The sequence below is a fragment of the Pinus tabuliformis genome, chromosome 2_2 (assembly GCF_031772625.1).
Source record: "Pinus tabuliformis cultivar Carrire ecotype Pingquan chromosome 2_2, CPIR1, whole genome shotgun sequence".
Taxonomy (NCBI): Eukaryota; Viridiplantae; Streptophyta; class Pinopsida; order Pinales; family Pinaceae; genus Pinus; species Pinus tabuliformis.
The window spans coordinates 266,272,196-266,344,284 of record NC_142300.1 but is presented as its reverse complement, the minus strand read 5'-3'; the positions used below and the strand labels follow the sequence as shown (position 1 = coordinate 266,344,284).

At 37.9% G+C, this 72,089-nt stretch overlaps 1 pseudogene; it reads right to left on the bottom strand.

Moving 5' to 3' along the window:
* Positions 1-42,461: 42,461 nt before the first annotated feature.
* LOC149192323 (pleiotropic drug resistance protein 1-like) lies at positions 42,462-68,534 on the bottom strand (annotated as a pseudogene).
* Positions 68,535-72,089: the final 3,555 nt, after the last annotated feature.

Below are 72,089 nucleotides of genomic sequence, written 5' to 3'. Positions count from 1 at the left end.
TCATTCACCTGGGTTGGGAAATCCTTACCTCACAGTTGATCAAACCACTTTGAAAGTCTTTAACCGGGTTCCGGGGATTAACTTTGAATTATTCATCACCAAGCCATCTGTCGTGTCGTTATGTGTTCAAGAGGTCTGCAAGTAAAACTTTCATCTGCAAAATACTTGTCATCCATTTGACCATCCCTGAGTCAGTCCTTACAGCAACATTTCTTCAACTTGAACAATGATTTCGTGTTGCAGGCTTGCATGCAACGAGTCGCTTTCTATCGACATCAACACATTATCTAGAGAGATGACTTAGAGATCGTCAGTACCTTGAAGTCTGCATGCATCAATGGCAGGTTTCTCGCCTTTGACGTCAGTTTACATCATTGGCTTTCGATCAAAGGATTCCGTGAAATGTTCGACATCAACTCATTCATTCACATCTCATGGATTGTACTGGGTACTTTGAGAAGCATTGACATTACTGGTGGTCTCTCTCACGCTTGTTAACAATTTACATCATCGACTGGTAATCAAGTGGTTTCTACCATGTTCGACATCAACTCATTTATTCGCATGGCTAGAATCGTACCAATTCGAGAAGTAGAAATGAAGACCCTGGATCTAGTTTCCACCATCCAGGCTGCGAGGAGTTTTGTATTCATTATCTAAGTAGACTAATCACAAACAGATGGTTGCGCCCATACTGTGTCTACAAAAGTCTATGATTATGATGTACTGCAAGATCATTCCTGTATCAGAGTAGTTAGTCTGTTAGTTAAAGTTTTAATCTGAGTATGGGAATGCCTACCTCAGTGATGATATAATCTTATACATGTATTTTGTGTTGAAAATTTCAGGTTCTGACCAGGCTCTCCACGAGATAATCCTTGAAATGATAAAGCGCTTCACCCTTCCTAGATAATACAAAACCCTAATCTATTTCAGGCTTCGCACTTTAGGGGGCAATCTGTTACACTAAAAAATGTCACCATGACTATTTACAGTTAGGATGACTCTATCAACAGTCATGCTACCCTCTTAGGCAAGTCTTATGCCTCTGCTTTCCATGTCAAACTCCAAAAAAGAGAGAAAGTCTTTCTAAATGTATTTATCTCTGGGGACGCAGGTTCTCTCAACCTTACCTGCGGGGACGCACTCAATGTTCACAAAAGCTGCGTCTTTGGACGCTCTGTATGTAAAGGTGCAGGTGCGTCCCCCTGTAAAGGTTAAAATGCGCAAGTGTCATCTTTAAAAAGTCACTTGTGGTCATTTCTAGATCATTCTAGAAGGTTGTTCGACGTGTATTGAGCGCCTCCAGATGGTTCATGCACTCCTACCAAAGAGGAACTTATCCCATCAATAGGGGAGCTATCCCATCAAAAGAGGGGATTATCCCATTGATGGTGGACCTGTTTAACTTCCTCTTGAGCACTATAAATACAGGCATTGGGCCAGAAGGAGAGGAGGTTGAAAGCTATACATTTCTAAGGGTAAATGCTGCAGGAATTAGGACTCCCATTTAGAAGCTTGTGAGGAGAGATTGCCATCTTTGCTTGTTCTATTTGGAAGTGGGTGAGCTTTGTCAAAGTAAAGGAGAACTCTTGATGGACCCTGGGAGGGACTTGCACAACACCAAGGCTCAGGTTGTATTTGTTCCTTTTGTTACCTATTAATGCAAATGAGTCCATTCTTCTCAATAACTTGTTATTTATGAGTTGTTTCATGTACTCCTTGGTCTATGTGTTAAATATGTTTTATTCTATGAGATTATCAAGTGCTATTTAATCGTTTGATTGTTAGTGTATGCAGGTTTCAAAGTGAAGGAGGAGCTCATCCGGATCAGCGGAGCTGGACTGCTACAACAGCGTTGGATTACAGGTAGGATCTAAACACTTGATTTCCCGTATAGTAAATGCATGTTTAGAGAAGGATTGCTCTTGTTTGTCTTGTTTGTCACTAGAGAGTCTTAGGCTCCTAGGGAGGTTGGTTGTGTCCGCACAATCGACTCTTTCCGCCTGACATGGTCCTTGGAGGAAGAGAGAAGGACGTAGCCTTCTATAGGCAGGCACCTACATACTAGTAAACACATTGGATAGTACAAGAGCTAGGGGGTTGTAGCTCCCTTCTAGTAGAATCTGGAAAACGAGATAAGGTTGTAGCCTTCTATAGGTGGGTGCCTGCCTACTGGTATGAATCTGCACCAGTACAAGATTGTAAATAGATTTTCATATTATTAAAATAAAAAAGAGATGACAACAACATGTGGTTTTCACCCACATTGTGTTTTCACCTTAAATCTTGGTGTTCATGTGTGTTTCTTATGTGTGATGGTTTATTGTGTTTTTAATGCACTATTTAATAAGTTACTAATGCACTGGTTAAAGATCAACGCATGATAAATTAACTAAATCACAAGTTCTCTGGGTATACGTTGGTTTCACTAATCACAGTAGCGTGTACGTGCTAGTTCACTTCATAGAAGTAGCATATATAAATCTATCTGGGAAATGAAAAATTATTGATCTGATAATAATGATTCACTCCCCCCCCTCTCAATATTATTTCCAACACACCTACGTTCCAATCTTTTTCATGACAATGGCAATCTCAAGTGAGGTAACAATGAAGAAATATACCAATCCTTATGTTGTTCATCTGAGATCTACATATTAGCCTGTTGTAGTAGACATTTTAACCTTTGATCAAAATCCCATGCATATTCATTTACCCTTTGCTTGATTTCTTTGACCTCAGTTATAGACTGGGCTTGTGACTTAGGCTTCTTGAATTCATTATTCAGTGCATCTTTTGTGTCTTTAAATGTCACAATTGGATGAGTTGTACTATACTTAATATACCAGCTCAATGCCCTATCTTGCAATGATGTGACCAGCTGTGCTTTCTTTAGATCATGATCTGTTATCTACTATGACTTCCACACAACATCTGCTACAAACTAGAATTTTTTTGGGATCTTTAGTCCCCAAACCCTTGAATATAGGCATCATCATAACGTTCACCATACTGAATAGTGGAGGTGGAGTGGAGGTGGAGGTTGGAATGGATGGATGTGGTATCCACACAATACCCTGATTTACCACCCACACTGCACCTTGAGGTGTCTTCATATTATCACTTTCGTCGTTGCTATCAGACGCTCCCAACAAAGGACTGCATTCTGCACTTGAATCTAGATCTCTTCTGAATGGTTTCCCACTTCGTGTAGCTCTCGTCAAGTGTTGTCTAAACATCAATTTAATGGCATAACTTGTTTCTCACACAATATCATCTTAATCCATGTTTTTAGAGACTTCATATACTTACCTCTTGGTCCTTTGAAAAACTGGCATTAAGCTTCGCTATAACTGACAGACGTGTCAATCACGAAATTAGTAATAAATCCTCCCAAAATACTATCAATCCAATAATCGATAGCCATCATGATCTTGTTTTCTGATCCTTTCAGGTGCATTACTAACTATGGAGTCCACACAATAGGGTTATCTAATTTCCAAGTACCTTGACCATTCGCTAATTTATCCAACCATTCATATAAATCACACAAAAGAGAGCAGAAGAAAATTTCGTGTTCTTCTGTATACAAGTATCCCTTCAACCACTCTTCTTTCAATAGGTGCATATTCCTGTTTTCCTAGGCCGCAAACCCGTGCAACTTCTGATCTATCCACTTTTTGATCTCCTTCTTAGTTGGTATCCCCTTATGCCACATGTGACACATTCCTCAGATAGATCCCGTTCTGGGAAACAAAACAATTTATTGGCTAGAGGGGCTTGGACCTAGGTTTAGAGTTAGTTGCGCTAACCAACACAACCCTACACTACCGACTCTTTTGGCAGCAACTTGCATAGCGCAGGTTGCATTCTCACCTGAGGCAGTATTGGGGGATGATAGAATTAGGTTTCTGCATCCAAAGGACTATGCGATGTGTTTCCTTTAGATTTATGGCTTTATTCGACCTTCACGAACCCTAACCCTTAAAACCCGGAAACTACAACACTTAACAGTTAACATATTTAAACCCTTTGCCGATTGCGCTAAACATTCATAACATCATGTAAATAAATAGATCTACTTCTTTCATGCATCTATTAAGTACTTTTCATGATTAATTGCATTTGATATATCAAAACATACAATAAATTTAGAGATAAGAAATGATAAACAGATATACAAATAAATCTTCAAAAACAACCTTTATTATGCTTAGATATTCAATTACAAACTCTTCCAACCCTGCACACACAGCTGCAGGGGCCTACGCACTCAACTGCGGACTTACCAAGGTCTCTGAGCACATAGCTGCAGGAGCCTTCCCCTTCGCCCAAGTACAGAATAGACAAAATAGACCCAAAACTTGCCTATCTATTCTCTTCTCTATCTTATGACTTTTCTATGACTCCTTTTTATATGATATTTCGTTACAATACCATGGTTCGCGAACCATGGGAGGGTAACAAAATAGCTTAACTCTTAACAAAATAAGGGGCTTTGACCTTCCTAAAGCCCCTTTGACTCCTATTGACCTCTGTATTCTACTCCTCAAAATGCGGAGACTTTACAATATTAACAAAAATTTTACAAAATTTAACCCTAGGGGACCCTGTCCCAATAAGATCATCATGGAATTTATATCTCATGGTGTAAAGTAAATCAATGTAATTTAAAATATCCACGCTGAAACAAAACATACATTAAGCATAGTTAATTACAAATTAATCAAGGGGATCAAATATGGGACATTACATGCTAACTACTGCAAATACCACATTTAGTCTTCAAACACCAAATTATGTTGCTTACTCATATTCACGTTCACTTTCTTTAGAAGAAAATATTTTCTCTTATATGTTAGAATTTATTCTCTCTCTCTCACTAAGATTCAAAACTATATTTCCACATTAAAAATTCACTAATTTTTCAAACATATAGTGTAGTTGACTTGCAGATATAGATTTGTGTGAAGTTTTCATTTTTGAATTTTTACCTAGGATATAAATTGAGGAAAACAACTCTAATTTGATTGCAACATCATGTAAGAAATGATCGTAGTTCAAATATGGCATTGTGTGGAATTATTGTTATAGCTGATGTTGAGGATGATTTTCACAACCCATTGAAGTTGGTCATGGTTTCACCTTCTATCTATATTAGTTTGTTGCATGCTTATCATGATAGGGAATAATTCAAGAATAGTTTGGGACATTGGAGTGAAACTTTATAAGTTGGAGAGTGGTAAAATTGAGATGTAATTTGATAGGGTGTTTTGAGATTTATGTCTAGGTGAGATGTAATTTGACATGGTGTTTTAAGGTTTCTGATCATTTCTTTATAAAAGCTTCATTTAGTTTTTAAGGCCACTTCATCTTGTATGCTTGCTACCATATCATGAACCTTTAAGGCAATGGATTAAAGGTCTTCAGTTGTCAAATTGACCATAAAAGATTCATACTTGTCCATATGGGTCTTCTTTATATTCACCCATTAAATATCGTGAGTATGAGCTCAAATAGTGGCATGATATCTGCTTCAAACCTATGAAATTGCAAAATAATTTTCAAAGCTAAATATTGTGTTCCATCACTTACATTTAGAAATTAAGATAGAAATTAAGGTAGAACCTTAATGTCAAGTTTCTCAATCTAGAATTATTTTATGTTAGTTGCACCCTTTAGCTTCATTCTTTCCTTTTCATTAAAATTGTACCATAAAAACTTATTAGATGATAAAGAAACCATAATTACCTTAATGTCAAGTTTCTCAATCTAGAATTATTTTATGTTAGTTGCACCCTTTATGTTAGTTGCACCCTTTATATATATATGTTAGTTGCACCCTTTATCTTCATTAAAATTGTACCATAAAAACTTATTAGATGATAAAGAAACCAAATTATGGTTTCTATACTTAGTAAATGTCAATATGTATGGGTTATTGTTAAATATGATATTGATGTAAACTTTACTATCCATTTTTTTTACATCTAATGTGGCCACTTTAATAGGACTTTATTGAATATATGTTGTGGCCTTAAATATTTATTATATAACATGTTAGAAGCTTGGGTGTTCAATAGGGTTTTCAATGGACTTTTTTATAGAAGCATGTAGGCATCTAATCATTATTGTTGTGTGGAGAGACTTTGGTTTACATTATAAACAAACAAGCAAGTGATTATTATTTGTAATATTTTACTTACCCATAAATTTATTCAAGAGAAAAAGGAAAGACATTGCATATTTCATGGTAGTTTCATACGGAAACAAGCACTAAACACAACACGAGGAAATTCAAAATGTTTTTATTGAGTCATATGATATTTTAAGGACAATATGAATCGATGTTATGGATACGCAATTGGTTGAAATTTCACAAATTTTGTTCCTCGAACATACTCTAGGTGAAGCTTAATTGTGTACAAAGTATTGGGCAATAACTCGTTATTACAAGGAACATACAGGCACATAGTTTATATGTTGAAGGGGGTCCAAGGATCAATTAAGGGGAGTGTTTTAACAAGCTATAAAAATAATAATATACCTTTTACTTGAATTTATTAGTCTTTTCCTCTGACTGGAATTGATTAAATTTAAGTTTGTCTTAATTTTGTGTGCCCTGACAATGTATTCAATTCCATCTTTAAAGAGATGATACTTATTCTCCTTTCTATGAAATATGGCATCTCTATCATAAAGATACGGACTACCCAACACAACTCCACATATATCCAAAGGAATCACATCTAATTCAACTTCATCAACAAAATTAGTTGTAATTGCAAACCTTAATCGACACTGTTTTGTGACTTGCATCTGAGTATTTTCTTTCAACCATCCTAAAGGGTATGGTTTTGGATGATTTTTAGTTTCCAATCCCAATTTCCTTACTAGTTCCTCAGAAATTATATTTTCTTGTGATCCACTATCGAATAATGTGTCTATCTTAGTGTGCTTGGATATGATCCTTATGTGAAACAATTCAACTCTCTTCTTTTCTTCAATCACATTATTATATTTTGAAGAAGATGCAGAACAAGTAGAACTAGAGCTAGTTTTAGAAGGATTACCTGTCAAACCCATAGCAGTAATATTCTTTTCATTACCAGAGTTGGATCCCAAATTTTGTTGGACTTCAGCATTAGCTTTCATTTCACCCTTCTTCTTAAGGAACTTCTTTGTTTTAAGTTTAGGATGAAGCTTCCAACACTTGGAGTAATCATGTCCAACCCTCCGACAATGAGTACAAGTAGGCCTTTCTCCTTCCTTCTTAGTTGTTACCAATTTCTTCCCTTTTAACTTACTATTTCCCTTGCCTTCTTTGGTATATTTGTTCTCTGAATGATTGAATGGTTTCTTTGAGAAGCTTGACTGAAAAGGTCTATCACATGATTCAATATGAATGGCTTGTACACACACTTCATCAAATCCAGTTGGATTAAACATAACAAAAGTATGTCGCAAATAAGAATGCAAACTTCCAATATACTTCAACAAACTTTCTCATGTGTTTAATGGAACATTAAGTGCTAATTCATTTTTCCTGAATTCTTGTGTAAACTCTTGCACACTTTGTCCTTTCGCTTGCCTTAAATGCTTCCAATCCATTACAACCTGTTTCATATATCCTAAAGGATAGAATTTATTTCTAAGAGATTTAAAAAACTTAGACCATGAAGAGATAATTTTACCTTTTTGCTTCAAATCTGATTGAGTTTTACTTTCCCACCAAATCAAAGTTGTTCCCCCCATTCTAAGTGTAGCTAACTAAATTTTTGCAGATTCATCAACAACATTTTGAATTCTACAATACACCTTAAGTTGCTTTATCCATTTATCTAACTTTTTAGGATTCATTTCACCATCATATATTGGCAACTCAAACTTAACGTCAAGCCTCAAAAAAGGAGATTTATTTCGCTTCTTTTGTGAGTCTGAATTTGAATTTGAATGATAAGAGAATAAAGAGGAAGAAGATGAATATGAAGGAGAAGGAGGTTCATTACCATCAAATTTTTCCTTGCCCTTTTTCTCTTTCGTGCCTTTAGAAGATGAAGCAACATCTCTAGTCTTCTTGTCTTTATAAAGTTCTGCAATCATCCTTTGCATATTAAGGAACATTTAATGTTATTTCTCCTCTACAACAACCTTTGTTTAAGGAGCTTCCCCTTCATTTGGTTGTCCCATCTTCACCTTTTGAGAGAATTTCCTCTTTCCAATATTTGGATTTATGTTCTCAAGTTTCCCTTCTCCACGTCGCAACCTGGATCTAGTCAACATTCACATTGGAAAATATCCTGCTTGTACATGATCAACCTCGCTCTAATACCAAAATATGATCCAAAAACAACAAAATTGACTATTTTCTTAATTTCTTCAAATATGAACTAAGGTTGCCTTTAAGTGAATAAATGAGGAAAATTGATTTTTATGTGCCTTAAACATAAAACTTGAAATTTGAAATCAACGATGAACAAAATAAATAAGAAGCAAACACAGAATATTTGATGACGAAGTTCGTCCCTCCTGGACTACATCTCCGGGTCCGCTTCCAATGGGTGTCTGTTGTATTGAAAATGCTTATAAATTCTCTTTACATCAATTTTCACCATTTTGGAATCTACTCAGAGGCATCAATGGCTATTGTCAACTAATAAGATTCGCCCTCAGCTTCCCAACACAACTTTCAGATTACAAAAAAGCCCAATATTGGTCGAGATATGCCTCAAAATGCATTTACAAACACTATCAAAACAAGATTTTGAGCTTCACATTACATCTTCCATACCAAGGGCACATTGGTAAAACTTTTTATAACTCTGCGGGTAGGTCCTAGGGTCAAACCCGCGGACCTCCTAGGATTTCAATGGTAATACATAGTATAAGTTACAATGATATGTATTAACTTGGAAATACGTTGCAACTATATTACAAATACATATATTGAATGACTGTCAAATTAATATGTCCTCCCATTTTTAACATTTGGTTGAAACCATATTTTTTTAACATAATATCATTGGACCGATGGTAATGCATAGATCCCCGTGGCATTTGGTGGAGGCTTCGTTACATACGGTTGAACCAAAGTTTAAACATAGGAAATGGGTCGATATAATATGGTTGTCGCGCTCTGATTTAGAAGCTCTGCTAACTATGTTTGGAGTGGTGTTATAACAAACTTTAGGTTTGGCGGGTATGCCAGATATGGAAAACTCCACAAACCCTTCCCACCATTGTAATATAACCAAACTTCAAATACAAACTCCCACCCACGTATTAACAAGTGAAGCTTGTGGTCTATTGGTAATGTTTTTTGGTATCGGCCCAGTAGTCGTGGGTTCGACCCACACCTTGGTACTTTGACCTCTCTGATTGGTAGTTTGACTGCCATGTGCCCTGATGTGAGATTTCCACGTGCCTTGTTCTGAGACTACCACTTGGCCTGCTCTGGCCCTTTTTTTTCCTTGTTTGGGAAAAACTTCAGAACATGTTTTCTCCCTCATACGGAGGCCATTTTGAAAACCGAATATACCACCAAAATCAGTGCAACTAGCTCTTCGATTTGGCACTGGTTTCATGAGAATTTGATACTATAAAATTTTGAGCATTTCGAGGATCCTCCTGGATCAACATTATAGGCCTGAAATGTTAGGCTCTGAATATATAACATAAATTTTTTGTGAAGTATTTTAACCATACTTTGCCTATATGAACCCTATAAAACCTTTTCTATATATCTATATATATATATATATATATATATATATATATATATATATATATATAGATATATATATATATATATATATATATATATATACATATATATATAGATACATATATATACATATATATATACATATATATATACATACATATATATATATACATACATACACATATATATATATATATATATATATATATATATACACACACACACACACACAAAAAAAAATTAAAATAAAAAGTGGCTACAACTCGTCCCATGCATGGATTAACACTATTAGATCACAATTGCACTTTGTTATAACATGGAAATATTTCATTAAAATCAACTCTTGTGGGGTCCTAACATTTAAATTCTATCAAATTCAATTCGCTCTCCCTTTTGATTTTGAAACTCTCATTGTAGCAATAAAAAGATGTAGAAATTTTGAATAATATGACACTTATTCACAGAGATTATCCCAATTAGACACTATTCCGGAATACATGCATAATACATAACCTCCTCTACGTTGATCATCAATTTAGCAGCATCAAAAACAATGAAACATCAATCGCATGCACACATTAACACATTATGTAACCTGTGGAAATCATACAGCTGAAAATCCCACACTATCTGTATATTATAGTGATTGAGAACATGTAACAATACATAGTACAATGCTCCTCACAAGTACTCAGTACTATCTCCACCTGTTACACACAAAACTAGCTCAGATCCGAACAAGTCACAGGTTCAAATCTCAACCGCTGCTTTGCCTTCCTCCACTGCGCAATCTGCAAGAGAAATCACGTGAGAACAAGCTACAATTTCCTAGATATTGGCCCACACTGCGCAGTCCTCATTGGCATAACTCAATCCCATGCATGTGCAAATCTCATGCACAACTGATAGTCACAACTCACCCTTTCACTTACCTCTAACACCTGTCTCTGTTGAACTGTCCATGCACTGAACTAATGTATTCTTTAGTTGCTTTATGAGTTAATAATTAGTGAATTAATTATCAATCAATTCACACAACTCATCACTAGTGTATTCTTTAGTTAGACTAAAATACAACTAGTTCAACTAATTCAAACTGAACACAACTCCATCAACTCCACATCCAACTCCACAGAACTCACATGCATGAGTTCTAACTAAAGTCCTCCATGCAATAGCTCAACTAACACATAAGAAACCACGTGATTCCTTCTGTCAGCTGCATGTGCCACATCCGTAGCTCGAACTGAAGTGCTCCAAGAGGATAAGATAATGTTTAGAGTCCAAATATTACTAAGGGCTAATAATATTTGACTGTTTCTATTTTTAGCCTGGCAGTCTAAAAATAGACTTTGGTCACTCCTCTGTGAACCAAAAATAGAATTCCATCTATTTTTCCCAACATGACCAATCATCCATAAACAACATCCTGCAAATCATAGACCATGATCCATATGTCTAAAAATAGACTTTGCGCCAAAAATAGCCTGCGGGCCCACTTAGTGAAGGCGACTCCTTTCCACTAAGCTCCATCATCTTGTTGCATTTTCAACACTCCCTCTCAACAAGATATGGATTATCTGCAACCCCTATCCTACAACTCTGGAATGTTCTGCATGCAACACATTTTCCCGGTCCACTTGCTCCAACAACACTTGGAACAAAAACACTCCCAACTGACCACTCTATTTGGCTAGGAACATACTCTGATGTTGAAGCTCTACTTGTTGCTGACAAGTGCTCCAACTCTGACATCTACGCTACTGCAACATCTCCATGCATCTCACACCATTGCACAATTCTCTGTGCCACCTAGCACTGTGCAAAACACTTGTGCCTCTCGCATTGCTGCAGCTTGCTAGCTATGTGCTGTCTTGGGATTCACTACACTGTCGCTCTCTCTGCCACTCCATCCGCACTATCTCTACCCAATCAGTCAGTTCCTGTTACTCCACATCGGTGCTTCCATAGCAAGGTCTCATCCAAGAGGTTGGGTACCTCAAGGATCTTTCCCCTCCTCCTTGGGACGATCAATCCACATCACCCCACCTCCTACCTGGAGGTATGGCTGCATGCGATCCCTCAGCCCACCTGGCATGAAGTTTCCCCCTACTGGAGGTCTCTGCATGAGTAGATGTCTCTACTTGATCTCCTCTCAGCTTCCCTTGTTGTGGTTGCTCCACAACCTCCTTAAAGCTGCTGCACCAATCGTGGCTCCTCCACAATCGTATGAGACTTCTTCTGGCTCTGCATGTTAAGAGGTAATATACGCTCCCTCTCAACCACCAAGTCTCCATCAGTTGCCTCGCTACTCAAGGCTTTTCATGCATCTTGAACCTCAAGAGCATACAAGTTCTTGACCTGTGAACCAATCTGCTTCACCTATCTAGTGATGATGTGTCTAAGGAAAACCTTTCCCTCACTGAAGACTACATCATAGCCTCTGTCTTCTAGCATCATGATCGACACCAAGTTTCTCTTCATTCCTGGTACATACTTGACATCTGTCAAGGTAAGGCGAGCTCCATGCTCCCTCTGAAAAATAACCATGCCTACACCTGAGACACTATACTTCTCATTATTACCCATCGCTATGAGTATCTGGAGATCTTTCTCCTACAAAGTACTGAACAAACTCTTGTCACCGGTCATGTGGAAAGAAGCTCCACTGTCAAGAAACCAACCACTTCCCACCATGGATGAAACCATGCATGCGAAGAGTGTGAAATCCAACTCAAATTTTGAAGCAAGTGCCTCACCTTCAGATCGTTCCCCGGATCCCTTCTTGGATTTCTTCTTTGGGCAATTAGTAGCATAATGGCCCAACTCATGACAACAAAAGCATCTCACCTTCGACTTGTCAACCTTCTTCTCATCATTGGAAGAACTGGATTCAGAAAGAGAACCCTTCTCCTTCCCCTTCTTCACCTTACTTGCTAAGGCACAATTCTCCTCATCATGCATAGATGAAGAACTGTCTCTGGTGCTCCATCTGATCTCCTCTTGCACAAGATCCGACCAAAGTCTCTCCCATCCTGGCAATTTCTCCCGACCATTGATAGAGTCCTGATAGGAATGCCAAATCTTTGGAAGACCAAGGAGAGCCAAGCTCACCAAGTCCTCATCATCGACAGTCACCCCCACAATTCCCAGCTCATCCCAGCATTGGGTGAACTTCGTGAGATACTGGGGCATACTGTATCCATTCTCACACTTAGATGTTTTTGAGTTTATCCTTGAGCATCGTTCCACCAGCTCAAAACTCAACTGCTTCTGATCTAAAATTTGTGAGAACAAAGTATTTCTTGTACAAATATCGACTGTATGGGAATTTTCCGGATATCTCACCTTCCAAAAGAAGGATGAATCCAAAGGCTACCTGGCTCGATTACAGACTCTACCTGAAGAAATAAAATGTAATCACTTTCTGAATAATATATCTAATGATCAATCCTCGCTTTGATATCCTATAGACCTTTTTATAGAAATCAAAGAGCTCTGATACCATGTAGAAATTTTGAATAATATGACACTTATTCACAGAAATTATCACGATTATACACTATTGCGGAATACATGCATAATACATAACCTCGTCTACGTTGATCATCAATTTAGCAGCATCAAAATCAATGAAACATCAATCGCATGCACACATTAACACAGTATGTAACCCGGGGAAAGCATACAGCTAAAAACCCCACACTATCTGTATATTATAATGATTGAGAAAATGTAACAATACATAGTACAATACTCCTCACAAGTACTCAGTACTATCTCCACCTGTTACACACAAAACTAGCTCAGATCCGAACAAGTCACAGGTTCAAATCTCCTCCGCTGCTTTGCCTGCCTCCACTATGCAATCTGCAAGAGAAATCACGTGAGCACAAGCTACAATTTTCTAGATATTGGCCCACACTACGTGGTCCTCATTGGCATAACTCAATCCCATGCATGTGCAAATATCATGCACAACTGATAGTCACAACTCACCCTTTCACTTACCTCTAACACCTGTCTTTGTTGAACTGTCCATACACTGAGTTAACTGATGTATTCTTTAGTTGATTTATGAGTTAATAATTAGTGAATTAATTATCAATCAATTCACACAACTCATCACTAGTGTATTCTTTAGTTAGACTAAAATACAACTAGTTCAACTAAGTCAAACTGAACACAACTCCATCAACTCCACATCCAACTCCACAGAACTCACATGCATGAGTTCTAACTAATGTCCTCCATGCAATAGCTCAACTAACACATAAGAAACCATGTGATTCCTTCTGTCAGCTGCATGTACAACATCTGTAGCTCGAACTGAAGTGCTCCAAGAGAATAAGATAATGTTTAGAGTCCAAATATTACTAAGGGCTAATAATATTTGACTGTTTCTATTTTTAGCTTGGCAGTCTAAAAATAGACTTTGATCACTCCGCTGTGAACCAAAAATAGAAGTCCATCTATTTTTCCCAACATGACCAATCATCCATAAACAACATCCTACAACTCATAGACCATGATCCATATGTCTAAAAATAGACATAGTCTAAAAATAGACTTTGCGCCCAAAATAGCCTGCGGGCCCACTTAGTGAAGGCGACTCCTTTCCACTAAGCTCCATCATCTTGTTGCATTTTCAACAAAAGAAAGTACTCTACCAAATCAAAAGATAGTGAATGGCCATTTTGAAAAAGACACAAGAGAATGCCTCCCCAACCAAACAGTCCCCAAATCAAATACTTTTTTTCTGTAAATTCTCTGCCACTGGTCAGATATTTTATGTCAAGTTAAAACATCGATTATTTGATGCCATTCCAGCATAATAGACTATCAAATATCCAACTTTGTATCGATGGGTGAATGAGTCAGTTCCAAAATACTCTTTTCACATTAAATGATTACAATATTGCTTATCCGATTCCACACCATCAGACATCTAACTCCATTATGACAGGAAAAACTGTCGATACCATATGCCTGGATTACTTAGTATTAATTAGTATTACTTTTGAATCAAATAACCTCTATCCTTATTGAGATTTTCTTCAATCCTTTTTCACAAACAATGTATGGGTGGTAAAGGAGCATGGTTTCTCTCAAGCTCTAAAACCAACCTAGGAGGGGAGTTCCATGTCCCCCCTCTCCCCAAAGATAGGCTCGAAAAAAGAATCCTTGTCACCATTGTTTCTCTAGGGTTGATTTCTATGTTTGTCCTTGACCCTTGTCCCCTACTTACTTCTACACCTACTTGTTCCTCTAGCAAGCGATGGATATATTTAGATCCTATAGCCTTCTCCATGGTACCACGAGGATCATTGTGATGGGGTGGTTCATCTTTTTTTATGCAACCAAAATCCACCCTTGAGGTGTTTGTAATTCCATATACTCACAAAATTAGTGGGTTTTCCCTTGATGTCCCTGCACCATGCCATCATCATTAGTGGGGCAAGTGGTTTTCCAACTACTAAAACCCCCATAATGGAGACTGTCCTGACACCAGTCTGTTGAATATACTTGCAAGGCCTTCCCAAAATTAGCGTTTGATGAACTAACTAGTGAGGCTGTAGCATAACGTGAAAACCATCCATATGAGTAGAGGAGGCCCTCCCTTGTCTATGTCGCATGATGTAAAATAACCACCTCCTATGGAAAAAATCTCCTTTTCTATTTTTTTTCCATCCGAGGCTCCTTCGACGTAGTTTCCTCTTCCATAGCCATGCCACCTTACCATCATGTTGTCACTGCTACAACACCCTCCAAAATTTCATTACATTCTAATTTTGGAGCCTACAATCATCATCACCTTGATCATCAAATGTTATCTCATGTTATTCTATCTGTTTTAAGTGTTATGGTCTTAAGTGTTTTTGCATTGGTTAGAACATCTTTAGGTGTATTTCACAGTTGTAACATCTTTGTTGTTGTAAAACGACACATTTGGATCACAGTCACACACATTTCACTTGTGGTACTTGGGGAATGTGTAAAAAGTGGTGCTTTTTATGTATATTTATCATTTTTCAAGATTTTCTAATTTTTCTTGATGAGTTGGTATGTTTTACACACGGTTTTCTGTCTAAAACGCATCATGTTCACACCTTTTCCTATCTTCCAGACATATACAAATTTTGGTTTCAAAGCAAACCCATTGAGGCCAAGAGCACATGAGTGCACTCTAAAACCTTGATCAAGAATCCTTCATTGTTTAGAAGAGTTCCATGTTCCCTCTAAGAGAAAAAAGTGCACTCCCAAAGCCCTTTCACCTTCCTTGTTTCCAAATGCACCCTTCAAGAGACCAAGCATTCCTTTGAGCGCACTCCTTCGACTCGAATAAGTGCACCCTACTTGAGTGCATGAGAGCACCTTGAGAACCTTAATCTCAAACCTTCAACCTTCCACAATGTGCCATGCACCCTCCTTGACCCTTTGAGTGCATGAGCACACTCCGAAGGAACAAAGCATAAAGCTTCAACCTTCAAGCTTGTACCATGCACCCTCGTGGGCCTCTTGAGCGCATGAGTGTATCTTGAAGCCCTGAAGCCTTCCTCATTCTACCATCAGGAGTGTTCCATATGCCCTCCTTCTCTCCCTTGAGTGCATAATGCACTTGGAAAGCCTGAAGCCTCCTCCTTCATCCTTCGGTCTTGCATCATGCACCATTCCTTGATTGTCTTTCTCTCTTGAGCGCATTATCACATGCTGAAGCCCTTAAGCCTTCCCTCTCAGCCTTTCATCCCTTCGAAGTGTGCCAATGTGACCAGAAGCTCTCCTTGTCCCTTTTAAGTGTGCTGAAAAGGAATGAACATAAAATATGCATAAAACATGCTATAATAGGATATTTCAAGTTGATGATTGCTTTTGATGAGTGACCTGTAGCCACAGGTACCTCAGAAATATCATGGGAAGTATAGATGAGGAAGATCGGGAAGAGAATACAATCAAAGGAAGAATCAAGGAAAAAAACATAGTGAAAGGTTGATGATTGAAGCATCCTAAAGACTCCAAGAGAAAATACCCTTTGGAGGGTGAAGGCATCAATTATCATAGGTTGTATGAAGAAAAAAGACAAGAGTGCCATCCATGTCACCATTGAAGAAATTCCATGTCATCAGTCCAAGTCACCAAGGATAGTGACACATTATGTCTTCATCATATTGTTGAAAATAGCAACAAGAAATGCTAAAAATAACACTACTATAAATAGCAGTTCGCCCAGTGTTGAACATAGCAACAAGGAATGAAAAATGGAAATGCTAAAAATAGCATTATATAAATAGCATTTCGGGATACCTTCCTATTTTAGTTAGTCCCTAAACTAAAATAGTAAAGTAAAATTCGAATTTGATCTTAGCAGTTGCTTGTAAAATAATCAATTAATTCATCTTGAGTTAATTAGTTGAGGAAAATCAAACATGAAGTCTACGTGGGGACATGCAACAGTTTCTCCATTAATTGAGGAATTTATCCATCAGTTAAAGAGATAAGGATGAGTTGTAATATTGAGTTGTAATTAGTTGGCTTAGTTAACTGAGTCAAGTCCAGTTAGATTAATTCAAACAATTTGTTGAGTTAAGTTCAGTTAGTTACTTCTTGCATGCATGTAACTGCTGCACTTCAGATAATTGAATATTCTCTCATAAATAACTCATGCATGTCAGTTTAGACAGAGACCCAATTGAGATCAGATGGAGGGACAGTGTACTATCAGTTTCTAGAATATTCCATTGTGAATATTCCTTGCATGCAGAAGGAATTCTTTCCTTGAGGATTGCGCAGTTACTTCTTTAGGTTTTGTGAGTGTGATGAGCCCAATTCACACATGTGGCTTCATTGGACCCCAAGAAAAATTGTGCAAGGAAATAGGAGGCTTGGAGGGCTTGAGGAGGACATACACTATGTCTATTCAATCAGTGAGTTGTATTGTTTGATTGCAGAGAGAGCAGGATAGCTTGAGAGCTGATTCTTTTTGTAACTTGAACAAGATTTCCACTTGTATGATAATACAGAGATTGGGATTTTAGGCTAAGGCTTTCCTCGGTTTATTTCTTTTGTGTTATGTGTGATTGATTTCTCATTCTCAGTTATATGTGTTCTCTTGATATTGCTCAATTCGATTAAGATTCCACAAAGTGTTGTAGAAGTAGATCTTGTATTGTGTTTTAGTATATTGCATAATCTGTTGATCTACAATGGGAACTTCTACATGGTATCAGAACAAAGGTGATTAAGGCGAAGAACAATATACAAGAAGGAGAAGTTCAAAGTTTGTGATTCTTGAATATAGAAATCGAGTTCTTATCACATCTCAATTTCACCAATGGCGTTCAATGATTTAAGACTCGAGTATGCCCTTGATGGCATCTCAAATTACATAGCCTGGAAGGATCACATGGAGGTGGTATTAGAGGATAACGGTCTAAAGGACTTCATTGATCAAGAAGTCCCCAAGCCGACTGATGCTACTCAACTGGCGGAATGGAAGAAATGTGTGGCTAGAGCAAGGAGAATCCTCCTGGAGGGAGTTTGAGACCACATTGTCTCAAGCCTCCATGGGAAGGAGACACCATTTTTGATGTGGAAAACATTGAAAGATTTATATCAGAACAACAACGATCAGAGGAAGCTGGCACTGAAAGACAAGCTTCATAAGATCAAGTGTGAAAAGGGCGACACGATCTCTACATATTTGAACAAGCTCACCACCTACAGGGATGAGCTTGGAAGTGTAGGGATCACGACTGTTGATGATGACATGGTGACTCTTGTACTCATGGGTCTTCCTAAGAGCTGGCATAGCTACCAAGACTCAATTAATGGAAGAGAAAAACTGTCAGATTGGGAACGACTTTGGTCAGATCTGATGCAGGAGGAAATAAGAAGAAGCACGAGATATGGATCCTCATCGAAGCAAGATGATGAGGAAAATCTAGCCTTAGTGAGTAAGGTGAGGAAAAGGAAAGGGAAGGCATCCCATTCCAAATCTGGTTCTTCCCATGGTGGGAAGAAGATTGGCAAATCGAAAGTGCGATTCTTTCATTGTCATGAAGTGTGTCATTATGCTACGAATTGTCCACAGAAGAAATCCAAGAAGGATTCCTCGAAGGGATCTGATGGTGAGGCACTGGCCTCACAGTTTGAGCTGGATTTCTTGCTTATCGCATGCATGGTTTCATCCATGGTGGGATGTGTGTGGTACCTGGACAATGGAGCTTCATTCCACATGTCAGGTGACAAGAATCTTTTCAGTACCTTGGAGGAGAAGGATCTACAGATGCAGATCGAGATGGGCGATGATGGAAAGTATCATGTTTTAGGTGAAGGTACGGTTGTGTTTCAGAGGGAGCGTGGAGCTCCCCTCACCCTGATTGATGTAAAGTATGTACCAGGTCTGAAGAAGAATCTTGTGCTTGTCGTTATGATAGAAGATAAAGGCTATGATGTAGTCTTTAGTAAAGGAAAGGTATTCCTGAGGCATATCGGTACTGGATAGACAAAGCAAATAGGGATTCAAGTTAAGAATCTCTACAAGCTGGAGGTAGATGACTGTGGTGCTTTAAGTTCCAAAGCTGAGATGGTGTAGAGCCAAGATGTTGGCGAGCTATGGCATAGAAGACTGGGCCACTTACACCATGGAGCCCTGAAGATCATGCAACAGATTTCTACTAGATTAACCAAGAGAAAACTTGAGCAGACAACTACATGCAAAGGTTGTACCTTGGGTAAGTATGCAAACTCTTCCTTTCTGGATCGAGACAGTAGAGCTAGAGAAATCCTGGAGCAAGTTCACTCAGATGTTTGTGGACCTTTCTCTACAGCCTCCACCTCTAAACAAAGGTACTATGTTATTTTTATTGATGATTTTTCTTGTAGATGCTGGATCTACTTTATGAAAAAGAAGGATTAGACCTTCTTGAGGTTTTGTGAGTTTAAAGCCTTGGCAAAGAAAGAATTTGGAAAGAAAATAAAAGCCTTGAGTAGCGACAATGGTGGAGAGTATGTCTCCCAACAGTTTAAAGACTTCTGCGCTGCAGAAGGTATTAAACGGGAATTGACGGCACCCCATAACCCACAACAAAATGGAGTGGCTGAAAGGAAGAACAGATTGATTATGGGAGAAGCTCAAGTGATGTTGCATGACCAAAGCCTACCACTGCATTTGTGGGCCGAGGCATGCAATACAACAGTATACTTGTAGAGCAGAAACCCACACTATATACTGGGGATGAAGACACCTATGGAGGCCTATTCTAGGAAGCGACTTGATGTAAGTCACTTCTGGATCTTTGGATCATCAGTTTACTATCATGTGACCAAAGATGCCATGAAGAAGCTAGACCCAACAGCTGAGTTGGGAATACTTGTGGGGTGCACGGATACACCCCACAACTATCGGGTGTACTTGCCTTCCACTCAGAGGATTTTGGTAAGCAAGGATCTGAAGTTTAATGAGCAGAAAGCCATGCAAGTGTCACTTGAGAGGGAGCTCAAGTTGCATGCAGAGGAGGAACTTTTAGTTCCTAAGGATTAGGAGCCTCAGATTGATGCAGAGCATCTACATGTAGAGGATCCGAGAGTGGAGACATCCACTCATGCTGATACTTCCAAAGATGGGCAGGAATGCTCAAGGGAAGCTGACAGGTTGATGTTGGATGCGTGGGAGAATGTGGGATAGCCATGTTCTCAGCACAGACAGAGGAGATCACTTGAGTGGTACACTGGGTACATGGCCCTAGTTGGGGAGTGTGTAGATATCGAAACTTCTTCATTCAAGGAGGCAGTGCAGCAACTAGTCTGGGTTGATGCAATGGTAGAGGAGTACGACTCTATCATTCGAAACAATGTGTGGGATGTTGTCCCAAGACCTCAGGGTAAGTCAGTGGTGAGTTCCAGATGGCTTTACAAGGTAAAGCAGGCAGTTGATGGTAGTGTTGAGAAACATAAGGCAAGGTTTGTTGCTCGGGGTTTCTCACAGGTCGAGGGGATCGACTACGATGAGACTTTTTCTCCCGTAGCAAGGTACTCATTGATTAGATCGATATTGGCACTATCAGCTCAGATGGGGTGGAAGATCCACCATATGGACATGAAGACAACATTCCTCAATGGGAAGATTGAGGAGGAGGTGTACATTGAGAAGCCAGAGGTTTTGAGACCTTCGATAATGAGTCGCATGTGTGCAGACTCAAGAGGGCTTTGTATGGGCTGAAGCAAGCACCCCGTGCTTGGTACACTAGGATCAACAACTATTTCACCGGGTTGGGCTTCACCAAGAGTGAAGCAGATGCGAACCTTTACCACATCATGGTAGAAGTTAAACCATTGATCATTGTTATTTATGTTGATGATATGATTTTGACAGGTGATGATTAGCTGATACAGTCTTGGAAGGAGAACCTTGCAAGAGAGTTCGAGATGAAGGACATGGGCCTTATGCACTACTTTCTAGGCATGGAGGTGTGGCAGAAAGATGAGAAAGTATTTGCGTCTCAAGGCAAGTATGCCAATGAGATACTCAGGCGCTTTCACATGGAGAAGTGCAAGCTCATGCAGACTCCTCTAGATGGGAACTGGAGGAAGGAGGATGCTACTTTAGGTGAGGTAGTAGTTGCTACTATTTATCGGCAACTGGTGGGTTCACTTATGTATATGGTGAACACACGACCCAACTTATGCTTTGTGGTGAACCAACTGAGTCAAGCTATGGTTTAGCCTACTAAGCTATTTTGGAAGGCAGCAAAGCATGTGCTGAGATACTTCAGTGGCACATCTCAGTTCGGATTGTGGTACATATGGATAGAGGGAGTAGAGCTTCAGGGCTTCACAGATGCGGATTGGGCAAGGAGTCCATCAGACCAGAAGAGCACTTCTGGAGAAATCTTCAACCTTGGTTCAGCTATAGTTTCTTGGTACAATAGGAAACAGATATAAATTGCACTTAGCTCAACAAAGGCTGAATACATGGCTGCTAGTCAGGCTGCATGTGAGGCCATTTGGATGTGGAAGATTCTAGTGGGATTGTTTGGTCAGAGGATGGATCCTATAGTGATCTACTGTGATATCTAGAGTTGTATCAAACTCTCTAAGAATCCAATTTTTCATGACAGGTCCAAGCACATTGATATCCAGTATCACCATCTTTGAGACTGTGTGGTCAAGAGGATCATGTTGTTGCTGTATGTTTCGACCGAGGAACATGATGAAGATATTTTGACTAAGGCATTGTGAAAATGAAAGTTCGAGTTCCAAAGAGATAGGATTGAGGTTACTGATAATCCATTTCTTGTTAAGAGGGAGTGTTGTAAATAGCAACAAGAAATGCTAAAAATAGCACTGCTATAAATAGCAGTTCAACCAGTATTGAACATAGCAACAAGGAATGAAAAATGCAAGTGATAAAAATAGCATTCTATAAATAGTATTTTGGGATACCTTCCTATTTTAGTCAGTCCGTAAACTAAAATAGTGAAGTAAAATTCGAATTTGATCTTAGCAGCTGTTTATAAAATAATTAATCAATTCATCTTGAGTTAATTAGTTAAGGAAAATCAAACATGAAGTCTATGTGGGGACATGCAACAGTTTCTCCATTAATTGAGGAATTTATCCATCAGTTAAAGAGATAAGGATGAGTTGTAATATTGAGTTATGATTAGTTGGCTCAGTTAACCGAGTCAAGTCAAGTTAGATTAATTCAAATAGTTTGTTGAGTTAATGTAAGTTCAGTTAGTTAATGCTTGCATGCATGTAACTATTGCACTTCAGATAATTGAATATTCTCTCATAAATAACTCATGCATGTCAGTTTAGACAGAGACCTAGTTGAGATCAGATGGAGGGACAATGTACTATCAGTTGCTAGAATATTCCATTGTGAATATTCCTTACATGCAAAAGGAATTCTTTCCTTGAGGATTGTGCAATTACTTCTTCAGGTTTTGTGAGTGTGATGAGGCAAATTCACACACGTGGCTTCACTGGACCCCAAGAAAAATTGCACAAGGAAATAGGAGGCTTAGAGGGCTTGAGGATGACATATACTATGTCTATTCAGTTTATGAGCTATATTGTTTGATTGCAGAGAGAGAAGGATAGCTTGAGAGCTGATTCTTTTTACTTGAACAAGATTTCCACTTGTATGATAATACAGAGATTGGGGTTTTAGGCTGAGGCTTTCCCTAGGTTATTTCTTCGGTGTTATGTGTGATTTATTTCTCATTCTCAGTTATATGTGTTCTCTTGATATTGCTCAATTCGTTAAGCTTCCGCAAAGTGTTGTAGAAGTAGATCTTGTATTGTGTTTTAGTATATTGCATAATATGTTGATCTATAGTGGGAATTTCTACACATATGATGATGTGGAAGTTACGATGTAATATTGTAGTCATTGTAAATACAAATAAGTGGAATTACAAGAGCCATGTATGGAAGAAAGGGTCATGGAAGTACAAAATTCATATGTAATTCCAAAGGTCCTTTGGAAGTCAAAAGGTCATTGGAAGTTAGAGGTTCAAGAGTCATGGGGTTGCAAAAGGTAATGGCTCAAGTTATAAAAGGATCCACATTTCTCATGTAAAGGACTTTTAACCTTGGCTTCTCCCACAACAAATTAGAGAGATAGAGTTAGTACTTTTGGGGAGCAAATAGTGGCTCTAACACTCCATTGTTGGAGCTAGTGATGTCCATTGTATTTATGTATCTTGGAAATTTTGCTTAATTTTGAAGCCTTTTCAGGCTAGCACAGTTTCACACATGGATTTGTTTCTAATACTATTCTTTGAACGTTTATGGTTCTTGTTTTCTTTCACATGTACTAGAGATTGAACTATTTTAGTGACTTCAATGCTCAAATTATTGGAATTTTTTTTTAATGTTTATAATGATCATCACATCTATGTGAACTATTTTTCTTGATGTTAGACAATCCTTTCTCTTTCTATGTGTGTCTCCATTAGGGTAGTACTATTACATCTCCCTTAGAGGCTCACTTTTTTCCCCTCCGCAGTGAAAGAACCTTGATACATCTGCAATCACACAATCAAGACGAAAACTCACTTGCTCATTCAAAAGCACATACACTCTTCTCTCTCATGATAGTAGTTAAAGCCAAGGCATATCTTTAAGTAAACAACATCCAGGCCGTATTCTGGATGGGAATCCTACACCAAACAGTGTAAGGTCTAGTTACGACCTTATATTGGGGAGATTCCACATATGTTGTTGGTATCGAACACCATCAACATTTTGGCACTAGAAGGAGGGCCACCAACTTTTTATGGTTGAAAACTCCACATATCTTGATCATTCATCTTCTAGATAGGGTAGCAATTTTTTGAGCATCGTTCAAATTCCTATTCCTCAAGTGGAAGGGTCTTCTCAACCTCATCCAAAATTGGCATACAAAGTTACTTATGAACAAATCTAGGCGCTTGGACCTATAACCCTTTAGTTTGAAAAGGCTACCATTTTAATTTTTGGAGTGCAAAATCTCCCAGATTTCTTGAAGAAGGAAGAAACAACTCATACTAGCATATTAGTTTCTACAGTGGAAGATTTGAATTTTGTTACTCTTGAAGAATTAGTATAATTCTTAAATGATACATTGTGGCGAGATCAAATTCCACCCCTTAACGATGGGTACGAGGATGAAATTTTTAGTTTTAACGACATTTTGTACAGTTTAGATAGTGAAGGAGAAAACTCTTCAGATTCTGAATAGGAAGAGGGGCATAGAGATGGAAACGTAGCTGACTAGGACTTGCATTGGATGGACTAAGGGACTCTTTCTCTTAGGTACAATATTCATAAGATTCCTAGACATCTGGAAAAGTTGTTATCAAAGTTCGATCCAAACAAGAAGGCTAAGGCAAAATATCACATTGATGACTTCTACATTCATATATGAATGTTATAGGTAAGTTACGGTGATGTTGCTTGGAGACTTTTCCCTTATACATTAGAAGGTAGAGAAGCAACATGGTACCATAGTATGTCTATCAATTCAATCCATAGTTGGAGGGAGTTTAAGAAGTTATATCTAGAGAAATTTGCTGATGACAAGACTCCTGCCATGTTATTGAAATAACTCAGAAATAGTAAGATGGGGGAAAAGGAGAATTTGAAATACTTTAATAACCGATTCAATCATATATTGAATAATTTCCCCCTAGGAATGCAACCACATGATTCAATTACTATTTATTATTATACAACGACCTTTCTCGGTAAAATTTCCCAATTCACCAAAAGAACTTCAAAGGAAACACTAGAATTAAAATTTGTAAAAGTGATCATTGTCGCGAAGGACTTGTGTGATATTAGAGTCATTACTGATGATGACAAATCAAGGGACTCCAAAGAAACTAGTAGGAAGTCTCAACCTTCTTCTAGTAAGGCTAAAGAAAAGGAATCATCATATATTGAAAGCTTGACTAGGATGGTGAAAATGCTTACCAATGAAATTTCAGAGCTAAATAAAAGGTCAAGTGAGACTTCTACTAGCAGCAAGCCTCCCAAGAATTTCCCATTTCGAAGGAATAATAATAATAGTAACAACAACAATCAACCCACAAAGTCTACCTGTATCTCAAATGTTGTGATGAATATATAAAGTATCAGCATGGATAATTATTGTTCTTTCCACTAGGAATATCAATCAGAAAAGACATGCCCCCAATGGAACCACAACATGAATGCTCTAGCCGCACACATTGTTGATTCCTTATTAGCATATGAGTAGACAAAACATATAGAAGAAACATAAGAACCTATAGTGGTTGAATAAAGTGAGGGTATTGGACATGTAATGAATGCATTTGACTATATTTATAATGTTTACAAGAACAATGTTGAAGAACCACCACAAATTGAGGCCCCTCCTCCAAAGAAAAATGGTCAATATAGTTTAAGGAGTAAAGGGCCCATTTATGATCAGGAGGTGAAAAGACAAAAATCAAAGGAGTAATTATTAAGAAGGATCTCACAACCAATCAATCCTACTTAGAATACATGAACTAAGTACGGAAATGAAATTGATTCCAAGAACACTTCCTCCAATAATAAAAGTAATTCTACCACTCCGAAAGTGTCAAACAAAGCTACTCCTCTAGACACTTCAACGCAACCTTCTAGAGGTGAAATAATTGATTATAACATTATTAAATATTTGAAGATAGCACGCACCAATATTTCCTTCTATGAGCTCATGAGGATTGCAGGCTAGCGTGAATTAATTTTCAAAGCCTTTTCACAACCTTCGCCGTGTGATAAAGCTTCTTCCTCTCAAAATGTCTAGTAAGTCATCTGGTCCCCTTGGATATGTACTTAATGATGTAACATTGGAAGCTAACACTATTTGTCCTCCATTTTTATTAACGTTCAAAATTTTAAATTATAATGTCCATAATTGTTTAGTATATTTTGGTGCATCTGTAAACATAATTCCATCTTCTGTTGCTAAGAAAATAAACACTAAATGGGACAAAGCTGATGAACAAATTATTTAGCTGGAAAGATCTCTCATCCAAGTTGTTGGTGAACTCAAGAATGTGCTTATTATATTATCAAAAGATGATTGAGTTCATCAATGTATAAACATTATAATTGTGGACATTCCAGAATCCTATGGTGTAACCCTTAGCAGAGTCTGGTTTAGAAAATTACAAGGGTATTTTGCGACAAACTGGTCACATTTATGGCTTCCATACAGGGGAAATAATAACGTAATTCAGGTGGAAAGTGAGACACATATGAAACACACCATGACACCATTTGAGGGCCACAATGAGCCTATTTCTTTTGCTAATCTAATATTTGGGAATTGTTTCCTTGAAACTGACCTCAAGTGTTATCAGGCATAACCATCACCCATTCCACTAGATACATAGTTGGATCTCCTTCCTTGTTCTCCATCTAGTGAAAATGCATCATGTAATATATATGTACATAATACTAGTAGTAATAGTAGTATAGGAAGAAAAATATTAGCTAATAATATTTGGACTCTATGTTTTGATGGTTCAAAGATGTGGGATGGATCTACAGTTGGCTTCATACTTACAAACCCATGAAATAAGAAGCATATCTTTTCACGCTGTCTAGAGTTCTAGTTTACTAGTAACACTACTAAATATGAACAACTCGTATATGGAATGAAAAAACTATTAACCTGAAGGTAGAGATTCTTAAGGTAATCGGTGACTCAGAGGTGGTCACTTGTTAGGTACGAGATACTATAAATTATGTTTCACTAAATCTAAAAAACTACCAATAGGAGGTACGGAATTTAATTAATCATTTCAAAGATTTAAATATTATTTATGTTCCTAGAGTTAGAAATGTTGTAGCAGTTGCATCAACAAATGCAACCACTAGGATGTTGTCATTGCAAAATGGTTTTTCTATTGAAATTATATATAAACCATTTGTGCCAGATAACATCACTAATTTACATGTTTTTACTCATGACCAATAGATACTACACTTTATGGCTAATGAAGATGTATTCAAAAATGTTTCCATAGATGAGAATGAGCATGCTCAGGGTCTGCAAGTTGCATCCAACACATCGAAATGAAACACTATGCCTAAGGGTGTGGTGTCCATAGATAAGTTATACCTGAAAAATCGGTTTAGAGGACTAACCAACATGAAGATTCAAAGCTCAAAGTTATCATTTGAGCAATTCAATCCGAGAACACAAGAATATTCGAAGTATGTAAACCTCGGTACATGTTATTCTCCATAGGAGCGACATGCATTTATCTTATTATTCAAACAATACCATGATGTATTTGCATGGACATATGATGATTTAAAGACATATAACACTCGTATTATATAACAATTTAATCCTATAAAAGAAGGGGCAAAGCATTTCTAGAAGAAGTTACGAAAAGTTCATTCAACACTAGAACCCCTCATCCAGAAGGAATTGAGAAAGTTGTTGGATGCTCGGATCATTTTTAAAGTCAGACATTCCACTTGGGTTTCCAACTTGGTCCCAGTTAGAAAGAAGTCTGGTGAAATGAGGCTATGTTTTTATTTCTAAAACCTCAATTGGGCTTCTAATAAAGACAATTACTGGGTGCCATCCATGGAACAAATCCTTCATATAATAACTAGATTTTAGATGTTTTCACTATTAGATGGTTTCTATGGTTATAATTAAGTGCTAGTAGTAGAATGATACAGATTTAAGACTACCTTCAAGACCAAATGGGGAACATTCACTTTCAAGAGGATTCCATTTGGGCTTATCAACACTAGTGCAACTTTCCAAAGAGAGATGGACATCGCCTTCCGTGGCCTTATTGGTCAGAGTGTAGTTGTTTATTTGGATGATGTTACCATGTTTTCCAAGAAAAGATCAAAGCACATAAGTCATTTGAAACATATATTTGGCCGGTGTCGAAGGTAAGGTATTTCTCTTAATCTCAAGAAGAGTGTCTTTGGTGTGTCTGAGGGGATTCTCTTAGGGCACATCATTGCAAAGAGAAGAATTAAAGTTGATTCTTAGAGCGTCAAAACAATTACACAGAGCCCATTCCCAATGAATAAAAGGGCTATACATTCTTTCTTGGGAAATATGAATTTCCTGAGGAAATTCATCTCTAATTATGATCATATAGTAAAACCTATATAAGAGATTATTAAGAGATATGAAACATATAAATGGGATAAATGGGAGAAGGACACTTTTGCTTAAATAAACATGTTATTAATGATTCAATTGCATTATTTAGTTCAGATTATGGAAAATATTTCATGCTCTATATGTTTGCTTCAGATTCGTCGATTGCGGCCATATTGACTCGGAAGAATATTGAAGGAAATGAATGGCCTATTTATTTTATGAGCACTAGTTTGCAAGGCCCGGAATTGAATTACCATTCCATTAAAAAAAAACCATATGTAGTATACAAGGAAGTTAAATATCTCAAACCCCATCTTTTGAAAGATCACATGATCATTTTTGTGCCTCATCTAGTAGTAAGAACACTGTTCATGCAACAAGAGTTGGGTGAGAAGAGGGCTAACTAGATGACATGTTTACAAGATTATTATTTGGAATTCAAACTAGTTCATACCATAAAGGGTCATGGTCTCTGTAAGCTAGCATCTAAAGCAAGAGATGCTCCCAAACAAGATATTTCAGGTTGGGAACAACAAATAGAAATGTATAATATTGAGCATGTTCCTTAGTCCACATCTACAACACCATGGTATTCCAGTTTATAACAATTTTTAGAGCATGGCACCTTGCCCATGCACTTATCAAATACAAAGAAAAGGGAAATTTATTTAAAAGATTTGTCTTACGAGCTAGTACATTGGTTTATTTACTTAAAGAACCATAAAGGTGTCTTGCTAAGATGTCTTGAGCCACAAGATACAGAGGAGGTATTCAGAGAATTGCATGATGGATCAAAAGGTGGCCACAATGCGAGGACACTAGATCACATAAAGTTATGAGGGGTTATTATCAATCCACTCTATTCAAATACGCTTACACTTATGTCCACAAGTGTCAATCTTGTCAGAGATGCACCGGTCGGGATCAAAGGTTAGTTGCCCCACTACTACCAGTGGTAGTTGAGGAATCATTCCAACAGTGGGACTTGGATGTTATCGGAGAAATATTTCCTCACTCATCAAAGCAACACTAATATATCCTAACAATGACAAATTATTTTACCTAGTGGTCAGAAGCAGCTCCCCTCAGACAAATAAATGACCAGGAAGTCATCCACTTCTTATAATAAAACATTATAACCAGGTTTGGCATTCCTACGTCACTTGTCTTTGATAATGCGATTTATTTTTCATCATTAAAACTTTACGGATTCACATTAGAAAATGGGATTGTTTTAAAACATACATCTAATTATTACCCACATGGAAATGGTGTGGTTGAATCCAAAAATAAAAATATTATTTGCATAATCAAGAAAAACATTTTCTCTGAGAAAAAAGAAATAACATACTTCTTTGACTAATACATTATGGTCTGACCATGTAACTCTCATTCCTTCCTCTAAAACCTCGTAGTACTTTCTAGTTTTTTGGTGAAGAAGTTATCTTTCCCCTAAACCTATATCTTCCAGCCTTGCAACTCTCCAAAGAGTCACAAGGTATACCTTTTATTCCAGTTCAAAGCAGGATAGACTCTTTACTCAAACTCAAGGAAGAATGGCTCAAAGCCAAGGACAAATTTGATGTGCATCAAAATCGTTTAAAGCGTTGGTTTGATAAGAAGTCCGCAGGGGCAAAGAGCTTTGATGTGGGTGACCTAGTACTAAAGTGGGATAAACCCCACAAAGAAAAAGGTAAACAAATGAAGTTCTGACCTCTGTGGATTGGACCTTGTATCATCAAATAAAATATCAACCATAATGCCTTCAAGATGAAATCCTTAGATGGGAGGATTGACCCCCTTCCTGTAAATGGCTAAGATTTGAAACATTATTTCCACTAATAGCTACAAGTTACATTTATTGTACAGTTGTTTTGTTTCCTTTCCTTTTGTTTGTGTCATTCATACATGTATTATGTTAGTCATGTCTTATCTTGTCATGTTTGTTGGTCATAAATATTACCTTGTGTAAAAGTGCATGGCTCAAAAGGACTTTGTGGTATAATAAAGGAGAAGTGTGACAACCACAACACTTGAATTTTTGTTTTCTCCTTCTTTGTTTGGGAAATTTCCAGAGGATGAGGCAAGTCTGGATGGGATATACAATTCTTCCAAAAGGAGAACCTTGAGGGAACATATTAGGTCAGTGCTTATGTTAGTATCTAAAATACTCCACTTGGTGTAAATTGACTTATGTGTTAACACTTGTCCAATCTAGTAGAAAATGGATAAGGGGAAATCTAAAGAAAGAAAACCAATGTCAGAGGTCTTAAAATGCTTATCTGAAGGGGAAACTTCATTTTCTCTCAATAAGTCAGTATCCATCTTCTGCTCATTGAAAATAATAAGTGTCGATGCAAAGTTCTATTAAATAAATAAATAAAGGGTGAAAGAAGAGAAAGGATTCCTACATGGAGAGGTGAAGTAAGCAACTTTGTAAGGGTACTGTCTAGGCCAATGGCAGTGGAGCAACATTAGATATGAAAACTTGTGCTTTGCATATCATGAACTGGTCATGCACATTACCCTTTCCCGGATTGAACCAATTGTGATACGGTGTATCTTTCTGTGTGTTCAACCAAGTAGAGAAAAGTGAGATTCTATGTATAAAACTAGGTTGAAAGGAGGAAATCAAGGAAATCAATAGTTCCTAAAGGCCTGACCCTTAACTGAAAGCTATTCCTAGACATAGAAGCTGAATTTCGCCTAGTGTGTCACCAAGTATTGTCGTTGCTACAATACCCTAAAAATTTCACTATATTCGAATTTTGGAGCCTACTATCACCACTGCCTTGATCATCAAGTGTCATATCATGTTATTTTATCTATTTCAAGTGTCCTTCTATTGTCTCAAATGTCATTGCAATGGTTAGAACATCTTTAGGTGCATTTCATGGTCGTAACATATTTTTTGTTGAAAAACAACACTTTTGGGTTGCAGTTGCACACACTTCACTTGTGGTACTTGGGGAATGTGTATAAAGTAGTGTTTTGATGTATATTTGTCATTTTCAAGATTTTCTAAGTTTTCTTGATGAGTTGGTATGTGTCGCACATATGTTTATGTCCAAAACTAATCATGTTCACCCCTTTTCACATCTTCCAGACTTAGACAAATTTTGGTTTCAAGGCGAACCCATTAAGACCAAGAGTGCATGAGCACACTATGAAGCCTTGTATCGGGAATCCTTTTTTTGTTTGTAAGTGTGCCATGCACCCCTAAGAGTGAAAATTGCACTCCCTAAGCCCTTCCCCCTTCCTTGTTTTGAATTGCACCATTCAAGAGACCAAATCTTCCTTTGAGCACACTCCTTCGACTCAAATACGTGTGAAATCCTTGAGCACGTGAGAGCACCCTAAATACCTTAAGCTTAACCATTTAGCCTCCCACAGTGTGCCATGTGCCCTCATATACCCTTTGAGAACATGAGCGCACTTTGAAGGCACAAAGCATCAACCTTCAGATTTCAAGCTTGTGCCATGTGCCCTCCTTGGTCTCTTGAGTGCATGAGCACATCTCGAAGGCATGAAGCCTTTCTCCTTCAGCCTTCAAGTGTGCGACCTATTCCTACTTCTCTCCCTTGAGTGCATAACATACTTGGGAAGCTTGAAGCCTCCTCCTTCATCCTTCAGACTTATGCCATGCACCCTGCCTTAATTATCTTTATCCCTTGAGTGCACTAGCACATGCTAAAGCCCTGAAGCCTTCCCTGTCATACTTTCAGCCCTTCGAAGTGTGTTAATGTGCCTAGAAGTTCTCCTTGTCCATTTTAATCATGATAAATAGGAATGAACATAAAATTTTCATAAAACATGCTATAATAGGAGATTTCCAGGTTGATGGTTTCTTGTCATGAGTGGCTGCAACCATAGGTACCTCAAAAACAACATGGAAAGTACATATGAGGAATATCGAGAAGAGAATACAATCAAAGGAATCATCAAGGAACTAAAAAAATAGTGAAAGCTTGATGATCAAAGCACCCTAAAGACTCCAAGATCAAAGACCCTTTGGAGGGTGAAGGCATTAATTATCATAAGTTATATGAAGAACAAAGGCAAGAGTGGCAACCATGTCACCACTGAAGAAATTCCATGTCATCAGTCCCAGTCACTAAGGATAATGACACATCATGTATTCATAATATGATGATGTGTAAGTTATGATGTAATATTGTAATCATTGTAAAGACACATAAGTGGAATTCCAAGAGCTATGTATGGACAAAAGAGTCATCGAAGTCCAAAACACATGTAATATCAAAAATCATATGTAATTTCAAAGGTCATTTGGAAGTCCAAAGGTTGTAGAAGTCCAAAGGTAATTAGAAGTTAGAATGTCAAGATTCATGGGAGTGCGAAAGGTCATGCATCAAGTTATAAAATGATCTTCATTTCTCATGTAAATGAACTTTAACCTTGGCTTCTCCCATAAGGCATTAGAGAGATAGAGTTAGTAACTCTGGGGAGAAAGTAGTGGCTCTAACCCTCCACCATTGGAGCTAGTCATGTCCATTGTATTATGTATCTTGGAACTTTTTCTTAATATTGAAGCATTTTCAGACCAACACAATTTCACACATGGATTATGAATGTTTCTAAGACTATTTTTTGAAATTTTATGGTTCATGTTTGCTTTCACCTATACTATAGTAATTGAACTATTTTGGCGACTTCAATGCTCAAGTTATCGGAATTGTGTTGTAATGTTTATAATGATTGTCGCATATATGTGAACTATTTATCTTGATGTTAGATGAGCCTTTCTCTTTCTATGTGTGTCTCCATTAGGGTAGTACTATTACTTCTCTCTTAGAGGCCCACTTTGTTTCCCCTCTGCAGTGAAATAACCTTGATACATCTCCAATTGGACAGTCACAAGGGAAACTTGCATGCTATTTCAAAAGCACATACATGCTTCTCTCTAATGTTAACTGTTAAAGCCAAGGAATATATTTTAGTAAATGACATCTAGGTTGTATTTTGGATGGGAATCCAGAATACAACTCTGGTGAAAATTCCATGTAATAAAAGTTAAAAATAATAACCACAGTTGATGCGACACTTATTCCAAGCTGAATGTTGGAAAAAAAAATCCTAGGGGGTGTTCATTTAGTTTATTATGGCTAAGGAAATTGGCAAAGGAAATGGCTAAGGTTTTGGAAAGCCAAATGGAATTTTGGCACATTTATTTATGAAAATAATGGAAATTAAGAGAAAAGTAAGGTGAAAGGTCATATGTTGCATGTGAGGAGGAAATTGAAGGAAAATAATGGAAAATGAAGAAAATAGAGGCCTAATTGGTAAAAAGGCTTTTGAGGATTAGTTGGTACCTATTATTAGTTCAGTTTTGGAGCTTTGTCATTATTATGTCTCTCTCTCTCTCTCACTCTTGGAAACTTAGAGTTTTCTTGGAGCACTTTGGCATTGGATCAAGAAAATAAAAGAAGGCAAGAGGAAGGAAAACGAAAACAAGGAAGAGTAGGATCAAGAAGCTACAACATGATTCCTTGTAGGTAGTGATTTGCATGTCTGATTTCCTTGCTAGAATTGGGCATGCATGGTATTGCATGTGGTTCTTTTCTGTCATGGCATGGGTTTTTCTAGGTGTGACAGTGATTTTAGCCTAGCCTTTCCATTTCCAGATAGCCTTGATGAGATGGGTTCTCATGCTATGATTGAGTTGGCTTTATAGATGGATTCGAAGTTGAGTGGGGTGGATCTCCGAAATGAAAAACACATGGTCTAGTGGTCCCTAAACTAGACTATGGATCATGGTATAGACACTAGCATAGTAACCCATGAGCCAGACTGTGGGTTGTGGTAAAGCCACGAATGTGTGCCTCGGTGGGCCTCAGAATCCTTGATGGTGAATGGCAGGATATACAGTAAAGCCAAGATGTGGATTGCTCTCCATTGGGCCTAGTAGTCCCAGGATGGGATGTATAGTATAGCTCGGAGAGTGGGTCTCGGTGTAGGGCCTAGTGATCCCTGGATCGGACTGTGGATTACAGTAAAGCTTGAGAGACTAGGAGGCACTAAATTCCTCATGATGTAGGTGGAGAACCACGGTAGCATCCATGCTTGTTTGGTTATTTTCGGTTGATTATGAGTCCCACATTCATGCTTGGAATATGGCATGGGGGTGATTGGCTAAAGAGAGATTTGGCTTAGCCAATCTATGGTCTGGTGGAACGTGATAGTCCCATCCTTGGTTGGTTTCTGCATTCATTAATGAGAAATTTATTCCCTTGGTTTTTCATGTGTAAATGTATTGGCTTATATGTGGATTATATGGCTGATGTATTCATGGTATTTCTATTTTTATTGTGTTGGTTATGTATATGTTTTATGACAACATCTATGTATCGATATCATCATGCTTTTACTTGTAAATGAATGAACAATGTATCTATGACCTAATAGATGATTATGCAAAAAATGATATAAGGGAAAATTCTTCATAGAGATTCTCAGTTAAGTATGAGACCCATATGCTTAAATATGTTAATTACACCTGTAGATTACATATTCATGACATGTTTAATGAAATGCTTGTCATGGCTAGTAGAGGTCTAGTTAAGGGCTTGTTCAAGTGTTTTCATTTGCATCATTGTTTCCTCGTTTATTTTTGTTTTGAAGGTGTTATCCAATTTTGGGAAGTGACCTGGGCTCTGGGCCTGAAAACATGGCTCAAATCCTAAGGACGTTGGCACAACACTGAGAAAAATAGTCTTTGGACATTGGCATGCCTATCCATGAGAGCATCCAGAGCCTCTTAGACACTGTCAGGCCCATAACCTGGGAGCGTCCAGAGGTCAAGTGACCTAAAACGTCAGTGGGACCCAAGGGTTGGTTACCAAAAGGGTTGGGATGGTTCTTAGGGGTCCCTTAGTTGATGTGGAAGGTCTGTATGATGTGTTTCCATTGATTCCATTTCCTTCATGTCACCTAGGAGGTTGAATCCAATTATAGTAGCCTCTCGTCACATGTTTACCTCGGTTGGCCGATTACTTGGGTAGATGTGGGAGGAGGGTGTTACAGAGTGGTATCAGAGCATGTTTCACCCCTTGGACTGGATGTCTGGTGTTGGTCATGCATTCATGTTGATTGCACATGTGTTAATGATCCTTGTGGTCTATGAGATTGTTGCATATGCATGGTGTCAATTATGGTTGTAGTGATGTCACCATGTTAAAGAGGATGTTGTTGTATGAAGTATGTCGACATGAATGTGTGATTGGTTACATTTTTTTATATTTTACTTCCATGTATCATTCTTGTATGATTGGTTACATGTTTCTACCTATTGCTACAAGTATTTTCAGCTTATGTTTGGTTATATGTGTTTATGTGTGTGTGGTGTCCATGTTTATGTTGATGTGTTGTCTATTTGTATGCTAGTGTATCGTCTATGTTTATGATTTTTTATTGTCCATGTATACTGGTATGGTTGATGTCATCATGCATAAGGTCATAGAATGTGCAGTGATATGGTCATATAGTGATGACTGGACTCTAGCTAAAATGATGTTATGTGTTGGCGCACTTAATTTTTATATGTTTATATGATGTTATGATTATGTTTATACATGTATCACGTTGATTTGGATGATATTACAGATGATTTATCCTCCCCAAATTATACTGATGTATGTTGGTTTATTATGATTTGGTTTGGCTGACATATTATGCCTTGTAGGAGAAACGTCATAATGAATAACACAATGGTAGACTACAATGACTCTCACTATGAATTAGATGAACAACGTGGTGGGAACTCTTCTAATTTGGATGACACATTGAGAAGATTGAAGGAATAAATAAGGATTTGTATGGCAGACAATGATAGGATCATACATGGACAAGAGAAACAAGCAAATATTAATGCAATACTCCTTCGGAGTTTGTTAGAATTGCAGCAGCAAGGGCCGCTTTGGATCAACCATGGTTAGGAGGAAAAAAAATGGGGGATATGGTAGTAGGTCTCCTAGTAGACATAAGTCAGATAGAGCTGACATGGTGAGAGATCAAAGTTTTTTGGACACTCCGGATAGGAGGGGTGATTAGTACATATACTATTCTAGTTCTGGTTCAGATAGACATAATGATCGTCATCGTTATCATCCATACAGGAGGAGTGATAGGGGATACTTTCCAGATGAATTTAAGAAATCAAATCCACCTACTTTTGATGGAGATGTGAAAATCCAGAATATGAAAAGTCTTGGATACTTGGGATGAACAAATTCTTTGAGTTGCATGAGTGCACAAATAACATGAAGGCCATAATCGTTATCTTCAGCTTGAAAGGTAAAGCAAACATTTGGTGGGAAGATGTGAAGCAGGTCAAAGATATCAAGACAGAGGACTTGAGTTGGCATGAGTTCAAGAGGCTTTTTAGGAAGAAATACTTGTCAGAAAGGTACTACGACAATAAGGCCAAAGAATTTTCTGAGCTAAAGATGGGCTCAGTGATAGATGAAGAGTACATGACCAAGTTTCTAGAGCTATTGAGGTATGTATCATATATTACAAATGAGAAGGCTAAAGTTCAATTATTTTTTAGTGGTTTTCCATTACATTTAATCATCAGATTGAGTATGATGAGCCTCAGTGACTTGAGGAAGTCATTTGGAAATTGAAGCATTGATATGAATAGTCAAAGCATAAGAATGAATCTTAGCAAGGATGGAAAGGGAAAGACAAACACAAAGTTAAATGGAAGCCGAAGAGAGAAAGGCCTCAAAATGCAGGAGAGAAAGAAAATGTCGCACCTCACAAGAATTTTAATGCAGCTAGACAGGGACATGGATCAAAATAGCAACACAAAGGTAATGACACTGAAAGGTTGGAGTGTTGGAAATGTGGTGAGGAACACCTTAGGAGATATTGTATGTAGAATAAAGGCGATAGGACTAAGATATACTGTGCACAAGAGGCGTAGAATGTTGTGGATGTGGGGTAGAGTATTCCTCGTATTTATGCAGTCGTGGACAACAAACATGAAGAGAACTAGGCATCTATCATTGGGATGGATGGTAAACTTTGTGATCAAGTTATTTCTATTTTGATTGACCCTGGATCTAATTATATCTATGTTAGTCCTAATTTGGTGGATAAGTGTGGTTTAAGTAAGGAATTACATGCAGAATCTTGGTTAGTGTAATTGGATATAGGTGCAAAGAAGCAAGTTCATCATTGGGTAAGATCTTGTGCATTTGATTTAAATGGTATGCCTACCACAACACATTGGAATGTATTACCATTGGGATCATACATTATGTTTTTGGGCATGGATTGGTTGTACCTTCATAGAACCAAGGTGGATTGTTATGACAAATCCATTGAGTGTGTGGATGACAATGGGGAACCAAGAGTCTTGTAGGGAAAGAAGAAAGCCAAATCAATTAGGATGGTGATAGCTATGCAGGCAAAGCACAGTCGTAGAAAAGGGTGTGTGTTATTCGCAGTGCACATTTCTAGTGACAAAGGTAAGGAAGTTGAGGATGTAGGTGTTTTGAGTAGGTGCCCAGTTATACAACAGTTTCAGGATGTGTTTCTCGAAGAGATTTCAGAGTTACCACATCATAGGGAAGTAGACTTTTCTATTGAGTTAGTGTTAGGGGCAACTCCAACATCAAAAGCACCTTACAAAATGAGCACACCTAAGTTGGTAGAGTTGAAATTGCAGTTGAAGAAAATGTTGGAAAAAGGATACATTAGGCCAAGTGTACCACCTTAGGGTGCATTGGTATTGTTTATGAAGAAGGAGGATGGTACTCTCAAATTGTGCATTGATTACAGATAGTTGAACAAAGTGACCATCAAGAAAAAGTACCCATTACCGAGGATTGATGATTTTTTTGATCAGCTAAAGGGAGTAGCAGTGTTCTCTAAGATCGACTTGAGGTCAAGATACCATTAGGTATGCATCAAAGAAGAGGACATCTACAAGACCGCATTTCGGACTAGGTATGGCATTATGAGTTTGTTGTAGTTCCATTCGGTTTGACTGATGCCCTAGCTATATTTATATGTTTGATGAATAGTGTGTTGTGTCCTTATTTGGACAAGTTTTTTATTGTGTTCATTGATGACATATTGGTATATTCTAAAAATGAGGAAGAGCATGTCGAGAATTTCATAGCAGTGTTGAGAATTTCTTAGCAGTGTTGAGATTGTTAACAGAGCATCAATTGTATTCTAAGCTCAACAAATGTAGTTTCTTCCAGACTGAGGTACATTACTTGGGACATGTTGTCTCCAAGGAGGGAATCGCAGTATATCCAGAAAAGATAAGGGCCATCATGGAGTGTGTATCTCCTAGGAATGTTGATGAGGTGAGATCGTTCATGGGGTTGGTAAGATATTCGTTCATCAAGAACTTCTCATAGATTGCTTATCCTATTACATCATTGCAGAGGAAAGGTAAGAATTTTGAATGTATAAAGGAGTGTGAGGCTAATTTAGGACAAATTAAGCAGTTGTTGACACATGCTCCAGTGTTAAAGATTGAAGATCTGGATAGGGAGTTTGTAGTATGCACAAATTCTTGCAAGAGAGGACTTGGCGGGGTCCTTGTGCAGGATGGATAGATTGTATGCTATGAGTCATGAAAACTAAATGAGAACAAGCATAAATACCTGACACATGATCTTGAGTTAGCAGTGATCATACATGCATTGAAGATGTAGGGGCACTATCTTCTTGGCATGAGGTTTGTACTGATGAGTGATCACATTGGGTTGAGGTATTTGTTTGATCAACAAAATTTGAATGTCTGACAGATTAGATGGTTGGCCATGATTAGTGAGTTTAACTTCGAGATCAGGTACATCAAAGGAAAGGAGGACAGGGTCGCAGATTCTCTTAGCAGGTGGATACATGTAAATCACTTAGCAACTATGAGCTCCTATGGGACAAACTTACAAGATAGGATCTTACAAGTAGGACAGTAGGATGTCAGGTACATGGATATTATGCACAACTTGCAACAGAGTACAGGTTCAGGTACGGGTGGTAGTACAGGTATAGGTAGTAGCACATGTACAACTACAGGTATAGGTGTAGGTGCACCAGATGGGGACTATTTCCTTATAGTAGATGGATTGTTTAGATTCAGAGACAAGATATATGTGCTAGACAATATTGAGCTAAATAAGGAGATCTTGAGGGAGTTTCATGCAAAACCATACTCAGGTCACGCAGGCTATGAAAAGACATTGATCGAAATAAAGAAATTTTATTATTGTCCGAATCTGAAGAAGGATGTAGTAGAGTTTGTGGCTAGGTGTTTCGATTGTCAATGTGTGAAGGTGGAGTGCAATTATCCGGGTGGACTGCTACAACCGATTTCGATTCCAAAATGGAAATGGGAGGTCATTTCCATGGAATTTATCACAGGTTTACCAAGGGTAGTGAGACAACATGATTCCATCATGGTTGTCGTGGATAGGTTGACGAAGGTTGCACACTTCATTCCAGTCAATTTTACATTCTTAGCTAGTGATGTAGCACAAGTATTCATTATAGATGTGGTCAAGTTGCATGGAGTTCCAAAGAATATTGTGTCAGGAAGGGATGCAAAGTTCACTTCCAAGTTTTGGAAGGAGTTGTTTGCAGGTTTGGGCACAGAGTTGGCCTTTAGTACAAATTATTATCCACATACAGATGGACAGACAGAGAGGGTCAACCAGATATTGGAGGATATGTTGAGGATGTACATTATGCATCAACATCGAAAGTGGGAAGAGTATATTTTACTAGTAGAGTTCGCTTACAACAATGGGTATTAGGAATATTTAAATATGAGTTTATTTGAGGCAATGTATGGGTGGAGTTGCAATACTCCCATCCATTGGAGTGATCTAGTTAACAAGGTGTTGATTGGACTGAACATATTGGTAGACATGGAACATGAAATTCAAGTAATCAAGAAGAATTTGAAGGCAACACATGATAGGCGGAAGGGCTATGCAGACTGGAATAGGTTTTTCAAGGAGTTCCAGGTTGGGGAACAAGTGTACATGTGCATCAAACCAGAAGAGCTCCTTGCAGATTGGATCATGTGTTAAGATGGCAACATGGTTTTGTGGACCCTTCAACATTATTGAGAGGACTGGGCCAATAACCTATCGACTTGGATGGCCTTCGAAAATGAAATTCCATGATGTTTTCCATGTGTCATTGCTTAAGAAGTATGTTAAATATCAGGGAAAATTTTATAAACCCCCCTAAATTTATATGTATAATAAATGGGTGAATCCCCATGACACATGGGAAAAATGGAAGGCAATTTATCAATAATATAATAGGTATATATAATAAATTTGGTGAATCTCTCACCAAATTATATTATCTTGTAAAATCATATCGAACCTTTCACCGAGCTATAAAATCTTGTAAGATCTTAGTGAATCCTTCAATGAATAATAAAATTTTGTGAAGTCTTAGTGATTCTTTTACTAAGTTATAAAACATTGTGAAGTCTTGGTGAATTTTTGATATAGTATAAAACCATATATGATAATAGGAAAACATATTCATTAAATTGTAATATACTAACTTACATGTTCGGAAAAAAGAAACATAATTTGTTCTTCCTATAAACAATGTTGCAAGCTTCAGTGGGCATGTTTGTCAAGGTTCTCACTGCACACTCTTGTATATCCTTCCATCAGTCTTGATAATATTCCACCAAAAATTTCTTGTATGTGTTGATCTTGACTACCACTTCTTGCAACTCCACCTTTCTTTCTAGCGTTATAGTGTTTTTGCTTTTTCATTAGAGTAAGGTGGGCCTTCACTCTAACCATCATGCTATAATGATTTTTTATAATGTTATTAGAAAAATTATCAAAATATACTTGGAACCCCTTGATTTTATTTTTAAAGTTGAAACAAATAATAATGTAAACATTGTGAGAAGCTCTTATGCATTGGAGATATAATTGCACTTCTTTTAATTAAGTCTATGTTTGGACTCATAAAGGATACAATGTTAGGTAAGGAAGGTAATTAAGATTCTACCAGTTTTAGTTACTTGGTTTTTTTTTAAAAGGTCAAAAAGGAAGTCCAATGCTTAAAACTTGTATTTCTTATTGGAAACCACTTCAAAGTAAATGATGTATTACCTTTGTTTTCAGAGAAATTATTCTTAAATATACATTTAAAACAACTACATTATATAACACAATTTTTTTTGTTTTGCTTAAATGTCAAGTTACAAATTTCAAGGACTACACAACATAAGATATTTTATTTGGTTTAAATGGCAGGGTTTTGGAAATTATCCCAAGACTTGAATTTGGCTTGAAACCTTTATATATGTGTGCAATTCAAATGAAACAATAAAATTATGCTGAAATATTTAACAAATTGTAATCTTATCAATGAACAAAATCTAGAGTAACTTCAATCTATTTGAAATTGGTAAATAATGACTTATAATACACACTCTCTCTCCTTAAATATGGGGGACTTGAATCTTATGGTTTTACATAAGACTTCATAACATGACTTGAATTTCATGGTTTTACATAATGCTTCATAACATTAAACCAAATATTAAACTAAGATGTATGATATTGGAATTTTATTTTAATAAATCTAATTTTGGATAGAATAAGTTAGTTCAAATATTCCTGGTATGCTCCTAGTTCAAAGATTCTATAATATAAATGGGTGATAGAGTATAGCTCTATAAAATGAAGATAGTTATAGATTTTCATGCCTTTCATAACCAGTAGTGTATAACCATTGTTGTTTATGAAAGTAGTGTATAACCAGTGTTGTATTGCAGAGTGATTAGTGGAGTAATTTCACTAAACTCAGACAAAACAACATATCTTGAAGCATGTTGTTGCGTATATAGGAACAACCAGGCTATAAGATAGAATCCTAATAACAATTCAAAACCTAAATTTACAATAGCATAGTTATAAAAAATAGAAGTTTTCAATGAGACACATTCATCTCACTGCAACTAAATCTTAACGGTTGTCTGTATACTCTTCATCCAGGGATTCTTAAGAAGACCCATCATGGAAAATAATATAAAATATATATGATGAGCATGTCAGAGGATGTCTATATTTTCTGGAAGTTGAATTGTTTGATGGCCAGAGCAAAGAACAAATCAAATACAATAAGGATACACACCATCACCGGTGCTACAATTCCTAAAAAGTCGTGTCTCATCCCGAAATAAGATTTTATGAATGTGCCCACCTTCACTTTCCCATCTTCTGTCTCCATATCAGTTTCTACATCACCCAAATGTGAAGCAAGCAGACCATATAGTGTCCAATAAACATTAGTTGCCCAGTAGTACCATCTCCACCATACAAGAATTTTCTATTTTCAAAACTCAACCAGATAATTTACCTTGTTAGGATCACTCAATAGGGGGATTGCCAACTGTAGTCAACATTGAAATTCAAATCATTGCCGAAAGAAAAAATTGATGAAGGGATCATGAGTTGAAAATATGGCCTTACAGGTCGAGGAATAATGAAACCACATAAGAGATTCCATGCAGAATAAAAAGTTGATGAAACGATTGCAGCAATATGGTAACTTGGAGTCAAGGCTACTGTCATCATTCCATAATATGTATAGTATAGAAAAGTGAAGAACATAACGAAGAGGAACCATAAGAAATTGGGAGTTGTCCACTTGAAAGAAATCATAGAATAGACCAATATGGCATAGACTACGGACTGTATCAAAACATAGGGCACCTCAATTTCCACCTGTACAGATAACAAGGATGGTCATTCGATGAAACTGATCTTCACAACAAAACTATAATTGACTAGTTGTTCACATTTAGATTACCTGTCCAAGGGAATAAGGAAGTGTTGAATACATTCCAAAAAAAAATTCTCTGTAAAAGATAGTTTGTTCAGCCACAACAACTGGTTGGACACTCAATGAATTTCTACCACCCACAAAAACTACAACACAGTACATCAATCCCATAATATTCATTAGATCTTGTTGTTTTCCTCTGTAAAGGACATTGAAGAATACTTAGACAACATTGAGTAGTTAAAGAAAAAGACGTTAAGAGAAATACAATTTACTCTTCTTACAGAGAACAACAAAATAGTTTTCAAGGGAACAAATAAAGACTACAAGTTCACTTGGAAGACATTCATCAGACTGATTTCTCAATATGCTAATTGACTCTGTTGACTCAAATATGTAATAGACAATAAACTAATCAATGATAGAGAAAACAAAATGTCAAATTGAGGCCAGACCAATTTTGCAAATAAGTCTATTATGCCTGTCAAGAGAGTGTCCAACCTCTTTGTTCCAAGGTCCCAAAAGATGGTTCCAAACAATAGGGCAACCAATGTAGTGAAGAAAAATGGCACAGAATTATAGTGTGGATTCCTCCAATATGACCAATGTTGCTTCCAAAGGCATGCTAGGCACTAAACTTTGAAGGACTGTGCATACTGTGTTGGAAAATTAAAATCCTGCAAGTCGGGAGAAGGGGTGCTTAGCTCTTTAATAAGAGCTTGATTCCATCTAAAATTAGAAAAGCACATCAGTCAAAAAAGGTTTTAAAAAAATTGTAGTCTATTCTTCGGGGTGACAAGTGACAAAAAGTAGAAAAAATCAGATATACACAATGAAAAAACTCTTTCTCAAACAAGTTCCTACAATTACGTCTAGACATACTCATAAAGTTATGATTTTTTGTAGATTTCAACAAAGTCCACACCAAGCCTTTCCTCAACAGCTATGGAACTCAGTTCTAGTGCCTATGTCAATGGATTGTATCCTTCTATAATCTGCGGTACTTCTAGAATGACCTAACCAACCAAACAAGAATCAGACAAGATGATTATTTTCTACCACAAATTGATAATGGTAAGCACAATCATTTACTAAATAGCTTATAAAATACAATTAAAAATTTTCCCTTACCTCAAAATACTCAATGAGTCTATGAGAATGACGACCCAAAGGACCTGCGTAGATGATTTCGCCACTCCTCTTCAGGAGCAAGAGCTGCAGTTCAACAAACCAATAAAACTGAATATTTAGTAATTATTGGTTCTATGGAACCCTGTTTTATTCTAGCCCTTTGCACCCCTTTCCTTTTGTTAAGCCAAGAAAAGAAACATAAAAAAGTTTCGTTTGTCTCACATTGCATAGATTGATCATGAAAGTTTTCGAATTAATCTCATCAAAAGCTTCAAAGATATCAATGTTGGGTTGGTGGAGGGTATAAACAACTATTCGACCTATATTGACTGTGTTGTGAACAATACACATAACTATTGCTGCATCACGGGAATCTAGTTCGGAAGTTGGCTCATCCATGAAGATTATAGAAGGATTGGCAACTAGTTCTACTGCTATGGTAAGTCTCTTCCTTTGCTCTGTAGAAATTCCTATTACTCCAAGTAGCCCTACAAGAGCATCTCTCAAAGGAGTGAGCTCCACAAGCTCCATGACTTCTGCAACAAAAATCTGCAGTTTATTGTAATAGTAAATATGTGAGCACAAGTTGTTCACATGATCTCATTAACAAGGGAATATTTCACTCGAGTATTGCATGCAAGGGGGAAATCTAGAGCAGCCATTCTAGTTTTCTCATCAACCTCACAAGGAAGATGGAGCCATGCAGAATACGTGAGTGACTCAAAGACTGTGACATTTGGATAGTGGATGTCATTTTGTTCACAATATCCTGAAATGCAAGAAAATGTTTCTTGCTTCTTGGGGAATTCAGAGATGCTTATGGCTTTCAGGTCAACCTTGCAAAATCAAATATTTAGGCTTTGAACATGTTTGATACGGAGGCATCTAATACTACTATCACCTGTAAAGAAGAGGAGGTAAAAATGGTGACATCCTACACTTACACTAGAGTAGTATCCTCTAGCCCATCCTTCCGTGTAATCCCAACAACAAAATCAGGGGAGATTAGAGGATACGAAGGATCTGAAACACTACAGAAAAAAATTTTCCAGGTCAACTTCCAATATAGGTAATGTATCCAAGACCCACCTCTTGATGTTTAGGCTCTCAAACCACCAAAAAGCCTCCTCCCTAATTTTTTTTTCCAAGCCCTAGTTTTTCTCTCTAGCCTCAAGAGGACCAAATTTAAGGAGATAAATTTATCTTGGAAGTTGACATGGAAACATTAGATGGGAAGTTGTTAGTGGATGGGAGGAGAGTTGTGAGTATGGTCCCATTGTCCTTCCCAGATCACACACTGTTGATTAACCTGAGGTCTTAGCTCGCTTACAAAACTTTAGGATTCCATGCTTAGGCATGGTTAAATGATTGGATTCAAGAATGACAACACATAGTTTCCCTAGATATTAGCCCGAGGTACGAGAGTCTCAAAGTCTATATAGTTCCTGGACATATAATGTTAGCTACATGCCCTGTTTCCTACATTGATTTAACTATCAGGCATTTTAGTGGCTAGTCTGTGCATCATTTTGTAATCCCCTGGAGTCATAACAAGGGATTTACTCTCCTATTGTAAGTTTCTTAACACTCTGCCATATTAAACATTCTTTGGTAATCTTCTCAACAATTTTTTTGTATGCCACCCCATTGTATAGATAAGTACTAACAGGACAAAACCTTTGTAAGTAACCTTAGTATGCAGCCTACTATCTAAAATGGGACCTATCGTCCAACAATACAATCCCTTGCATGACGTATCATCACAGTAAATAAATTGATTACTTTATGGTACATGTGAGGTCATCGGTTCACTGCCCTGTTTTACCACAGAAACATAAGGTAGCATTACAATATGCAGCCAAAAATGTCATAGTCTATTATTAGATTCATTGGAAGCTAATCCATGTGATGCTATTGGTTATTCTCACTAGGCATCATTGGTTACCCCATGAATTGCAAGTATAGGCTGCATGGATAGTGGTATTCTTAGAGGTATTGAAATAAGGCTAAGCATTAGTATGCCACTTAACATCAGTGTGTTATATCTAGCATTATTGGTAAAAGGCATTTGAGTCCTTAATTCAAGCCTAATGAAACAATAATGTGGCTTACGATTGACCTCACTATCTCATGCACAAAGATCACAAGCCTACTATTTTTTCTGCACTTGTCCCTAATTGTTTCATAATTTAACACGCCTTATTAGTGGTTGCGTAGCTCGTATGAATAGACTAAATCTAGCATGGATACTGCTAGTCCAACAACCATATTTGGTGCATGTACTAGACAATTTACTGTGAGGTAAATATAGCCATAAGAGCTCCAATATAATAAAGGTCTTTTCTATCAATGTGCTCACAAAATGTTTTCTGTGTTGGTAAATTTTTTTTAAAAGGGACTCGTTGCGTATATCTATAATATAATACAATAATATCTTCATGTCAATTGAGATTAGATCTTTAGATCAAGTAACCATTGAATGTGAGGAATTCAATCCAATTATTATGATGAAAACTAGCTGACAATATTTGCAAGATAATAAACTAAAATGGATATTATTTGTGTTTTGTTTCTTCAGATTTCATTGACTCACTTAGATGGCAGACTTATTGTAATGAAATCAAATCAACCACATTTGAAAAATCAGAAAAATAAATCATTTCATTCTCTCTCAAATGGAATATTGAAAACCAATTAGGTAGTATTCATTGTTACTGAATGGATGGGAAATAATTACATCTAGGCCTTAATCTCAATCCATTTAAAATGTCTTCCCTTGATAGTGTATTGTCTATAGTCTCTTATTCTAGTTGATGAGTGGTAACAATCTCAAGGACGATATATCACAAAATTATTACCTCGTTACATCAACCATTTTCTTGTGTGTGCTCAAAATCTTTGCCAGCGATGTCTTTTTTTTAACCCATTTAACATCAATGTATATTTGCTAGAATATACACATCAAGATAGTGTTAAGATAGTGTTGTGTGTTAAATGCATTACTCATCACACCATAGTGTCAAGATATATAATTAAGTGTTGTGTGTTGAATGTATTATTCATTTAAAAATAAATAAATAAAATTAGGGGTTGTTACAGATTCCATGGAAAGCACATTATAGTGATGAGTTGTTCTAAGATGAGTATGAGATCTGGAAATACAACCCTCTAAAGAGACCAAAAAAGGTCTACCAAAGTCGGAAGTTTGATGCTTGGATGTAAGATATATTCTATCAATTTTCTTACAATCTCATTTGGGATCAATGGTTTTCTTTGGCAACATTTTTATAGACCTCAGTTAGAATAAATGACTACTTAAATGCTTGGTTGAAAAGCCTTGTATCAAAGTTGTGATCCACTCCTTGGTCAGATCACTGGAATGTATCAAAGGATAATTATGATGGCTATTAAAGGAGCCATGTCACCTACAATTTCAGCGATGAAACTCACAATATGATCTTCAATCAGACAGAAATACTGATACACCTTCTGATCTAGGAAATTCATCTTGATATTTCAAATGACAGCATCATAATTTGGGTTATGGCTCAAAGCAAGATAAGGTCAATGCTGAAAGTTGAAGTGTGAGATAACAAACCTGTGTTTTTCCTTGAAGATATTGCATTGTGTTTAGAAGTAGGATGTTGAAAATCTCTTAAAAGTATCACGCCATTAGTTTTCATGAATATTACATTGTTAAGTAAAGGACCTGGAAGATGCAGTACATTTGGTTATTGTTGGTGCCAAGGGAATTTGAAGGATGGAACCTATTTTTGTTCAATTTTAAAAGTTAAGAATTTTAAATAAGGAAAAAGGTCACTGTCAAAGCACATTGTGATGGAGCAAGTTCACCTCTTGACATAACAATATTATAATGAAGAAAAAGGTCAAGTCCTATTTAAATTTTGGAGACAAAATTACTCTCAAGAAAGATGAGTCATTTTCAAAATTGAATTATCACTAACTAATATGATAAAGGATGAGCTACTTGGATTGAAAAGGTCAAAATCAATGTTTAGCTGAAAATACAGAGTTTCAGGAATATCCTTACTAGTACTACTGAAGCAGTAACCAAGTATGCTATGGGTCTATCATATTTATCTCTTGATGAAGACATCTCATTGGAAGATCCATGATCTTGACTCATTCGCTTAGTCTGATTTCAAGATGAAATATCCTTTGATTATTTTTTGAGGCATTGGGACTCTATGATTTTTTGGACATTTGGTTATGAAAAGGAAAATTTTCACATTACAAAGTCTTATTGGACTTGCAAGGGGTGTAAAATGTAACTAGGATTTATCCTAGAAGAATAGAAGTATTGAATGTAAAAATCTTAGGGTTTGTAGATAAAACCCTAGATCTAGATTAACATTTTTGCTGAAAGAAGAAACCCTAGCCTATGTAAGGAAGGAATGGCACCATGTTGATGATGAGGACAAGGATGATAAAATTGCAAGATGGATATAAGAAGGCTAAGATCAAGAGGGAGCTAACATTTCCTATGATCCTCAAAAGATAAGTAACTTATATCTCTCTTCCTTGATTATTGTTGTTAGCTAGCCTCTTGTCTTTGCTTCTCTTTTCTGGGTTATAATCATTCTTCCGTGACCTCCATATGAGGATTGCAGGTACATAACGAAGGTTTCCAAGGCTCTGGAAATAGATGGAAGAAGTGGAAGAACAAAGTAAAGCTTGTGACAAGAGGATATTCCTAGAATTGGTGATATGTTGAGAGATATTATACTAGATGTGATCTTAAGCTTAGAGGGAGGATGTAGATCCACAAATATGAAATATACCTTGATTGTGTTGAAGGGAAGTCAGTGGAGATTTCTAAATAGGTTTAGAAGATCTAGCATGTAGCAGATGACAATGTTACTACAAAATATAGTAGCCTTTGGAGAGAGAAACCCTACAAGACTAAAAGCTAGACTACATGCTAACAATGGGGTGGATGCCTAATGTCACCTTAGTCAAAACCCCTGCTCTTTACAAACTTTCACTAATGGGAGGAGTCCTGGTACGAGGGAGATCACTTAAAATGGATATGCTAGGTATAAGGTACAAGGTGATCAAGCTACAACTCATTCCAGAGAGAGACTCAATAATGTTTCAGAGCTGCAAGGAAGCAAAACACTCTCTAAGAAAATCCTTAGAAATAGAGGTTCAAGACCTAGGGTTTTGAGGCTTTTCAATGGTGATAGGTGTTCACAAGGTCAAGAACAAAGAGAAAGGGTTCCTTGCAAAGATAATAAGTTATTCCAAGGCTCATGAAACCCTTAACAAAGTCCTCAAGTTGAGGGAGAAGAAAATAGGGTTTCCTTCCTAGGGAAAATTTGAGTGGATACCCACCAAAATGATAGGTCATGTATCCAAGACCCACCTCTTGATGTTTAGGCTCTCAAACCTCCAAAAAGCCTCCTCCCTAAAATTTTGTTCCAAGCCCTAGTTTTTTTCTCTAGCCTCAAAAGGACCAAATTTAAGGAGATAAGTTTATCTTGGAAGTTGACCTGGAAACATTATATGGGATTAGATATTTAGGCTTAGATGGCATAAACATTAAACTTTGTAACCTCATAAAATACAGGAAGGGAAAAGCAGAGTCAGAATATGTAATAGATACTTCCCTCTCATATCAATAGCAACCTGAAAGAGAGGAAAATTTCAGAGTTAAATGTGAAGAATATCAATAGATCAAATTACCTTATACAAATTTCAAATCCTAAGCTGATTGAGCAATTGAAGTTCTAGTCTTCATTATCTAAGGAACTTGGGTCTGGGTTTTGTGGTAAGGTCCTCTAAACAGGTGCACTAGAGAAAATTTGGATAACAGATTGAATTTTAACTACCTGTGTAGTTTGGAGTGGAGAAGGAACCAAATTTGTGTCATTTCTTAGGAAATCCGAATGAGGCCTTCGACAGGGAGGGGCTAAGAAAAATAGTATTGATGTCCTTATTGTCATAGGTCCAACCATTGATGAAGTAGACCCACAATATCCAGGTGATAAAAAGGATGACCTAGGTTGAGGAATAGTTTGTGGCATCCATTATTGTTGCCTCTACTGCTATTGCTGCCTATGCAAACCCCAGGATCGCATTGAATTAGACCAGGCTAACAAATTGTTAGAAGAAAATGTTGCAACCCACTCTGATACATTGGAAATTCCTAGTGTAGGAATGTTGTTATCCCTTGGGATATCACCTTTAATCCATTCCTCTACACCTCTCTCAAGTTCTTTAAATGGGGTGGGCACTTGCTGAGATGTTATTCTATGTACAGTTCTATCATTTGCACCAGCTCTGTTTTCTACAATAACTTCCCTTGACAGTGCTAATGGTAATGGAAATGACTCTTGCAGAGAGCTCCCAACACAATCGCCAACAAGAAATATATTAGCTGCAATAACGTCCCTTGAGAGAGAGGAGGATGAAGGTGAATCATAAAGAGAGACCAATATATTCCTCTACAGAAAAATAGACATAATTAGGGGGAAAATCCTAGAACTAGACGATGGCAGAGTAGGACGATGCAACTACTACTGACAATGTTGATTGTGACTAGAACTGAAGCTGGAACAACCTTGTGCGGGAAAATCATAAGATATCCATTATGATGCTACTCTAGTCCAGGGTTCATAATGTTGGTGTTCATAGGTCCAACCATTGATGAAGTAGACCCACAATATCCAGGTGATAAAAAGGATGACCTAGGTTGAGGAATAGTTTGTGGCATCCATTATTGTTGCCTCTACTGCTATTGCTGCCTATGCAAACCCCAGGATCGCATTGAATTAGACCAGGCTAACAAATTGTTAAAAGAAAATGTTGCAACCCACTCTGATACATTGGAAATTCCTAGTGTAGGAATGCTTTTAGCCCTTGGGATATCACCTTTAATCCGTTCCTCTACACCTCTCTCAAGTTCTTTAAATGGGGTGGGCACTTGCTGAGATGTTATTCTATGTACAGTTCTATCATTTGCACCAGCTCTGTTTTCTACAATAACTTCCCTTGACAGTGCTAATGGTAATGGAAATGACTCTTGCAGAGAGCTCCCAACACAATCGCCAACAAGAAATATATTAGTTGCAATAACGTCCCTTGAGAGAGAGGAGGATGAAGGTGAATCATAAAGAGAGACCAATATATTCCTCTACAGAAAAATAGACATAATTAGGGGGAAAATCCTAGAACTAGACAATGGCAGAGTAGGACGATGCAACTACTACTGACAATGTTGATTGTGACTAGAACTGAAGCTGGAACAACCTTGTGCGGGAAAATCATAAGATATCCATTATGATGCTACTCTAGTCCAGGGTTCATAATGTTGGTGTTCATAGGTCCAACCATTGATGAAGTAGACCCACAATATCCAGGTGATAAAAAGGATGACCTAGGTTGAGGAATAGTTTGTGGCATCCATTATTGTTGCCTCTACTGCTATTGCTGCCTATGCAAACCCCAGGATCGCATTGAATTAGACCAGGCTAACAAATTGTTAAAAGAAAATGTTGCAACCCACTCTGATACATTGGAAATTCCTAGTGTAGGAATGCTTTTAGCCCTTGGGATATCACCTTTAATCCGTTCCTCTACACCTCTCTCAAGTTCTTTAAATGGGGTGGGCACTTGCTGAGATGTTATTCTATGTACAGTTCTATCATTTGCACCAGCTCTGTTTTCTACAATAACTTCCCTTGACAGTGCTAATGGTAATGGAAATGACTCTTGCAGAGAGCTCCCAACACAATCGCCAACAAGAAATATATTAGTTGCAATAACGTCCCTTGAGAGAGAGGAGGATGAAGGTGAATCATAAAGAGAGACCAATATATTCCTCTACAGAAAAATAGACATAATTAGGGGGAAAATCCTAGAACTAGACAATGGCAGAGTAGGACGATGCAACTACTACTGACAATGTTGATTGTGACTAGAACTGAAGCTGGAACAACCTTGTGCGGGAAAATCATAAGATATCCATTATGATGCTACTCTAGTCCAGGGTTCATAATGTTGGTGTTCATAGGTCCAACCATTGATGAAGTAGACCCACAATATCCAGGTGATAAAAAGGATGACCTAGGTTGAGGAATAGTTTGTGGCATCCATTATTGTTGCCTCTACTGCTATTGCTGCCTATGCAAACCCCAGGATCGCATTGAATTAGACCAGGCTAACAAATTGTTAAAAGAAAATGTTGCAACCCACTCTGATACATTGGAAATTCCTAGTGTAGGAATGCTTTTAGCCCTTGGGATATCACCTTTAATCCGTTCCTCTACACCTCTCTCAAGTTCTTTAAATGGGGTGGGCACTTGCTGAGATGTTATTCTATGTACAGTTCTATCATTTGCACCAGCTCTGTTTTCTACAATAACTTCCCTTGACAGTGCTAATGGTAATGGAAATGACTCTTGCAGAGAGCTCCCAACACAATCGCCAACAAGAAATATATTAGTTGCAATAACGTCCCTTGAGAGAGAGGAGGATGAAGGTGAATCATAAAGAGAGACCAATATATTCCTCTACAGAAAAATAGACATAATTAGGGGGAAAATCCTAGAACTAGACAATGGCAGAGTAGGACGATGCAACTACTACTGACAATGTTGATTGTGACTAGAACTGAAGCTGGAACAACCTTGTGCGGGAAAATCATAAGATATCCATTATGATGCTACTCTAGTCCAGGGTTCATAATGTTGGTGTTCATAGGTCCAACCATTGATGAAGTAGACCCACAATATCCAGGTGATAAAAAGGATGACCTAGGTTGAGGAATAGTTTGTGGCATCCATTATTGTTGCCTCTACTGCTATTGCTGCCTATGCAAACCCCAGGATCGCATTGAATTAGACCAGGCTAACAAATTGTTAAAAGAAAATGTTGCAACCCACTCTGATACATTGGAAATTCCTAGTGTAGGAATGCTTTTAGCCCTTGGGATATCACCTTTAATCCGTTCCTCTACACCTCTCTCAAGTTCTTTAAATGGGGTGGGCACTTGCTGAGATGTTATTCTATGTACAGTTCTATCATTTGCACCAGCTCTGTTTTCTACAATAACTTCCCTTGACAGTGCTAATGGTAATGGAAATGACTCTTGCAGAGAGCTCCCAACACAATCGCCAACAAGAAATATATTAGTTGCAATAACGTCCCTTGAGAGAGAGGAGGATGAAGGTGAATCATAAAGAGAGACCAATATATTCCTCTACAGAAAAATAGACATAATTAGGGGGAAAATCCTAGAACTAGACAATGGCAGAGTAGGACGATGCAACTACTACTGACAATGTTGATTGTGACTAGAACTGAAGCTGGAACAACCTTGTGCGGGAAAATCATAAGATATCCATTATGATGCTACTCTAGTCCAGGGTTCATAATGTTGGTGTTCATAGGTCCAACCATTGATGAAGTAGACCCACAATATCCAGGTGATAAAAAGGATGACCTAGGTTGAGGAATAGTTTGTGGCATCCATTATTGTTGCCTCTACTGCTATTGCTGCCTATGCAAACCCCAGGATCGCATTGAATTAGACCAGGCTAACAAATTGTTAAAAGAAAATGTTGCAACCCACTCTGATACATTGGAAATTCCTAGTGTAGGAATGCTTTTAGCCCTTGGGATATCACCTTTAATCCGTTCCTCTACACCTCTCTCAAGTTCTTTAAATGGGGTGGGCACTTGCTGAGATGTTATTCTATGTACAGTTCTATCATTTGCACCAGCTCTGTTTTCTACAATAACTTCCCTTGACAGTGCTAATGGTAATGGAAATGACTCTTGCAGAGAGCTCCCAACACAATCGCCAACAAGAAATATATTAGTTGCAATAACGTCCCTTGAGAGAGAGGAGGATGAAGGTGAATCATAAAGAGAGACCAATATATTCCTCTACAGAAAAATAGACATAATTAGGGGGAAAATCCTAGAACTAGACAATGGCAGAGTAGGACGATGCAACTACTACTGACAATGTTGATTGTGACTAGAACTGAAGCTGGAACAACCTTGTGCGGGAAAATCATAAGATATCCATTATGATGCTACTCTAGTCCAGGGTTCATAATGTTGGTGTTCATAGGTCCAACCATTGATGAAGTAGACCCACAATATCCAGGTGATAAAAAGGATGACCTAGGTTGAGGAATAGTTTGTGGCATCCATTATTGTTGCCTCTACTGCTATTGCTGCCTATGCAAACCCCAGGATCGCATTGAATTAGACCAGGCTAACAAATTGTTAAAAGAAAATGTTGCAACCCACTCTGATACATTGGAAATTCCTAGTGTAGGAATGCTTTTAGCCCTTGGGATATCACCTTTAATCCGTTCCTCTACACCTCTCTCAAGTTCTTTAAATGGGGTGGGCACTTGCTGAGATGTTATTCTATGTACAGTTCTATCATTTGCACCAGCTCTGTTTTCTACAATAACTTCCCTTGACAGTGCTAATGGTAATGGAAATGACTCTTGCAGAGAGCTCCCAACACAATCGCCAACAAGAAATATATTAGTTGCAATAACGTCCCTTGAGAGAGAGGAGGATGAAGGTGAATCATAAAGAGAGACCAATATATTCCTCTACAGAAAAATAGACATAATTAGGGGGAAAATCCTAGAACTAGACAATGGCAGAGTAGGACGATGCAACTACTACTGACAATGTTGATTGTGACTAGAACTGAAGCTGGAACAACCTTGTGCGGGAAAATCATAAGATATCCATTATGATGCTACTCTAGTCCAGGGTTCATAATGTTGGTGTTCATAGGTCCAACCATTGATGAAGTAGACCCACAATATCCAGGTGATAAAAAGGATGACCTAGGTTGAGGAATAGTTTGTGGCATCCATTATTGTTGCCTCTACTGCTATTGCTGCCTATGCAAACCCCAGGATCGCATTGAATTAGACCAGGCTAACAAATTGTTAAAAGAAAATGTTGCAACCCACTCTGATACATTGGAAATTCCTAGTGTAGGAATGCTTTTAGCCCTTGGGATATCACCTTTAATCCGTTCCTCTACACCTCTCTCAAGTTCTTTAAATGGGGTGGGCACTTGCTGAGATGTTATTCTATGTACAGTTCTATCATTTGCACCAGCTCTGTTTTCTACAATAACTTCCCTTGACAGTGCTAATGGTAATGGAAATGACTCTTGCAGAGAGCTCCCAACACAATCGCCAACAAGAAATATATTAGTTGCAATAACGTCCCTTGAGAGAGAGGAGGATGAAGGTGAATCATAAAGAGAGACCAATATATTCCTCTACAGAAAAATAGACATAATTAGGGGGAAAATCCTAGAACTAGACAATGGCAGAGTAGGACGATGCAACTACTACTGACAATGTTGATTGTGACTAGAACTGAAGCTGGAACAACCTTGTGCGGGAAAATCATAAGATATCCATTATGATGCTACTCTAGTCCAGGGTTCATAATGTTGGTGTTCATAGGTCCAACCATTGATGAAGTAGACCCACAATATCCAGGTGCTAAAAAGGATGACCTAGGTTGAGGAATAGTTTGTGGCATCCATTATTGTTGCCTCTACTGCTATTGCTGCCTATGCAAACCCCAGGATTGCATTGAATTAGACCAGGGTAACAAATTGTTAGAAGAAAATGTTGCAACCCACTCTGATACATTGGAAATTCCTAATGTAGGAATGCTTTTAGCCCTTGGGATATCACCTTTAATCCATTCCTCTACACCTCTCTCAAGTTCTTTAAATGGGGTGGGCACTTGCTGAGATGTTATTCTATGTACAGTTCTATCATTTGCACCAGCTCTGTTTTCTACAATAACTTCCCTAGACAGTGCTAATGGCAATGGAAATGGCTCTTGCAGAGAGCTCCCAACACAATCACCAACAAGAAATATATTAGCTGCAATAACGTCCCTTGAGAGAGAGGAGGATGAAGGTGAATCATAAAGAGAGACCAATATATTCCTCTACAGAAAAATAGACATAATTAGGGGGAAAATCCTAGAACTAGATGATGGCAGAGTAGGACGATGCAACTACTACTGACAATGATGATTGTGACTAGAACTGAAGCTGGAACAACCTTGTGCGGGAAAATCATAAGATATCCATTATGATGCTACTCTAGTCCAGGGTTCATAATGTTGGTGTTCAACATAATGGATTCCACTCTCTCTCTCTCTCTTGGTGAGCATATTTCTCTTGGATGTTGAGTGTTGTTGTTTTAATTGTTGGGCCAATTGTATCTCCTTAGACCTATGATGTACAAATGCTTTGGCAATAGTGATTTTCTCCTGCTCATCATTACATTCTCCCTCTGCTGGTGTCTATGAGAAAAACCCAAGTTGGTGTGCCACTACCATCCCACAAAACTAATAAAATTAGCATTTATAGATTAGACATACTAAACTATTTAGTAGCAAGGAAGAAAAATGTTTCTCAAACTTCACAGGATAACACAAGCCCAGAACTATAATACCTATTATAAGAAAAATACACCTTAAACTATATGTAAAACAATAAAATTTTAAGAAGCACTTACATTGTTTTAAACTTGACCAAGCAATCATGGCAGTATTCTTCAACTATTCCTTTTGGTTTTGTTCCTCTGATGCACTTGAATACCTAGCCAGGACTTGGATAAGAGCACTGAGCAACTTGGCATACAATAATTTGGTTTTATCAATCTCATTTAAGAATATAAATCTGTGATCAGGAGAAGGAAGTTGGTAACATCACTTTATTGACCACATCTCATCCACTCCCAAAGTTTTCGATTGAAATACCTACTATGGTATTGCCTAGTATTTAGGTATTGACGCACAACGGGTTAGTAGGCAGTTTTCCATATCAATTGGTCTATACCATCATTGCACCTAATAGCTTATAAGGGAGATGTAAAATGTAATTCTGATAGGTAATACATGGTACCCAAAAGATTCATTCAGTAAGTGGTGTTATGGAATGCTGGTGAAGAAAGAATCTCCATTTTATTGCCCTGATGAACCATCCTGGAGACGCTTGACTAGCAATTAAGCCCTTTCTAATCATCCCAATGAAACAAAATATTTCAAACCGATGAGGAGACATATTCACCTTGATGACTGGTTAGTGGAAGGACCATCATACACACCTATATAGCTTAACTCATCTAACTCCACAGTGCAAGTAAAATAGGGAAGATGGCCTAGACCAAACCACACAGCAGTATACACAAGTAGTGCTGCTCCTGCTATCTGAGCTATCTCTTGCAACAATTTTTGTATGCCCCATCTCATCATATTTAAACCACATGCAGTGACCATCATAGACAATTTATCATCTAGAAAATAAGTTTCAAAACACCACCAAAACAAAAGCCATATTGGTATTCTTGTAGCAAGAACTCAAGAAGGGCCTCTCTAGAAAATAGTATTAAGTGCCACCTCTGTAGCGACATGTTCAACGTGTCTCAATGTGATGCAGTATTTTGGGCTCTCAACTACTTCTCCATTGAAACTAACAGTATATTTGAATATGGAAACATGATCAGGCCTCTCTCTGATACAAGAGTACACTGACAGACTAAGCAATAGGGAAAAAGATAATTTTAGGAGAAAGTGGCCATCGTCTGACTCCGTCACTTTGACTGCTATGAAGACTCAATCAATCATAGAATCACAGAGTTGGTTTTACATAGGAGAATCAAACCAAATATGTGAATTCTACCGTACCTTTGATTTCCAAACCAAACCAGAGAAGTCAACCCTATGTTTGATTTCCTAGAAATCTAGGGCAATTGGGAGCAAACCACCCACTTGCATTCTTGGAAATCGGGGGTGATTGAAGAAAACCCCACCTGCATTCTGAAAATCAGGGGTAATTGAAGCAAACCCCACCCAAAAACAAGGCAAATTCGGGGCTTTGAATGTTTAGTTGGTTTATTTTTTGGGGCTAAAATATAATAATTACTTATTTTTTAAATAATTTTGGGGCGAACTATAGAAAATGAGTGAAATATAAAAAAATTTCCCTACCAAAATATAAAACCCCTTAAATTTCACCCCTAAAATTTTCTATGTTAAATATGTTGGTCATGTGATTGAATGGTGTTTATTGGAAGTGGAACCAGATGGATAATTCCATTCGGAGCCTCACTATATATTGCAAAAAAAGGTGCTCATGCTCTGGAATTGAGAAATTGAGCAGGTTAAAGTGCAGTGGAAGCACTTGGGGCTCGATGAAGCTACATGGGAAATGGCGGATCAAATGCAGGCTATGTATCCTTCATTGTTTTTTGGTTGAGGCAAAGCGGTTTTGGGTATGATGTTGGTATATGTTTTGGCATATGTTTTGGTGTGATGTTTTGATACATGTACATATGTATATGGATGTCAATACTGCCATGAGCTATTTTATAAATCTCTAATAAGTGGTATGGGTGTCATGTCATTATAGTTTCATTTTTTTTATCTTGTCATGTTGGTTTTCTTTCATCACGGTTATCATTGTAAAGACTGCATCGAGCTATGTTATAAAGCTCCATGATCAATATGTTTTCTTTCCTACAATTTTTTTGAGGTATATGTTTGATTGAATACCGAGGAAGGTGTCCCCCAAGGGGGAGGGTTTTGTAAAAACCCTAGTGAAAATTCCATGTAATAAAAGTTAAATAATAACCATAGTTGGTGGGACACTTATTCCAAGTTGAATGTTGGGAAAAACATCCTAGGGGGTGTTCATTTAGTTTATTATGGCTAAGGAAATTGACAAAGGAAATGGATAAGGCTTTGGAAAGGAAAATGGCATTTTTGGCACATTTATTTATGAAAATAATGGAAATTAGGAGAAAATTAAGGTGAAAGGTCACATCTTGCATGTGAGGAGGAAATTGAAGGAAAATAATGGGAAATGAAGAAAATAGAGGCCTAATTGATAAAAAGGCTTATGCGGATCAGTTGCTAACTTTTATCAGTTTATTTTTGGGGCTCTCTCATTATTCTCTCTCCCTCTCACTCTTGGATAGTTAGATTTTTATTGGAGCACTTTGCCATTCAATTAAGAAAGGAAAAGAAGGCAAGAGGAAGGAAAAAGAAAGCAAGGAAGAGAAGGATCAAGTAGCTACAACAAAATTCTTTACAGGGATTGATTTGCATGTGTGATTTCCTCACTAGATATTGGCATGCATGGTATTACATGTGGTTATTTTATGTCATGGCATGGGATTTTCTAGGCGCGATGGTGTTTTCAGCCTAGCTTTGCCATTTACTGATAACCTTGATGAGATTGGTTCTCATAATTTGGTTGAATTGGATTATTGGATGTATTCGAAGCTGAGTGGAGTGGATCTCCGAAATGACAAACACATGGCCTAGTGGTTCATGAACCAGAATGTGGATCACAATAAAGCCAATGGCCTAGTAACCCCTAAGCCAGAATCTAGTTTGCGGTAAAGCCAAGATTGCGTGCCTTGGTTGGCCTAGGAATCCTTGTCGGTGAATGGCGAGATATATGGCAAAGCCAAGAGGTGGATTTCTCTCTGTTGGGACTGGTAGTCTCGGGATGGGATGTATGGTAAAGCCTGAAGAGTGGGTATCAGTGTAGGGCCTATTGATCTTTGGATCTGACTATGGATTACAGTAAATCCTGAGAGACTAGGAGGCACTAAAATTCCTCACGGTGTAGGTGGAGAAATTCGATAGCATCCATACCTATTTGGTTCTTTTTAGTTGGTTATGAGTCCCACATTCATGCTTGGAATATAGCATAGTGGTGATTGGCTGAAGAGAGATTTGGCTCAACCAATCTATGGTTGGGTGGAATGTGGTAGTCCCATCCTTGATTGGTTTTTGCATTCATTAATGAGAAATTTATTCCATTTGTTTTTCATGTGTAAATGTATTGGCTTATATGTGGATTCTATGGCTGATGTATTCATGGTGTTAGCACCTAAATCTGCCCTAGGCTGAAGGAAGGCAAAATTCAGGGTAACCACAAACCACGCTCAGTTTGGTAGCTAGCCCTACCAGAACAGGAGAGGGCTCTCTCCGAGTCACGCTCAGTGAATAGATAAGCAAAAAACGGTCTGAGATGACTTACAATGAAATATTGATCTTAGGCTAGTAAGTGAATATGGATACAAGAAACAATTTTTATGAATGACTGAGCTTCTGGGATGGTATGGGACCAACGGTTAGCAAAGAACAAAGAATTTAATACAAAGGCACAGATTACTTCGTGAGGCAAGGCAGGCGGAAAGTGTAGCAATTTAGTTTGGAATAACGTGGAACGGAGAGATTGCTGAGGAGTGTGAAAAGGGCATAGGAACATGAATCCTTTTCAACAGAAGAAGAACACTGAACATGAAATTTTCCCACAGGCAGAGCAATAAAATTGAATTCTACCTAATCTCACTCAGAAAATTTCACTGGAAATGAACATGAATTGAATTATGAAACATAACGAAATACATATGAAAACATAAGAGACACATTTTCCAGACTCACAACCACAAGAATCTCATGAAACATAGTTGTTGCCTTTCATTAATTCTCTGTCAAAAATACAAAGTGAAGAAACATAGTTTCTTTCTCATAGTCTCCCAGAAGTTACAAAACTAACCAACCCTTTGCAAATAGCTTGCATACAATATATATAATGTGCCATGAAGAGATAGAACACCCAAGGGTTGGGGAGTTACTGGAATCATTGCAAAATGGAGGTGAAGAGCTAACCATCAGCTACAGGTGCAGTGCTACAAACATGACATTTGGCTTCGGTGACCGTTTGCCTTCCTTCACCACTTGGATAGGAGTCCTTCTGGAAAAAAAATACTTTAAATGCCGCCTTTGGTGCCAAAAAACTGAAGTGTAGATGAGCGGGCCCATTTGGAGAAGTCGCGAATCGAAAATTCGTGAAACAGAAGCAAATTTGGCAATTTTTCCTTTATGCGATGCTCTACTTTGAGGCCTGTTTTGGGGAACTTTTAGGTGTCCAAAATGTGCCCAAGTGGGCTTGTTGGAAAGCCTGTCCTATCTACTTTCTAACCCCGCTGGAATTTTTGAATTTGGTGCTTATTTTCCCCTCCAAATCTTCATTCTCCCAAGACTGCTTCCTGTGTGTCAAAAAAGGGGCAAAGAGGCCATTTTTTGGGTGTTTTTTGACCTTTTGGAGACTCATATATTGCCCAAATTTCTTGTCCAAGCACCAGTAGTCGTGATTTTCCATGCTAAATCCAAAAATGCAAACCATTCCTCATTTGGAGCTCCCGATTTTTAGCGCCGCACCACACAGGGAGAAAAACCCTGTTTTTTGCACAAAAATGTCTAGGTCCGCACTTTTTCTTCACATTACCTGCAGTCCCGCACCTAATGGTCATGGATCCTACAGACCTGACCGCACCTTTTCTTTGTGACAGGTGCGGACCCTGAGTGCGCCGCGCCTGTGCACCGCGCCTTCTTGAAGACCAATTTTGGAGGCCTTCCCGTGTCCAAATTGGGTGCAGGATAGCTCGTTGGAAAGGTATTTGAGTCTACTTTCCAACCCAACTAGAATTTTTCAATTTGGAGTTAATTTTCCCTGTCAAAAGTCAAATATCCCAAGACTGGTCAAAATGTGCAGAATGAGGTTGCCTCAAGGCAGAGTGATGTTGCAGTCAACTTTTGAAGGTCTTCCTCAACTCCAAATTGAGCTCATGATAGCTCATTGGAAAGATGTTTGTGTCTAGTAATCATTTGACTCATAAAGCAAGTCATTTGGCCAACCAAGATAGGAGAAAACGTGATTGTCCCAAGGTTACTTCAGAGGTGCATTCAATTCCCTGAGGCAACGATATTTTTGACATTTCTCTTAAACCATGACACCTGTGTAAAAAGTGAAGGAGGGTTTTCTTCCTTGGCCTATTGTGGACAAAAAACTCTCTCAGTTTTCCAAAATTCATCTTTTCTTGCTCAGAAACATCATTTGAGTGAATTATTGAACCTTCCTCTGGCCTGCAAGTATTATTGAAGCACTTTGAGAACAACAATTTGCAAACCCTAGACCTAATGACTGAAATGAGTCTTGTCCATTAAAAGATCAAACATTGACTGTCATGGATTTTAATAACTTTGATGAAAAGACCTAAGCCAGCAGGTACAAGACATGAGGGGAATGAACTGACAAGACCCTTCCGTCAGATTATGGCATGCCTCTAGCGGAATGCAGCTGAGTGAATGGAGCGAGACACCTAAAAATGAGATGCAGAAAGAGTTTTGATCTCTGACAGAGGACTGACAAGACCGACTCTAACATTGGCTCCAATGGGGGATGGTAGCTCCAGCTCCTTGGAGGTGCCAAGAACTGCAGATCTTTGGGTGAGCAGACAGTGCCTTCGTCCATTGGGCTATGGAGTCCATTATTTCGACAAACCAAAATGACTCAATTTATTGACTGAAACTTGACTGAAACTGACTCAATGCAAACTGACATGACTGGAAAAACTTGACTCTAACAAAAGGAAACGACTCATGACTGACTTAACTAAAACAAGAACTCACAAAACTTCTTCAATGGTAGTAGTCCATCAATATCTGAGGGTTCCAAATCATGATGACAGCCACCTGCATACTAATGCAATATGTACAATCATGTGTAATGTGTCTTCCAATGTAACCAATCAAGCAGATGCCTTGCTGACTAATTCTCCTGATCAGAGCTCTTGGTCAACCATAAATACTTGTAATTGGGCATCCAAAAATCTAATTGACCATAATCTCCTTCATCACTGAACACTGTAATAATCACCTTCACTACTATCTGCAACAGATTTGCCATTGGATCTTGAAAAACATGAAGATTTACCTCTTGCTGAAAGAGCAAGTTGTCTTTCTCCTTTGATACTGATCTTTCTTCACACTATACTTCAATAATAGTATGTCCCTGGTCCTCAAAAAATTCTGAACAAGTAGATGAGCAGATTTCCTCCTCAAGGAACATTTCAAAACATGAAACATAGGAAGAAGAATCTGAAATGACATCCTGAATGGTCTAATCTTTGGCAGTCTGACTATATTGTAGATCATCTTCATATGATATGACAGCCGGATTCTCATTACATTCATCAATCATGAGAAAAGAAACTTTAGGTGTTTCGTGAAACCCAACACTAACATTTCTATCATCTACCGTAAATTCATCCAGAGAAACCTCTTTACTTACTTGAGCGAAAATCTCATCTTGTTATTCATGAGCTGACTGGATTGCCTCTTCATGAAGACTGTGTTCTGATGACATGAGAACATTTGGATCCAAAACTCTATCTTCTTCATCCCAGATGATTTCAACAGCAGAGTTCTCTTTCATGGGAATTAGTACAAGGTTTTGTTGGTCATCACAATCTGAATCTACATCTGAAATGGTTGTCTTAACATTATCACATTCTGAATTTGAAACGTCACTTCTCTGCATGCTGTCTTATTTTATGGACGGATCTAAAATGACACTTTCTCTTTCATCACTTTCAGCCATATGGAAATCTTCAACCTGCTGATCTATAAAGCTGCTTACAAGACTATCATCGTTTTCACCAGAGGAAGAAGTTCTACCGTCACCTTCTTGACCATGTGAACACTGCAGATTTGCGTTAACTTGAGCTGTAACTTGACCATTCAAGAGTTGATCTATCTCATTTTCAGACAGAGGAGATAATACTTTTTGTTTTCTCTTGCTCACACAGTGATTGTCTTCATTAATTTCAAGTGAAGGAGTAAAAAAATTTTCCTCATATAGCTGATCCATTTCATGTAATTCCTGTTGACTGTCAAGATGCAAAATTCCTTCATCTTCCACCGTACTAAGATCTTGATCCTGCTGCAAATTTTCATGATCGTCTTTATGCTGTTGAAATGGATTTTCATACAGGGCTTCCATGATCTCATCATCCATAAAATTATCATCCTCATAGTATTTTTCAAGGCTTTCAATAAAAGTAGAAGCATGTTTGCAACAGTCATGAACTAGATTTAATGATGGATAAGAGTCTTTATATCTTTCAATGAACATGGCATGAAAATCCTTTAAACAATGAATACAAGCAGGCAGCAAACTTTCATACCAAGATTGGGCTTCATCTTCTAGAGTGGCCATGAATATCTTCATTAAGCAATCTTCAGGAAAATTAACCTTCAACTTGTGAATATGCATGTGAAATCAAACTAGATGTAAAGCAGCGTCCTTCTTACCATCATCTTTAAACGTAGGAAAATTCCTTGACCAATCTACTTTCGGAATCTTATTTGGAAAGCTTGGAATGTGATCTCGGCTCATGGGAGAGTATCTTCTTGCAACCCGATCCATCTTGAAAATCTCAAAGCTACTGACCTCTCTATAGTGGAGTCACCATGAAGCACCGATTGCTGGATTCTTCAGTGAATGGAGTCGCCAGGTGAATGATTTCAGCCGTCTTCTTATGTCTGATCGTTGTTCACCATCAACCATCAGATCTAAGCTTGATAGATGTACTGGGGCAAAACAATCTTCAAGCAAACCATTTTCTTCCCCAGTGGAGTCGCCACTATGTTAGCACCTAAATCTGCCCTAGGCTGAAGGAAGGCAAAATTCAGGGTAACCACAAACCACGCTCAGTCTGGTAGCTAGCCCTACCAGAACAGGAGAGGGCTCTCTCCAAGTCACACTCAGTGAATAGATAAGCAAAAAATGGTCTGAGATGACTTACAATGAAATATTGATCTTAGGCTAGTAAGTGAATATGGATACAAGAAATAATTTTTATGAATGACTGAGCTTCTGGGATGGTATGGGACCAACGGTCAGCAAAGAACAGAGAATTTAATACAAAGGCACAGATTACTTCGTGAGGCAAGGTAGGCGGAAAGTGTAGCAATTTAGTTGGAATAACGAGGAATGGAGAGACTGCTGAGGAGTGTGAAAAGGGCATAGGAACATGAATCCTTTTCAACAAAAGAATAACACTGAACATGAGATTTTCCCACAGGCAGAGCAATAAAATTGAATCTACCTAATCTCACTCAGAAAATTTCACTGGAAATGAACATGAATTGAATTATGAAACATAACGAAATACATATGAAAACATAAGAGACACATTTTCCACACTCACAACCACAAGAATCTCATGAAACAGAGCCGCTGCCTTTCACTAATTCTCTGTTAAAAATACACAGTGAAGAAACAGAGTTTCTTTCCCACAGTCTCCCAGAAGTTACAAAACTAACCAACCCTTTGCACATAGCTTGAATACAATATATAGAATGTGCCATGAAGAGATAGAATTCCCAAGGGTTGGGGAGTTACTTGAATCATTGCAAAATGGAGGTGAAGAGCCAACCATTAGCTACAGGTGCAGCGCTACAAACATGACATTTGGCTTGGGTGACCGTTTGCCTTCCTTCGCCACTTGGATAGAAGTCCATCCAGAAAAAAATGCTTTAAATGCCACCTTTGATGCCAAAAAACCGAAGTGTAGATGATCAGGCCCACTTGGAGAAGTTGCGAATTGAAAATTCGCGAAACGGAAGCAAATTTGGCAATTTTTCCTTTGTGCATCGTGCCATTTTCTCTGTGCGCCGCGCCATTTTCTCTGTGCACTGCACTACTTTGGGGCCTGTTTTGGGGCACTTTTAGGCGTCCAAAATGTGCTCAAGTGGGTTTGTTGGAAAACCTGTCTTGTCTACTTTCTAACCCCATTGGAATTTTTGAATTTGGTGCTCATTTGCCCCTCCAAATCTTCATTCTCCCAAGACTACTTCCTGTGTGTCAAAAAAGGGGCAAAGAGGCCATTTTTTGGGTGTTTTTTGACGTTTTGGAGACTCATATCTTGCCCAAATTTATTTTCCGAGCACCAGTAGTCATGATTTTCCATGCTAAATCCAAAAATGCAAACCATTCCTCATTTGGAGCTCTCGATTTTTAGCGCCGCGCCAGTGGCGCGACACACAGGGAGAAAAACCCTGTTTTTTGCACAAAAATGTCTAGGTCCGCACTTTTTCTTCACATTACCTGTGGTCCTGCACCTAATGGTCATGGATCATGCAGACCTGACCGCACCTTTTCTTTGTGATAGGTGCGGACCCTGAGTGCGCCGCGCCTTCTTGCAGACCAATTTTGGAGGCCTTCCCGGTGTCCAAATTGGGTTAAGGATAGCTTGTCGGAAAGGTATTTGAGTCTACTTTCCAACCCAACTAGAATATTTCAATTTGGAGTTCATTTGCCCTGTCAAAAGTCAAATCTCCCAAGACTTGTCAAGATGTGTAGAATGAGGCTGCCTCAAGGCAGAGTGATGTTGCAGTCAACTTTTGGAGGTCTTCCTCAACTCCAAATTGAGCTCATGATAGCGCATTGGAAATATGTTTGTGTCTAGTCATCATTTGACTCATTACAAAAGTCATTTGGCCAACCAAGTTAGGAGAAAACTTGATTTTCCCAAGGTTACTCTAAAGGTGCATTCAATTCCCCGAGGCAACGGTATTTTTGACATTTCTCTTAAATCATGACACCTGTGTAAAAAATGAAGGAGGTTTTTCTTCCTTGGCCTATTTTGGACAAAAACCTCTCTCAGTTTTCCAAAATTCATATTTTCTTGCTCAGAAACATCATTTGAGTGGATTATTGAACCTTCCTCTGGCCTGCAAGTATTATTGAAGCACTTTGAGAACAACAATTTGCAAACCCTAGACCTAATGACTGAAATGAGTCTTGTCCATTAAAATATCAAACATTGGTTGTCATGGATTTTAATAAATTTGATGAAAAGACCTAAGCCAGTAGGTACAAGACATGAGGGGAATGAACTGACAAGACCCTTCCTTCGGATTATGGCATGCCTCTAGCGGAATGCAGCTGAGTGAATGGAGTGAGACACCTAAAAATGAGATGCAGAAAGAGTTTTGATCTCTGGCGGAGGACTGACAAGACCGACTCTAACACATGGTATTTCTATTATTATTATGTTGGTTATGTATATGTTTTATGAAAAAGCTATGTGTGTCTCACATCATGTTTTTACTTGTAAATGAATGAACAATGTATCTAAAACCTAATAGATGATTATGTAGAAAATGATATAAGGGAACAATGCTTCATAGTGATTCTCAAATAAGTATGAGGCCCCTATTCTTAAATATGTTTTTTACACTTGTAGATTACATATTCGTGACATGTTTGATGAAATTCCTGTCATGGCTAGTAGATGTCTAGTTAAGGGCTTGTTCAAGTGTTTGACTTTGCATCATTGTTTCCTTGTTATATTTTTGTTTTGAAGGTGTCATCCAATTCTGGACAGTGACTTGGGCTCTGGGCCTAAAAAAGTGGCTCAAATCCTGGGGACGCTGGCACAACACTAAGAAAAATGGTCCCTGGATGCTCGCATGCCTTGTCATGAGAGCATCCAGAGCCTCTTGGATGCTGACAAGCCATAGCATGGGAGAATCTAGAGGTCAAGTGACCTAAAACCTTAGTGGGACCTATGGGTTGGTTACCAAAAGTGTTGGTATGGTTCTTAGGGGTCTTGTAGCTGATATGGAAGGTCTGTTTGATGTGTTTCCATTGATTCCATTTCATTAAGGTCACCTAGGAGGTTGAATCCAATTATAGTAGCCTCTCGTCACATGTCTACCCCAATTGGCCGGTTACTTGGGTAGATATGGGAGGAGAGTGTTACAATATCAAACACCATCACCACATCACCAGTATTTTTGGCCCCTTCTCTTGTCATTTCGTTAATATTTTTCATTCCTCCTTCAACTCCCTCTATGAGCTTCATCATATCCCTCCCTCTTTGCACCACCCTTGTGCCACTCCTCCCACTTCAAACATGTCTGGTCCTTGTCTCCTCTAATTCTCTATTTCTATCAAACTTCCTCTAAACAATTACTATGTTCCTTATTTGTCACTCAGATGGTATTTTATAACACTTCACGCATCCTTCTCCCTTCTTCTGTATGATTGTGACATTGGTTCAGTCATTATGGCTCACAGATCTGAATCACTATCTTTGTTCAAGCCATGTGAAATATCCTCCTTTGGCTCAACCTAATGAGATGGTTTACACGTGCCACATCTCTTATCCTAGTTAATTTCATCTTACTTTATATTTTTACCTCAGTATTATCCATATTTGGTCTCATCTTCCCAATAATCCATGGTTCATCTTGACTACTCACGTGCTCTCTCCTATAACCCAAATCAAATTTGACAACCTGCCCAGCCATTTTCTCTCATCTCATTTGGGATTTCCATGCATTGAATAGCCATTTCTATATAATTCCTATCATGTGTTTATGACCTCCACCTGAATTTCTAAGCTTCCACATGCTATAGCACACCATCACTGGTGTATATGAACTAAAATAATGTGACTACCAACTCCCATCTTATTTTTTTCACACGATTTTTCTTTGGTGGGGTTGCCCCCAACATGACGTGTTGTCTATATTTGACAATACCCTTGCACTGACTTGCCTCCATCTTAGACTTCTTCCTTCCAAAACATCAATGTGGTTTTCACTATACCTATCTAACAAGTTAGATCAATAATCTAGTTGGCCAGAAATACTACCTACTCGATGCTAACCTATGTACCTAAGTATTTATTTATATATATAGGGGGTTAGCACCCCTTTCCATTAAATCTTAATTGGGTTATGGCGGGTTCCAATTATTGAGAAATCTATTAGTATTTTAAATGTTCTGGTTCTCATTGTTTGTAACTTTCCAATTGCATAAGTCGATATAGTCTTTTCATGTTCAAAATTCTCTATTTCTTTGGCTCTATGGATTATTGTAAACATTTTTTTCTCAGATAGTCATGAAATGTTCAACTTTGTGCTATTACACTAGAAACATTTTCAGTAAAAAGTTGTTAAGCTTGAAAAACAACAAGAACTTGTACTCTTTTTTATTCTAAGGAATAACAAAAAGTAATTTTTGCAATGAAAAAATAAACTCTTTCTTGGGTTAATTGTCTCTAATCATTCCCACCCTCTTATTAAGTATAGCCACTATATTTACCCCCCAGGTTCATCCTTGGGTTTGGTAACCCTCTTCATTTCCTCAAAAGTGTTGGGGAACAAGCTATTCCATATGGGGGCCTTAAAGTTATCCAATGCCTATGTATTTGCAACACAAGAAACTAAGAATGCAAGTAAATTGTATAACAATTTTTTTTATGATCTTTACTAACATTTATTAGAATTGTTGCATGTTTTACATCATTGGAATGACATCTTAGTTGTAGCTTAATTGAAATTATATTATGGTATATATATGCACTTTGATATGATGTAATATGATTATGGTTTTGTTTCATAAGTTGTACTATTAGATATCTAACAAAAATATTAAATATTGCATGAAATAAATAATATATTTTCATTTTGAATTTTTTTTTTGCAGAAAACAGGTCTTTCACAAGATCCAATTGATCTTGATATTGATCTAGATTATGTTGGGTTTGGTTCATACCTTCAAGACGATGATTATGAAGTAGATGGAGAGGACACTGAGGCAAACAACGACGATGGTGACATTTATGATGATCATGATAGACATGATGATGATGATGATAAATTTGCTAGTAGCAGTTACTGACATTGATCATATAGATTCCATCATGGATCATTGTTGATAAATCATTATGATGCCTTTTTTCATGTTTATTATTATATGTATCATTTTCATTTTCAGTACCATATTGAGTTGTATCATTTTGACTTATATCATTTGGACATGTATTATTTGGGCTTGCATTATGTGTAGTTGATCATGGACCAACAATTTTGTTTATTAATAATATAAAAATACCGGTTAGTTAAAAAAATAAAATTATCTTGTTATTTTATTCCAATGTTGTGGTGTGGTCTGTAACTATAAGAAACCTAAAAGAGATCTACTATGTAAATCTCTATGATGTGGATCTGCACTTGCATTATGTGTAGTTGGTCATGACCAACAATTTTGTTTATTATTAATATAAAAGCACCGGTTATAGTTAAAAAAAATGTTGTTAGTTTGTATGGATGTCCATTTCCCTAAAAACTCTTTATAAATGGGATGCTATAAAATATTTCAAATGCAATATAACTTACTCTATAATCGTATAAGTTATTTAAGAGATCTGATATACTTAACTAATTTAATTGAAATAAAAAATATTAAATTAATAGATGGAAGTTATAAAGGAAGCATCATGAGTTGTTAAAATGTAAGTAGAATGTGACTCTAAAATGGAAGTACAATTCAACATTAAATTGGAAGCCATGCTTGGATCTATTATTGGCTATAAATAGGAAGCTAAATTGGCTACTTAACAACAAGAAATATTGTAGGTTAATTAAGAAGAAAATCCTAACTCTATGATGCTGGAGCATCAGGATTAGCTAGCAATGTGAAAACTTGTTCACATGTTGTGGCTAAACAAGTTGAAATTCATTGACTGTTGGGTCAAAACTGGTTTTTACTGAGAGGGTTGGATCTCTCAAGCAATTTGTTATAATTCATTATTGTAGTAAGTTAGAGACTATCACCCAAATGCGGGTGATTATGATGCAGTTAATGAAGATTAGACAACAGGATGACAGGCGGCTAGGCCACATGGCCACCCGTGCCCCCTTCCATGCCAATTTATGGCATGTTACAGTCGACTTGTAAGCACCATTACTCTGGTGCTCAAGTCGAGAAACTTGCAGCAGGCCTAAGGCTATGGCCTTCGCAAACCACAATTCATTCATTCCTCCCCTACTAAATTGCTCTTGCCCCCCTCAAGCTACGAAGCTGAGCTCTTGCACATTCACTGGTAGGCGTTGTTGGATTTTAAGTTGTGTTGATTTGTGAAATGGCACCCATTTCTCCCAAACACCTCACTATGTGTTGAATTACGCTCAGAATTCATCTGCTCCCTTTCTGAATAGTCATTTCAATCCCAGAGATACCTCTGTCTCCCCTTTTGCAAACTCTGAAATCAATACAGTCATGGCACACACTTGCCATCGAATGCACAGTAGAAGAGGGGTTAGTCGAGGCATAAGCATTGCCCCCCCCCCGCAACACCCAGCCCTGAACTTGCTTGTCCTTCCTCTTCCCCTTCTACCATTCATTCCCATGGTCCCTCCTCTGAAAGATACCCGGATACTCGCAGTGGTAGAGGTAGGTCAGAAGCCCATGGAGCCCGAAGAGTGAACGCAACTACCCAAACAGCCAATCTCCCCACCTCGTCTCACCCCTCTCACCACACAACCCAATTTCACTTCCAGAGTTCATTGCTTTGTCTAGTTATCATAGCCACTGTCACTGTTACCTTCAGTGAGGATTTCAGTCTGCAGGCTGAGTAGAATGCTCAGACCCACGACCTTGGACCTGAGAAAAGGAACAACGGCGAGCAGCAGAAGGTTGTTAAGAGGAACAGGGATGATAGGGAACCAGGCAAGCAGCAGATGGCAGGGCAAATTGGAATTTTGCATGGCGAGGCACTGGCTGGAAGCAAGCATGCCACCGAAGGCAGAGCGGGTGGCACGAAGGCAGTTGGAGGCATCCCGGGCGACACGTCAGACAAACATGCAGCCAAGGGCAGCTCAGCAGGCATACAAGCAGTTAGTGGAATCCCATGTGGCACGTCAGTAGAGGATGATGACTGGTATGAGTACGCGTGTCGCATTGTTGAAGAGCCCACCCCTAATGATATCCAGGGGGTCCATCCAGACTGTTGATCTTGTCGCCAGGTGTCCTTACGAGATTGTTATCTGAGGTTTTTTTTCTTCTGTTGTTTTTTT